This window comes from Semicossyphus pulcher, unplaced genomic scaffold, assembly GCF_022749685.1.
Source record: "Semicossyphus pulcher isolate SPU_LCO1_2020_fin unplaced genomic scaffold, fSemPul1.0.p SCAF_14, whole genome shotgun sequence".
In the NCBI taxonomy this organism is placed as follows: domain Eukaryota; kingdom Metazoa; phylum Chordata; class Actinopteri; order Labriformes; family Labridae; genus Semicossyphus; species Semicossyphus pulcher.
In genome coordinates this window covers 853,825-923,800 of record NW_027211648.1, presented here as the reverse complement: position 1 = coordinate 923,800, position 69,976 = coordinate 853,825, and the positions used below count along the sequence as shown (strand labels likewise).

Genomic DNA, 69,976 nt, shown 5'->3' with positions numbered 1-69,976 from the left:
TCATTTATTGCAGAGATTCTTAAAGTACATGCAAAGGACAGATGCACAGTCGACCCTGAAGAGGAACACAACAGCACCTCTGGAGCACTTCCTCTCCCTCTGATTTGTTAGATTTGGCCAGGCTCCGCCCCTTCTCCAGGACATGGTTCAGGTATTTTTGGTGAGCGTTCACTTCTGCCTGCAACTCCTACGAGGAGACACACGGGCAAATCATTTTCCTTTAGTTTGATACGTTATTTTGATTTTTAGAGGGGAGGATACTCAGTCCTCTTTCCTCCATCTGTGTCTCATTCTGTTTTTTTTTTAATAATGAATTATAATCCAGTGGGGACCTTGTGTTTCTGCATGAGGCTGATGGCTCCAGCCAGAGACTTGTCGTATCCTGTTGATCCAGGTGCAGGAACGTGTTCAGAGATCCAGCTGAGCTCCAGGTCCACGTCATGATAAAACCCAAACAGCAGCACTGAAGCCTCCAGCTGAGCTCGTCGCCGGTCCAGAGGCTTCTGGAGCGACTTGAACCTGAAGCATGAATATCGTCAAATCTACAACTTCTGCTTCATGCCGACTAAACGCAAGATTATCTGCAAATTAAAATGACCACTTTTACCGATTTCACTGGATAAGTGACAATAATCATCTTACAGAGTGAGGTATGTGTCGGTCTCTTTGAGGATCCTCTGTGAGTCGAAGTGATTTGAGGCGAGGTGCTTAGCCCTGCCGACGATGGAGTTGATCTTCTCCGCCAGCTCCTTGGCCTCCTGCTCCAGCTGTTGATGCTCCTACACAGAAAAGCAGAGCGTCTTAAACAACGCTAACATGCTCCAGGTCCACAACGACAATGTTAGGCAAGAAAATTACACTAGAGCGCCTGTGGTCTCATTTAGAGTAAAATGACTCTACTACTGAACGCCTCAGCGTCTCACCTTCAGAAGCTGTCGGCTGGAGCGGAGGTCGTGACCTTTGGCTGCGTTGTTCAGCATCCACTGGATGGCCTCAATCTTCAGCTTGGCATCCTGAAAAGAGAGAAGGACTTCAATAAGATGACACAGAAAACTGCGGCTGTCACAGAGTTTAAAAATGCTGCAGGCTGATTTGAAATCTGAAAACACGTCAGACAGAGATGAAGAGGTGACAAACTTTTATTTCAGTGTGACAGTGAGCTCATAGCAACGCAGGGAAAACTAATAATCCATGATTCTTAGATCAATAAAAAAAAACCTTTTCTGTCTGATATGTTCTAACCACTGAGTCAGTTAATCATTCAGTCAGCTGTTCACCTGTCAGTGCTTCAGTGTTTTACCTGCAGCAGCTCCATCAGCTGCTCCTGCTGTCCCGCCTGTCTCAGCTTGTCTCCTCTGTCGGCCATCTTGTCCTGAAGTCTCCTCCACCTGCTGCTGACCTGAGTGGACTTCCTCCTGATGCTCTGACTGTTGTAGTGCTCTTCAGCGAGCATCTGCTCCCCCAGCTGAACATAAACATGCGTTATCAAAGCTGCATTTTCCTGATCTGATTGGGAACCAGTGAGGAGCAGTTTACCTGAACCAGTCTGTCCAGCCGGACCTGGTTAGCCTGCATCTCCCTCTCAGCCGCCTCGTGTCTCTTCAGCTTCCTGAGGATGTTGTTGGGGTCTCGGTACGACTCGTCCTCCGCCACCTTAAACTTCTCCTCCATCCACAGCAGCAGCTCGTCAGAATCTCTCTGGAACTCCTGAAGGACAAAACATCAAATTACTATCTTATCATAAAAATATGAAGACATGACATTATCTACATTCACAGCTTTGTCATGTTTGAGACTTCACTGCCTCTAGTGGCCGATACCTTCAGCACACACCACGTTATAAAGCTGTTGGACAAAGAGAACAACGTACTGATGATTTAGCCGATCGTTGAGTCGACTTAGAACCAGTATGTGGGGACGTTGCATATCCATATTTGTTCTTCAGTCCCAACATCAGGCCCGATAACCTCATGGTCCTAGCATGTCAGTGATACTAACACAATAATAATACCTGATATTTCTTGGAGGCCAGCAGCTGACTCCTCCTCTGTCTGCTGCTCTCTTTCAGCTTCTTGTTGGCCTTCTGGATGCTCCTGCTCCTCTCCTTGATGCTAAAAGAAGAACATTTAAACCATAATTATCCTCATATCTCAGAACATCTCTCTGTTCTTCTGTAACTTACTGTTTAGCAGCGTAGTGTTGTTGGTTGATGAGCTCCTCACTGCGTTCAGTGAAGTGATCGACTCGTCTGTCTAAAGCCTTCAGGAGACCTTCCAGCTCGTCCTGTCGTCCCAGCAGACTGTGGACACTATCCACCGAGTCCTGCAGCAGTAAACACACATACAACATAAATATACGTGTCATTTATTTAATGAGTCAAATCTGAAGAGATGAATCATATAAACACGGATCAGAGTGAGGCGTCCTCACCCCCACATCTTTGACCCTCAGTCGGGCTTCGTGCCCAGACAGCGCCGCCTCGATCCGATCTCCTTCCTGGTTCAGCCTCTGGAGCTCCACCCCCTGCTCCAGACGCTCCTTCCTACTGGTCCACAACTTGTCAAGCTTGGACCAATCAGCATTGAGTTTGTCAAGGGATTGTTGGATGTCCACACCCCCTGACTTCCCATTGGACGAGCCATGCTGAAGAGCTTTCCCCAATTTCTCCATCTCCTTCAACCTTAACAAACAAGCGCAGGTACAAAAAGAGTTATTTAAAATAAGGTGCTTTTCTGTTTGGTCCAAATCCCAGTCGAAGCTCAACTTTTGTTTCCCATCTTAAAAATTAAATAACCACAAATGCATCTTTCAGCAGAAAGAGAGAGACTGAAACCTAACCTATTCTCCCAGCAAAAGGGAGAACCCAGCTTTCTTTACCTCCTCCTCTGCTGCTCCATTTCCAGCCGGAGCTCCTGGTGTTGCTCCAGCAGTGCGACGGCTGAGGCTACGTCGGTGGCCGTCTCCTCCTGCAGGAGGCGGTCTTGCACCGAGCCGGCCCAGCGCTGCAGCTCCTTGGCCTGCTGCTGGAAGCTCTGCAGCCTCCGGGCCTCCTCTAGGAGCCGCTGTCTGTCTGCCGCCTGGCGCTTCAGCTGGTCAAAAAAAGAAACGAGAGGGGGTCAGATTTCCGGTTCTGAAGTGAATCATTAAAGCCAACACTTTTTATGAAGCACTGAATAATATGTCAAATTATTTCACGCTTTTTGCTTGAGAACTGAACTCAAACCTGATTCAGCAGAGCCTCTAGACCCCGAACCTCCTCCTCGATGGCTGCACTCTCTGCTGGACTGCAGTCCTTCTTCCTGTAAAACAGGAAATGACATCATGCACTTTAAGATGTGTCTAACATGGACAAAAAAAACAACTGGCTCTTCTAAACATTTATATTTACACTTTTCTGCTTTTAAGGTGTCACTAAAGGAAATATCTTTGTTCACATTTACAGTCTTTATTATCATTTTGTCAAAGTCTTTCAAACTAAAACAGCAAATGAAGATTCTACAGTCTAAATCAGACCCGTACATCTTGGCGACGCTCTTCAGGTAGGCGATCTTGCCCTCCAGGATCTGGATGTCTCTGAGGGCCTGAGCCTGGTTCTTCTCCTCGGTCTGCAGGGTGAAGGCGCTGCAGCCCACCTCCACGGTGTCGAGCCGTTCCAGCTGATCCTGCAGCTGAACTTTAGCCTCCTCGCAGCTCTGCAGGAAAGTCTGAACGTCCGCGGTGCTCAGCAGCTCGTGTCCTTTCTCATCCTTCAGCTGCTGGATCCGATCCCACCTGCAGACACCAGAGACATGAGACCAGACTGGCATCAGCACCAGAACCGGGTTCTCCAAATGTGGCTGAATGATGGTATAATGAGCATTTGTGTCGGATTAGGTTTTAGGACTTGTTCTCTTACACTCGAGTCAAATCATCAACTATGTTATCAGAACATTCACGCATAAAGATTCAGGGCCCAGATTTGCACACAGTATGAGATACTTGGTGGGTTCTGGAAACGTCCCCCAATGATCACTGACTCCCAAAGCAAAGATACATTTAGTCTCATTAACACTTTAGACTCGATACCTGGAACAGGACTTAGGTTTCATGTTAGTACCTGCTGGACACTCTCCTCTGTCTGTCCTGGATCTCTCTCTGTTTGCTGTGCCGGCTCTTCACCAGCTCCTCCGCCATTCTGATGATGTCATCTAACTGGCCACGCCCACTCACCAACTCAGTCAGGAAGTTCTGTCAATAAGACAACAGCATCAATAAAGGCAAGACTCTAAATTTAAATCAATCAAGCCTTTAGATATTTCAGATCTGAACATCTTCTAACACATAAAATCATTCATGAACGTGTCGTCCGGAGGAAGTCTGCACCTCGTATTTGGCCTGAACGACTCCCAGGTTGTCGGTGTCGGTGCTGAAGGTGTTCAGGATGTTCTCCTTGTCCTCCATCCACGACTCAAACTCCTGACAGCTGTTGTAGAATCGATGCAGACGCAGCATCTCCTCCAGACTTCTCGTCTTTGACTGCAAAAATACAAAAACATCTCGATTAACTTTTTACTTCCACTTACTTACTTTGCATCGACATCATTATACTTCAAATGTTATATTTCAATGTTAACAAAAACAAACTACATCTCCCATAGTGCCCGTGTCTCACCTTGACCATGTTGTACAGGGAGTTGTAGTCCCTGTCCAGGCTGGCCTGTGTGCTCTCTACAGTCTCTCTCTGGTATTGTGGGTCTGACAGCCATGTTGTCTGGATCTCAGTGGTGCAGCGACGCATCGAGCGGCTTCGCCTCGGACGACTCAACTTCCTGCTTGGGCTCTCTGACACGCCATTGGTGGAAACAGGAGGGGTGGGGGGAGGGGCCTGAGTGAGGAGAAAACTAGTTTTTACTTGAGGTACAAATGACTCATCTTCCCATGTTTAAAGGTTATTGATGACTGATGTAGTTTAAAGATTATTGATCGTACAGAGGCCGGCAGGATGCTCAGGTAGGTTTTAGGGATGAGCTGCTGGTTTCCTCGGCCGTCTTTGGCCAGGACTCGGTCTCCGTCCGGCTCGTAGCTGATGATGGTCACAACCTCATTACGATCCCACTGATACTGACCTGAAACCAGTTTAAAATGAATCACATGTAATGTTTCACAATTTATAATTACAGTATCTTTAAACCTGGGCCCCTGCAGGGTTTAGGGTCTAAATGCCTAATGAGTACACAGCCTCCCTCCGTTGGCTCATTATTGTGTGCTGCATGCTGAGAGCTCTGCAGTGAGACATCACACAGAGCAGTCCAGTACCTCTGCTGTATCTGAAGCGGACCTTGGCCTTGCTGTCCTCACTCTGAGGGGCGGAGCTTCCAGAGCCCCTCCCACCTCTGGCACTGGGTGGTGGTGATGTCACTGGTCCTGGCCCTTCCTCCTCTTCAGACGAGTCGCTGTATTGAGTCATTGTATTCTGCTGAGGCTCCGCCTTAAAAAGACGACAGGTGAAACTTTAGGAATATAAACTATTAAGAAAGTGCTCCTCCTCCTCTCCTGATGTATTCCCTCAGTAAACATGTTCCTAATGAGTTCATGGTCTCAGTCTCTAGTTTCAAGTCTTCTTCAGCACAGCGTGATGTTCATTTAGTCACTGATGCTCCCGTTTAGAGTCACACAGACTGTATTGCATGTGTTTCTTTGGGGTTTGGCTACCTGTGATTGACAATGTCCTGTTCAGTGTTCGGTTGTTGAGTCTGTACTCACAGTCAGAGCTGTCTGCTGCGCTGCGCTCCTCGCCTGCTCAGACAGTCTCTTTATCTCCGAGCCGTATGCCGCCATCTCCTTCTCCAACCGCAGATGGCGCTGCAGCAGCGCCCCTGTGCTCGACTCATCCTTCCCATGATCCTCGCTGGTCAGCAGCGGTTTCCTGTCGCCCAGCCAGGAGTCGGCCTCGGCCACATCTGCAAAGTACTGAACAGACACTGACTTTAACATGTGACACAGAGAGGCCTCCGAGGGGAAAGAACTCCACTATAGAAAGTCCTGAAGGCAAACAACCAGTAGTATTCCATTACTGCGCAGTAACGCAGGACTGGGACATATTCTGAGTCTTTTCTTCGGTATCGTCTTCACCTTTTTGATGATCGGTTCCTTGTTTACCTGTTTAATGGCAGCGGCCGCCTGCAGTCTGCTGCGGTGTCCAATCAACTCGTCGCTCAGGTGGCTCCACTGCTTCTTCAGGGTCCGGATCCACTTCTGGACGGATCGCTGGTTCACCTGATTCTGTTTGGACAGCAGATCCTGACTTCGAGCCAGAACCCCCGTGTACAGAGACTCCTGGGCCTGAAGCTCAGCCTCCAGAACCTGAGAGAGAGTTATAGGATTATTGTATTACATCTATTGGCTGAATAAAGATCAAAGGAACGTTAGGATTTCGCTTCTATCGGCTTGAGTAGGGGTCACTTTGTTTATGGTTTTTAATTCCTTATGGTGCAAAAAGAAAAGACTGAATATAAATGTAAACGAGCACCTTGTGTTTGTGTTGGGCCAGCTGGATGTGGTTCAGGTCTCGTCCGAGTCCGGCCGTCTGAAGCCTCAACCAGCGTTCATAAAGCCACGCCTCCAACTCCTCACAGTCATGGAAGAACTCAAACAACCTCAGCTGAGCCTCCAACTGTCTCCTCCTAACAGAGGAGAGGAGAGGAGAGGAGAGGAGAGGAGAGGAGAGGAGAGGAGAGGAGACAACAGGGTAGAGGGATGAGGAAAGATAACAAGAGAGGAGAGGGGAAAATAAAAGTTGAAGGGAGGAGAGGAAATAAGGAAACAGAAGACATAATGAGAGAGGAAGAGAGAAGGAAACAAGAGAGGATATGAGAATAAGACACAAGAGAGGAGAGGAAAGGAGGAAACAAAAGAGGAGAGGTAAGAAGAGTAAAGGAAAAGAGGAAACAGAAGACGACAGGAGAGTAAACCAGAGGAGAGGAGAAACATAGTTATAGGACAGGTGAACACATTGTATAAAGAAGTGACACACACCACTGGTGGGGGTTAGCAGAACGAACCTGTTGCTGCTGAGGGACACCAAAGATTTATACTGGGTGTCAAGAGCTCTCACTCTGCTCTGAATCTGCTGACCGTCTTTCACTTTCACCTGAGAGGAAAAGTCAGAGAGATGAGTGAACAGCCACTGTGGATGTGGAAGAAGTGCTCGGCCCTTGGACTTCAGTTGAAGCAGGCATGGAGTGTTACCTTCAGCACTCTGCTGCTGATGGCGCTGATGGTTTCACCGTGAGCTGAGATTTGGGCCTCCAGGATGTCCTGCTTTTGGAGGAGAGAATCCACCTCCGCCAGCTGTTTGCCCATTTCAGAGGAGCTGGCCTGGGCCTGGAGACGGAGAGAGGGAGAGAGGGAGAGAGGGAGAGGAGACAGGAGGATGGGGGAGAGAGAAAAGACAGAATTAGTTGTAGATGTATGGATGAAAATGTTGTTTCAACTGTTAGATATTTTGAAATTCAGCCCATCTCAATACTTTTATTCTGAAAACACAACAATCCTTCCTGTTTCCTGATGCCACCTTTTTTTAATTCCTGCACAGTTTTCTCATGATGGACAGAATGCATCGTCACAGTTTGAGTGTAAACTCACCTGCAGCTCCTTTACTTCCTGGGAGACGAGCTCGATGTCTCTGAGGACGCTGAGATTTTCAACTACGTTTCCCAGCAGCCCTCTCTGGTCCTGGAGCTGCTGCAGAAGGTCCCTCCATCTATGACTGATGCTCTCCTCTCTGACAAACACACACAAAATAACATAATGTGTCGTGTCTTGTACACATCATAATGATGTCTTTGTTTGTCGTCCATGTTCTAACATCAGCTTCATCTTGTACTGGCTATTTCAAAGGCCCGTTTAATTATTACATCCTGTTTTATGGCTGCTGACTGAAGCAACCTACGCGAGAAGTTCCAAACCAATATGTACCCGAAAAAACTGAGCCCAGGTTTTGTCCAAAGTTAGTTTAAGTTTAAGTCCAGCCGTACCTGTAAGTAATCATTCAGCCCAGCACCTTCGTTCCTGCATCTAATGGAGATAACAGGAGGTGGTCTCTTTCTCTCACCTCCTGATGATCTGCTCCTTGCTGTGGTAGTTTCCTCTCTCAATCGTTTTGGCCATGTCTCTCAGGGCGGAGAAGCGCGGCTCTCTTGCCAGAGCGTCGGTGGCCAGAGCCTCCAGACGCCGGCCGGCCGCCTGAGCCTCCTCCAGGGTGGTGAGACCTCGGATGTCCTGCCTGCGGATCAGACGCAGCGTGTCCTCCAGATAGCTCTCCCTCAGTGCTGCCTGAGGGACCAAACATACATCAGAGGTTCAAAGAGCAGCATGGAGGGGATTCCACTGATTGTACTTTGCATGTCTTACACTGTGAGAAAGACAATCTTCATATGTTTGATCTGATGAAGTTCTGATTTAGGAGGCAGTTGTTGTTACCTTCCTCTCAAACTTCTGAGCGAGCTGCTCCAGGCTCTCCAGACGGAGCAGCGCCTCCTGCAGGGCTCGCTCTCGCTCGTGTTCTGCTCTCTCCAGCAGAACCCAGCTCTTCTCTATGTCACTCAGGGTCTTACCTTCACAAGCAAACCACAGGAGACAAACTGATATCAGATCAAATGCTCATTAGCTGTCATCAAAGTGAGGTCACAAGCATTAAACGTGCTGTAGTGGGAATATCACCATATTTGATGGCTAAATTAAACATGTATGTATCTTTATGCATCGCACCTCTGTGAGTGTAAATGAGTGTGTGTGTTTGTGCGTTTTATACCCTCTGGAGGATTGTAAGCCCTCTGGTTGTTGGCTGCCAGCTGAGTCTTCAGACTGAACAGATGAGCTTCAATCGCCCCACGCTCCTGCAGACGCACACAGACAAAATGTTAAACAGGAGAGGGAGAGTAAAATCTGGCATAATTATCCATGCAGGCTTATTTTAATCTAAAGTTTCAGGCAGGTTGGTGTTGTTAGAAGGAACACATAAACGCACAAACACAGACCTTTATCAAAGAACGTACAGATAAAAGCACCTTGGCCTACACACAGAAAAACACATGCAGAAACAAATCATATAATAATAATGACACAACAGCAACTCCAGATCATGACAGCTTATTCAAGTGTCAGTTAACCAGTTTATCAGATTTAGGGAGTTTACATGTGATCCACGTCCTGTGTTGTGGGTTGGTGTGTGTTGCACAACAGGAAACAGCTGACTGCACAAACGCACTTTAGCCATAATTACATTACAATTATTGGATAAGCAGAAAGAAGGGCGAATCCACAGACTGTAGAGTCAGCTGTTTGTTGTCGAGCAGCTTCGGGGCTTTAAATGATTTGATGCATTTAATAATAAAAGAGCCTGAAACTCTTAACAACAGTGACTGATTTGACCTGAAAGCTGACAAACAAACCAAAGTGAAGGAAGGCTGGGTAGGTGAAGGTGATGCTTTACTCTCATGATGTCATCCTACCTGGTATTTAGGAGGTTTCTCCACCGTTCTGTAGGTCTTGAAAGCCGTCATCAGCTTCTGCATCTCCCTCACAGAGTTCGGGAAACGTCTGTCGTTCAGCTGCACCACCTGCAATCAGACGTTCATCATCAAGTCCAGCTCCGACAGACTTTCATCACATTGTTTCCTCACATACAAACCAAATTTACATTGTTGATTAATCTATCAATTATTTTGTTCATTAATCGATTAGTTGCTTGATCTGTAAAATATCACAGGACTGTGTTAAATGTGGATTCTGTCAGACACGAGGAGAGAAACTGGAAAAGCTGAAGTCAGATTATTTGGGTCTCAAACTGATTAATCAATTATAAAAAAAATAGTGAGCGACTAATTTAACAGTTGACAACAAATCTATTGGTCGCCGCTCTATAAACCCAAAAACTATCGTAGATATTTGTACCTTTGTTTTGATCCAGTGAAGCAGATTTGAGACCATTCTCTCATACTGGACCTTCATGGCATCCAGCTCCATCAGCATCCCAACGATCTGAGGGCAGCAATAGAGACAAGAATTATTCTGCTGTCCCAACTACAACAAAGGAAGTCCTCGCTGTTAGTATTGGGAACATTTGGAAACAATCAATACCAATAAGTCTGGTGGTTAAAGAACTTTGACACATTAAGCTGTGTATCATCAGCATAGCGATGGAAACTCATCTTTAAAGTGAGTATTTAGAAGTATACTTAGAAAGCTAAAGGTGCTAAAAGGTGGCTAAAATGTTAATCTATCTGAGCTGTAAAACATGATGTAACACTCAGGCACTTGTATCTTAAAGCACCATGTCATCAGCATAGCAGTGTAAAGTGCAGATAAAGACAGTAGGCTTGAGATCGAGCCTAGAGGAACCTCACGAGTTATTTCTGAGGGTTTTAAGAAGTTATTCTCTTTTGAAACAAAAAGCTGTAGAGACACATAACCAACCTTCTGATGGAATAAGGACGAAGAGTCTTTCCTGTACTGCCTCTTCCCCCACTGACGACTGAGACTTCCTCCCACTGACATACTGTTAACCCTGAGCATATACACCTACAGCATCCAGCTAAACACCTCAAAACACACCTGAACACTTTTACCTACTTAACTTGAAACACCAGAAAAGTTTTTTTATACATCACATACCCTGAATGCACCTGGAAACACCTGTTCTGTACACCCGTTATCTCCAATTTAAGCCCAAAACATGGTGGCTGAAAACTCTTACATACCTGAAACACACCTGAAACACACTTGACACTTCTTACATCTGATTTAAGCCTGAATTGTCTCTATTTAAACTTAGAATGTACCCGGAGAACACCTGTACACACCTGGTCCTGGCAGAAAAACAGCTGAAAATGCTTCTAGATACCTTCACCAGGCCAGATCCGAAGCACACCTGTGATTTAAGCATTTTGAGTCTTTATTGAAACCCCCAGAATACCTGAAACACACCTGGACTCACCTGGTGCATACAGTTTAACTACTGATGACGCTTCGAGATAACACAACTACACCTGAAGCACACCTGTTACCATCAAATTGGACCTTGAAAGCCTTTGCCCACAACTCTACATACAAACAATGTACCTGTGACATAACTGGACCTACTGAGCTGCAAGTAAACCATTGCTATGTGACCCCAGGTAAATCACTGGAGCTGGACATACCTGGTTTACCTGGTACATAAGCGAAAACAGCCAACATTGCTTGAGCCTTAACCATCACAACAAAACATGAGGAGGCTGGTAAATCAAACAGTCGAGGCTCCTGACCACTGAAATACTTTAACACATCAGATATCATTGACACCGTCAGGACATGTGACAGGTGTTACATCGAACATTTTCTGTGGATAAACAGATCAAATAAGCACACAGGAATGTCTCTTTAAAAGCTCTCCAGTTAATTAACACCTGGAAAATGAAGGTACGTCATGTCTCACAACGTCTCAAAATTAATATCGTCACACGTTCCAACTCTGAAAGTGGAAATCTGTAGCTCCTCCTGAGGAAAGGAGCTGATGACTTTCCACACAGCAGCAAACATCTGTATCTGACCGGGGCGTGGTTCAAAGAGCTGAGTCCCAGAATCGTCTAATTAAATCCTCACTGAGCTAAGAGAGTAAGAACAGTAGGAGCTAATACAATGTTAGCATGATCTGTTTTCCAACACGTGTACCATGATTCAGTGAAGAAACAGTTTAGCATCTATCAAAACAAACATGTAATCTGAACACTCCAACAACTGGCTGAGCTTCTGAACAACAACAACAAAATAACTCTTAAATCCTCAGTGAAATCCTAAAGTAGTTTAGGTTCGATGAAGCCAAAGTATCATCCTCTCATCTTCGCCCCGTCTCTCTGTGAACAGCAGGTGCAGGTGTGTAGCTCCATGTTAGCTTGGTAGCGGTTAGCTCTGTGAATGGCTCTGCAGACTGTTCTCAATGTGATCTGCTCTGATTAGCTTAGTGTCTGCAGCCCCGCCCACTGTCACCTACACTGCATAGAAAGGCTCCACTTTCACCTTAACAACTCACATGAAACATCACAAGCACTGACCCTATGAAGCTTAATATGCATGATTTAGTGCTGCTATTAACAGGTGGAAATGTATGTAATATACCTTAAAGTTGGTGAGTATTTATTTATTTGGTTATAGCTTCCATTTTGCAACATCCCCCTCCTGTGTGTCTTTATAAAACCTGATATAAAACCTTTTTATAGCTGCTGGTTCTGGTCAGTGTCAGTGGAGCTGTTAAGAGTGGTGTGTGTGTGTTCTGCTTGCTGTAGCTCTGTCAGCGGGGGACTTCCTGCCCTGTCAGTCCTGAATCTAATCCAGCAGTAATCCACACTGACTGACTGACAGGCAGGAGGTGGAACCTGGAGGATTAGAGACACTCAGCATGTGAGTGTGTGAGCCAACGGAGGGAAAACAGGAAGTGAATGATTCTACAGTTACCTGCAGGACGCAGACAAACCATGTGTGTTTCAATCAGACAGGTGCTGCATTGCTGTTCCTAAAGCAGCCTGCAGAGGGCGGAAAAGACCACGGCTTGGATCATGCGAGTGTCTGGAAGTCTGCTTTCACTACAACTACAAGCACATAGCAACATTATGTAGCACTAAAGATATCCTGAATTAGTGTTCACTACTGTATTTTCTTTTACTTGCCATATTAGAGAACTTCAGAAGGCATAGGAAAACACATCCACACACTTCTTATTAACTAACATGCTCCTACATTCTGTGATCTATTTGATACAAAGACTCCACAAAGAACATAAAAAGCACAAAGAGATGAATCCCTAAATGTGTTTAGAAGTCTGTGAAAGTTAAGAGAGTCAGCATGAAGGGAACAGGGCCAATAAAAACATAGATGTGTATCTTCCAAAGGTTCGACTTGTGGAATAGCTGCAGTCCTCTGCAGGTGCACATATGTTGGGTTACGTGGGCGAACAATCTAACTGTCTATCTATGATGCTGAGTCTATTATCTTAAAATACGTGACATTATAAAAGCAAGAGATGCCCCCTGTGCAGTAAGACACCACTGAAAGTGTCTCTTGCTGTTATTTAAATTAAACTACGTCTACAGTTTAGAGGGCAAATGTCTCTAACAACTCATAGACGTCAAAACGCAACAAGAATTGCGAGAAACTGGTTTAACGACTGAAAAGTGTCCTTTATTAGATTTAACAGGCTGATGTTTTGTTTTAAATCTGAATCTATAAAAAAATTAATAAAGCTGTTAGATAAATTGAGTGAAATAAAACAATAATTCCCTCTGACATGTAGCTGAGTGGAATGTGAGTTAAGTGTGTGATGCCTGTATACTTTGAATGCGATATACGTTTGTGGTATCAGTGCTGCCCCCCGGTGGTGGTTCAGACCTTGGCGAGTCTCTTCTGGATGGTCTGTCCCTGCTTCATCTTGGAGAAGTAGTGGTAGTACAGAGACACGTATGTCATGATGGACTTCTCGTCCGGGTGAGGGACCACCATGTCCTCCACCTCCAGCAGCTGCATGATGGCGAACTCCCGCTCCGCCACTGAAAAGGCGTGTTCCAGGTTACGGCGGGGGTCGCCGCCATCAAGACGGCGGTAGTCAAACAGGTCAGGCCTCGGATGGACAGAGAGGGAGCGTTAATGGAGAGGAATAAGGAGGGTAGAAAAAAATGTGTGTGTGTATGTGTGTGCGTTACCTGTGTGCGTGGATGAGGGCGTTAAAGGCTAGTCCGCTCCTCCAGCTGGACGAGAAGTCCTGCACGTCAACGCCGCTGTAACCCGCCGTTTTCCTCTGACACCAGATAAGCAGAGCCTCCTTAGCCGAGCGACGAGCCACACTGCCTCCACCATCCTGAGGGAAGAGAGAGAGGAAAGGAAAAAGAAAGAACGGTAAAGAGGAGAGGAAAGAAAGAACACAAGACAAGGACAGGAGAGGAGGGGAAACAAACGGCAAGGAGTAAAGATATAAAGAGCCAAGTTCAAGAGAAAAGGAAAGAGGAATGAGGAAGGGAAGGGTTAAGGAAAGTAGAGAAGCAGTAAGGGGAGAAAAGGAAAGGAAAGAAAAGAGAGAAAAGGAGATGTCATAAAATGAAAGTAGAAGAGGAAAGAAGATGATAAGAAAGCAAAGGAGGAGAGGAAAAGAGAAAGACAAAGAAAGATCAAAAGACAGGAAAAGGAGAGGGAGGAAGAAAGTGGTAAAAGAAAAAAAACGAGAACAATAAAAGCGGAGAGGACAAATAATGGAGAAAGACAAAAAGGAGGGAAGGAGGGGGATAGGAAGAAGCGATTGACAGAAAAATTAAGGAAAGAGGAGAGGAAAGAAGGAGGAGACAACAGACTTTATATTTTTAAATTAAAACATGCACAAACTATTATTTTTCAGATAAAAGTCTTCATATTTTTACAGGTTAACAGAAAAGTCTGGAGGTTGTGGTTTTACCTCTTCCAGGTTTATGGGTCCGATCTGGAACCTGAGGATGATGATCCACAGCAGACCCAGGATCAGCGTCCGATCTCCATCCACCACATTCTCTGGACCAATCAGATCCACCCGAATCTGACAGGAAGACAGGTTTGTGTAATGCTTGTGAACAAGCTTATAAACGGTTTATTTAACATGCTGCTAGTGCACGTGTTAAGTAATTTTATGAGGAAACACATGAATGAATGACTTGGACAGGTGAGTTAGCTTGGTTTTTGTCTCTGAATGACTTGGACAGGTGAGTTACCTTGGTTTTTGACTCTGAATGACTTGGACAGGTGAGTTACCTTGGTTTTTGACTCTGAATGACTTGGACAGGTGAGTTACCTTGGTTTTTGTCTCTGAATGACTTGGACAGGTGAGTTAGCTTGGTTTTTGTCTCTGAATGACTTGGACAGGTGAGTTACCTTGGTTTTTGACTCTGAATGACTTGGACAGGTGAGTTACCTTGGTTTTTGTCTCTGAATGACTTGGACAGGTGAGTTAGCTTGGTTTTTGTCTCTGAATGACTTGGACAGGTGAGTTACCTTGGTTTTTGTCTCTGAATGACTTGGACAGGTGAGTTACCTTGGTTTTTGACTCTGAATGACTTGGACAGGTGAGTTACCTTGGTTTTTGACTCTGAATGACTTGGACAGGTGAGTTACCTTGGTTTTTGTCTTTGAATGACTTGGACAGGTGAGTTACCTTGGTTTTTGTCTCTGAATGACTTGGACAGGTGAGTTACCTTGGTTTTTGTCTCTGAATGACTTGGACAGGTGAGTTACCTTGGTTTTTGTCTCTGAATGACTTGGACAGGTGAGTTACCTTGGTTTTTGACTCTGAATGACTTGGACAGGTGAGTTACCTTGGTTTTTGACTCTGAATGACTTGGACAGGTGAGTTACCTTGGTTTTTGACTCTGAATGACTTGGACAGGTGAGTTACCTTGGTTTTTGACTCTGAATGACTTGGACAGGTGAGTTACCTTGGTTTTGAGGAAGCCGATGGCGATGCTGTTGTTCTCCAGACAGTGCACTCTGAGTTTGCGGCGGCTGGGCGGAGGCAGCGTCTCTCTGGAGATGAGCTCTAGCAGACGAATCAGATCGACTCCAGTCTTCAGCTCTGTGTAAACGTCAGTCAGCTCCACCCGCTCCTGCAGGAGGTGCAGAACATTAAAACTGATCTTTTATTCTGTGATATCCAGTTGGGACCCCAAACCAGTATTTTAACAAGAGAGCTCCAACAAAACTGCTACAGGTCAACATTCTAGTTGGTTGCAATCTTGATATCTCAATCAATCTTAAGCTAAATTTTAATTGAAATGGCCAGTTTGAAAACAGACATTATAACAAGAAAAAACATCATTGTTCATTTGGGAACCTGACCGTTGATTAAAAAGACTTTCCCTACATGGACCAAACAGAGAGATGCGTTTTCACTCCAATATAACTTTTTTGCAGAACATGAAATACAACAACGTCACAATGTTATAATTTCCTTTAGCAGACACTTTTGTCCGAAGTGACGTGCATCTGTAACACAGAAAACCAATGCATGAGTTCATGTAGAAATGACGTCATCACACAGTTCTGCCAGCAGAAAGTTCATCTAAGAAAGCAGCCCTCTGAGTACCCTGGCCATGGTCATGTCAAAATCAGAGCACATGTGGCTGCCATATGAAGTGTGTGAATATTCCCCCTCTAAGACCCACATCATTAGGAAAGGATTTGAATATTTTGTGAACCCTCTGCATGTTACATAATGTGAGCGTTAAATGTATACAGAGAACTTTAACTGAACTTTGCTCTGTGACCTGCAGGAAGTTCAATGTTAAAACACTAATTTGTCATAAATCATCGTTGGAGTCGAGCGCTCCTTCCCCTGAAGTGTGTTACATAACGTCTCCGTCCACTCTGCTTCAGGACATCCTGGTTATCTGCAGGTCAGGTAACACCTTACAGCTTCTCGAGTGGAGACATTCCTACAAATAGATGAGTGTCGTCCTAAATTTAACTTTGTCCTAATCTCGCTGGGACCAAAAGTCAACCCACAACTTTCACATGACCACAGAGACCTTTTCTAATTCACGACCCCCCAAGAGACATTTGTACAGAAGTTATGTTGAGTGATGTGTTTGGGTGTAACACTGATAGGTAGGATTTCAGGTTTACAAATGAAACAGGAAGCAGAGCTATCTGCTGCCTTTTATAGGATTAACTTGGTTTGAGTTCCTGTTCCAGAGAAGATAGCAAAGAGATTCACAGTTCATCACATCCAGAAGAAAATATGACATTAAATTATGTATCCGTCATAAAAGTCTGAAATAACTAGAACAAGATATCCTCAAGGAAACCAGTCAAGGGGTGTTATGGCATTATATTTTTACATATACTGGTAATTACATGATGGTAGATAGACAATCTGAGCTAATTCCATTAGAGTACTTACTTATATAATATAAGGTAGTTAACAAATGAACCTACATTTTACAAGTCAAATCCACTTTATGTCTAAATCTCCAGGAAACTAGTTATAAGCTGTTAGATAGACTTATGGTTAATGGTCTAAAAGTACATTATTATTTATTTATCTTTGATTAGCAAGATAACAAATGAGCAACTGTCAGTTAAGGCTAGCTTAATCAAGCTAACTGCACTGGTGTTAGCTTATCCTAGCCAAACATTTCGTAGCTCTCAGTCGGTGAAAATACTGGATTTATTTCGCGGCCTTGAAGACATCACCAGTAACTTTATAAATGCCTCTAAAGATTCAACCTGCAGCTGGATAACATCTAAAAGTCGCGGTTCAGTGAATCCACTACGGTTTACGTTGTGAACATGATGTATACGTCATACTACGTACGAGGGATTAAACTGAAATCAATTGAGCTCAAACATTTTGGTCTTTCAGGCGTTCAGAAATACATTACAGGGAAAACGAAAGATATTCAGACTCACCGGACGAAATAAAATCTTCTTAGCGCCTTTAAAAGTTGGTAAAAGGCGATGTCAGGTGAGTGTACAGTACCAGAAGACATGATTTACTCAATTTCAGAGGCTTTGGCTTCAATTAATATCCATAAAGGTAAATACAAATATGGCGCGGAAATTCTTCCTCACCGCCTAACTGTAGTGCTGCTCAGCAGCTGCGCACTCGGTGCTGCCACTGGTGGCCAGAATGTATATTACAACAGCAATGCATTTTTAATAAGTGGAAACTGAGTATATCGGCTCCAGTGCTGCGCAAGGGTATAACTTTGAGGTACTTGTACTTAATTTAATATCTTAGGACAGTATTACTCTGCAGATTTTGATTATAAAATTATGATGTATTATGATGTGTTTGTGTTTCGTTTTTGACCTCAGTGCAGGATGGTAAACAAACAGCTCCAGACCTTATGCAGGATAAGAAGGTGAAGTAAATGTGTGTTAAAGCTCTGAAGGATTTTTCTCTCCCTGCTGCAATCCTGCAGAAATCCCAGAGGAATTCTGGGAATGAAGAGCAGCAGCAGTGTTCAGCCAACAGCTTCATCAGTCATCCAGTTATCAGAGAAAAGACATGAAATCAAACCCAGACCTACGAGAGCCGACTGGAATCTGACAGCTGCCCAGACACGAGACAGAACAACACACAACATTTACATTCTCTGCTACATGTGTCGGTTATCATAATTGATGATTACTGTGTGTATTTATGTGTGCTATCAGCTGGTATAGACTGTAGGTTATCTGGCGGGGACGTAGCTGATATCAGGAGGAATAATACTGACTTCATCGCTGCAGGAATCAAACGTTCTCATTTGTTTTAACTTCATACTTTATCACACTGAATCTTTAAGCTAACACCAACAGAGAAAGCAGTATTCAGATCCTTTATTTGAAGTACAAATATAACCTAAACGCTTTGAAAGTGCTCCACTGCAAGTTTAAGTCCTGCATTTAAAAAGAAGTGAAGAAAAAAGATGAATCCCAGATTCTTGCATCTGAACCTGATCCAGGACGAGTCATTGTGAAGAAGAGAAACAGAATAATGCTGAGTGGATGCTTCCTGCATTAATGTTGGTTACAGTAATAATAACAATAATGAAGCCGCCTGCATGTGTCTGCAGACTGACTGAACAACAAACACAGACAGAGAGCCAGCATGGAAACACAGCAGGACTGAAGGCTCTGCACAGGTCAGTAAATCACACAATGAGCACTTTTACTTTGACACTTGGGTTGATTGATATTTTACTTGTAGTTGAGTATTTTCAGTGTGATGTTGGACATTTGGAGGAAAAGCATTTTAACTGAAGTCTTAGATGATATAAAAGCATGTTTGTTTGTTGTGGCCAGAATAAGTTGGTGAAAGAAGATCTGTGTGTGTGACCTTTTAACCTCAGTGTACTCAACATTTTGTTTTGTTCTCTTTCTATCTCTCGTCCTGTCTCACCCCGTTCTTGTAGAAGACGCTGTTCATCCACTTGGTGAAAGTTTTCTTCTGGACCGCCATCCTCTGCTCCTGCAGCTCCCTGACCCGCCCCGCCCCATCCTCGTCCCCGTCCATCCTGAAGAACACAGACCAGGTAAAGATCAGTATGGACATTTATTTGACCCTTAATGATCAACTGCAGATAAAAGTTCAAAATCAAGCGTATTTAATCAAACGTGTAACAAACATTAAAATGCAGGAGCTTTAATGATACACACAAAGTGTACGAATCACAGGGACGAGTGAACATCAGAGGAGGTGGAAGAAGTCCTACAGGTGTAAACAATTCTGGATTGTTAACACGGATAAAAGTTCATGTTATTAAAAAAGTTTTACTTGAGGACAGTTATAGGATCGAAATACACATTAAATATACTTAAAGTAGCTTTCATTATGCAGAGCAATATATTATCATTATGTTGCAGCTAACGGTGGAGCTCATTTAAATGAATGTTTAAACTTCTGGGTTGTTAAATCTACAACTACACTAACATGTAAAAGTTTATTTATATTGTTTAAAATTATTATCAGTATCTCAGTTTTACTGTTTTTACAGGACTAACACAGTTTTTCTTTCACTAACGCAAAGTTCAGTTCATAAATGCATAAATGAAAAATGAGCTGGAACAGAGCCGTCTGTGTCTTTGTGCTGACAGGTGAAGTCACACCTTCAGTATGACACTGCTGTAAAAATTCCTCACCTCTCATAATCCATGCTGTGTGTGTGTGTGAGAGTGTGTGTGTGTGTGTGTGTGTGTGTGTGTGTGTGTGTGTGTGTGTGTGTGTAGTCACACTGTGGTTTTACTTCGGAGTTCCTCTTGCAAAGCAGTTTTTTCCTGTATATTCCTGTTGTTTCCCTTTTTTCTGATTCTTTGAGGTCATTTATAAATGAATTAAAATCTAACCTATGTTCCAGAAGGATCCACCTGCAGTCACCTAGTTTTAGGACTTCACTAGAAAGAGGTGAGATTTCCTCGACTCAGCTGCCTCCTCATATTTAGTCTTCTTAAAAGCAGGTGAACTGATGCAGTGGGCTGAGATTATTTGACTTTTTACAGGTGTAAAACATGAGATTCTGCTTTATGAGAACTTTCTAAATTTAATTAACTGATTACACGCCGGTACTGTTCACTTTTTAAAACCTTTAGGACTTCTGCATTGTGAGGACAGCATTGGAGTAAAGCTATACTCGGTTAAATTTCAACACATACTTCATTCCCATTGTTTCTAGTCTTGGTGTTAAGCTAAGCTAAGCTAAGCTAACTGTCTGTTGGACTCTCATATTTCATTTATAATAGCATATTTTTGCCAGAATGTCAAACTATCCCTTTAACTTTGATCTCCAGTACTTTAGTGAACTTTTTGTAACTCCTCTTTCTGCCACAATACAAACACTTTAAACTGACTAAATATATAATGTCTGTCTTCCTGTCTCCATACATTGGTTTACAAACAGGAAACAGAGGTGCACAGTCACACAGGACTAAAATAACCTGCAGATAATAAATCAGAATTACCAACATGTAAGAAGCAAAAACAGTCCGCGATGTGTAAACGCTGCGGCTCAGTGCACTCAGAGAGAACAAAGGAAACATTAAACACAGAAAGACTGAAGCACATAAACACACTTAAGAGGACACACACTGATTTTTCTTACCTTCCACTCTGCTCCTCTTTATTTCTTCAGCAGCAGAAAATGAGACAGAGTGAGAGATCCGAAGACGTGTTGAATAAAATCCACCTCTGACCCGACATAAAGTCTGAAGGATCCGATGGTTCTGAACAAAATGTCACCATGAAGAGTGTTCATGTGATGTGGTGTGTGCGTGTGTGTGTGTGTGTGTGTGTGTGTGTGTGTGTGTGTGTGTGTGAACTTTGAAGCCATTGGATTTACAGCATGAGCAGCTCTGCTCACCTGACAGCAGGTGCAGGGGTCAAAGTTCACACTAATATATATATACAACAGTATAAACTCTCTCTCTCTCTCTCTCTCTCTCACACACACACACACACACACACACACATCTGATAGTCAGCTAAATGAGACGTTTAAGGTAAATCAGCAGGTTCACGTCTCAGTGTCTCTAGTTACTGTAAAGTGTAGTTCACTTGCTGCAGGACAAATCAGTTTCTGCTGAAACTGATTAATGTGCATTGCCCTGCATATTGCACATTTTATTTTGGCTCCTTCAAACAGGACGACATCAACACTAAACTCTGACTGTAGCAGTGAAAGAAGTCCACAATGTGTGATGTATTCAATTTAAAGATCGTTGGCTGATTTCCAAACGTATCTTAATGCGCCTGCAGTTGTTGCAGAGCGTAGATACAGTTAGATAAATACTCTCCCTGCTGGGACAAACATGAGACTGAATTATGTATTCATGATTTATTGTTACAGAGCGGTAAGACAAAGAGGAGAGAGAAGGAAGGAGCAGAGAGTTCAAGATACAATAAAAACAGAGAGAAGTGTGTGTGTGTGTGTGTGTGTGTGTGCGTGTGTGGGTGTGTGTGTGTGTGTGCGTGTGTGTTTCCTGTCAAAAGTGTAATGACACACGTCCATCCTTTATCCTGCCAACACCACCTGACTGCAGCTCTGCGGCGGAACAGGACGTTATGTAACAAACACTCACTGGAACTACTTTCTGCAGCAAAACTAGTTCCTGTTTGTATTTTATGAAAGTCATTTTGATGAACTGCCCCTTTAAAACTTTTTAAATCTTTGTCCTGAAGTTTTGGTCACTTTGATGAAAGTACATTTACTTTAATTGAAGACTTTAAACTTTTACTCTACTACATCTCAGAGGTACACTTTGTACTTCACACTCCACTACATTCCAATAACAATCATTTAACGTTTTGATGTCAGGTCTGTTTTTGGGAATTTCCTATTCAGGGCGGATGAATACACAAACACATTCATCAAGAAACAGTTCCTGCGAGTAACTGCCCCTTTAACTACAAACTGCCTTTTTACTTTTTTTCTTACACAATTTAAAGAGTTACAGGTGTTAGTAGATATTGTTCAACATTGGACAGAGCCAGGCTAGCTGTTTCCACCTGTTTCCAGTCTTTATGCTAAGCTAGGCTAACAAATCCTGACTGTGATTTTCTCTGAGAAAGAGAAAGATTACCTGACATGATTAAGACGCTGTATTTTGTGTATCTTCGAAACAAACACATCTAAAACCATCAGAACATGTTGAGTACACATATTGAATAAACTTTATTAGTCTCCACCTCTGATGACAGAACAGAATAACAGAGTAACAGACAGATGACCAGTAACACATCCAAACAACAAGAATACAAAATACATCAAATCATAAAAATAAAATTCAGACAAATGATTTCATTAGAACTTTTTCATTGAATGTACAGTCTGACTGAGAGAAGCATCCCTACACGTTAAGAACTGAAATGTCCTTCTCTGTCGAGGCCCCTTAAACGCAACACACAGATATAATATATGATTCCTGTATTTTTATGGACCTGAAATCACAGAAAAAGAGGACTTATGACTTTTCATACATTCCCTTATATGGACAGATGAATGTTTAACAGTTTCGACTTCTTGTCTTTCTTGTATGTTTAAAGGCCCATTTACTGAATCCTCAAGCACAATAACTGTCCCGTCATTGGAACAGAGGGCAGCGAACACGTCTGACGGAGGCGTCTGGAACTGAGAGGCGCTGCTGTGAACTCAACCTAAAAAATGTCTTACATTAAAAGGCTTTGAAATAAAACAGAACAGGCACTGACGGAGAGAAACAAATGTAGCTGAGTTTAATATCTTTGGAAGCTAAAGTTAGCATTAGCATATTTGATTTTGTGTTTATGTAGCTGGGTCTACATGAGTTGAAAATGTTACAATTATTTAAATTTATCGGACACAGTCAACAGGAAAAATAAAGTATATGAAGGACATAGCACACAGTTGGTGCACACATTGCTAGCTACTGTAGCTAGCTACAGCTAACGTCTTTGGGTTGAATAAACAAAGACTGAAAACCAACCGAGCTATGCTTTACATTGAGTCTTAGTAAGCTTTGAAGCTTCATAATGTTCGCTAATATCTCGATCAGCAGGTAACAAAAAAGGCGAACGGAACTTTGGTAAAAAAATAAACTCCCTGTTGCGATTAAAAGGCACATTTAAAGCAATATGCTGCTTTTGTCATGTACGTTATTTTTAGAGATTTTGAGATTAGCATTTGAAATAACAAATTAAATATTACTAAGTCTCTCCCTTAAACAACGATTGTTTTATTACAGCCGAGCAGTGGTAACAAGGCGTGGCACATCCGTCAGTCTTTTGGAGCTTTCCACCTTTTCAGAATCTTACTAGTTTAGTGTTCTCATGTTTTACCTTCAAAAACAAAAACCACAAGACCGTAAACCCACTTAACATCTTTAAACTTAAGCTCTTAACGTTAGCATGTCCAGCTAACTAGCTTAGTTAATACACTAGCAATTCTAGAGTTACTTTCAAGGCCAAGAGTTAGCATATCATGGGGTTACCGCTGGAACATCCACTGTGTTGGAGTTGGACCTTGACGTTAGCAGAGTTTGAGCTAATGTTAGCGGCACAGTCTTGCTGTTTGTTTTATATTTGGAAGTGTTACAAACCTCAGACAAAGTGGTTACTCAAGCTAGCGTTTCAACCAACTCATTCAGCTAATGTTTGCGTAATTAGCCTGCTAGATACTAACGAATAAATCCGCCAGTAAAAGTTGTCAGTACAGTTAGAATTGAAAGTCGCTGGCAGGAAATGAGAAAAAACATGAAACTATTATATTACTGAGTATTTTCCCGCCTTTGTTTTGAACATTTTGGGTCTTTGTTGAAAAAGATGCATCCTCCTGTAACATGTTTTCTGTTTGAGTTTTTAAATCAATCAAGTAAAGAAGTTTCCATAGTTTCCATAAGGAGGAAAGTGTGCAGTCAGCAGGGGTCAGAGGTCAACGTCTCTCTGCTGCTGTTTACAATGTGAGGAAACTGAATCCAGCGGACACAAACTGCCCATCTAAACACGTTTCAGGACGCTGTCCGTCCCCGAGGACGAGTTAACATTGAGCTGCAGCGGCAGAGCGAGCGGTCATTTCCACTGTCATCTCCTCCTGACTGAGGGCTGTTCAAACAGGACAGACTCTGACCTTTGACCTCCGACAACCCTGCAAAACACTACGTCCTGGTTCTGGGACTCACATAGAAGATGGATAGAAACAACTTCCTTCTCTTGACGTAAAGAACACTCAGGAACTTGTTGGGTTTCTCTGATTTGTTGAACTTGTATTTGTGTTTTCCACCTGAGTGCTGACACCTGTCACATCAGCTTTTAGTGCTCATTCACATTTTACCAACAGAAAATCAAATAGTTAATATTGATCATTTTTTAATCATCTTAGTCGTTATATTAAAATCATCAAATGTTTCCTGTTACAGCTGACGGCTATAGTGAAGAAATAACAGATTTAAATAGAGAAAAAGATTTTATACAGACTTCTAAGACAGTTTTAAAGAGTTAATTATTCAAAGATTAATTTAATAAAAGAATATATCGTTTTTTTTAAACCTGGGCCCTATTTTAAAATATTATATATTACATATTATATATATATATATAATATTATATTGTGGGTCTAAATATGTTATAGGTACAAAAAGTTGTTCCATTTCTGGAGTAAATTGCTTCAGCCGGCAGGAGAAAGGAATAAGGTGCTTCCATCGCTCTCTTCAAAGACACCAGGCTGCATTGACAAACAGTAATTTGACCTGACTGAACCCAGAGGTTCATCTACTGCAGTCTGAGCCTGTCAGTGGAAACAACAAGAACTTTCTGGCCTCTGAGGATAACTTTGAAACCATTACAGCCTGTTTCACTGCTGCAGGCTGAAGCTCTTCCAAAGCTTTTTGTACCCATTAATAATTAGACAGCAAGTCAGTAAAAACAGGACTCTGTTTAAAAGAAAAGGAATCACTCTTTAAGTTGAAGAGTCGACACTGAGTATAACTGAGCTTCAGCAGCCTGTTGAGGAAAAGAGGATTCAGGAGTGTACTGTTAACATGTTCATACTCGGACATTCAGACATACGGAGGTGTAATACAGTATAAAGGAGAATTAAGGCAGGAAATTGGTTACATATCAATATAATCTCTAAAACATTGTCTTTTTCAAAATAAAAGTGTCCAAATCAAAGCAATAGAAGCTCCATTATCATTCTTCTTCTTCTTCGGTGATTTGAAATCAGCTGAGTTTTTGAATATATAAAATCTTACCAAAATAAAAGCACAATATTTCGACTTCCCTTCTAGTCAGTTCTGTTTGTTTGCCTGCTGGCCCGATGTTTAGACTCACGATTAGCGGTGGAGTTAGCGATGGTTGGAGATCATCCTGGTGCTCCTCTTAAAATTTAACCTTTGACCTTCTGCAGCTGTCAGTGTGCTGATTGGTTCGCTGTTAGTCTGAAAATCTGTATGTTGAGCTGTGGTGTTTGTTTTACATTTAGACTTCCCCTCCGCTCAGCCAGTCCCTCTGGTGCTCCGGTTAGCGCTCTAGTCCTCGCTGTGGTTGTACAGGGCGTCTGCGGTGGGGTTTTTGCGGTGGGCCGGGGGCACCAGGTGCTCGGGCAGGTCGGTGGGCAGCTCGTAGCCCTCCAGTTTGATCTTGATAAGGTGCTGGGCGAGGGCGAACTCCTCGTCGTCCAGCATACCATCCTTGTCGCAATCGGCCAGCTTCCAGATCTTTCCCAGCACCGTGTTGGGCAGCCGCGAGTTCATCATCTCCTTCTTGGCGTTGACGCCAGTGATCTTGCCGTTGACGGGCATCAGCATGTAGAAGATCTCGTCGTAGCGGTGCTTCTCTCGGCTGACGATCCAGTCCTCGGCGTCGGCCCCGGCGCTGATGCCCTCGCCGTAGCCCTGACCGAAGGGACCGTCCTGGGAGCCCTCGAAGGCGCCGCCCGACACCATCGCCGGCGGCTGTTTGGACTCCTCCTCCCGGATCATCGTCATCAGGACGGCGATCTTTGTGGCCAGCATCTTATCCACCGACTCGATCAGCTTCATCTTCAGAGACGGGAACTTACTGAAGTCGTAGTGCTGCAGCATGTCCTGCAGGGGGAGACACACAAGCCTTCAAATCACAACACCAGAGGCCAGCAGGTGTACAATTTCAACATCCCTCTGAAACAGTCAGGTAGCACATGTTCTTTATGTAAGTCAGACCAACATCGTCCAAGAGACACCTCGATCTGTTCTTGACCTGAGGCAAACTACTTTGAAATCAGCGCTCGTGTTTCAGAGGGCTAAAGGAAGCTTTAGTCTTTGGACCAATGACTTCTGTGTTACTGTATCGTATCGCTCACAGGCTGCTTCATCCAACAGCTGAGAAAGAACGTAACACTGAGCTGGCTGAGTGAATCTTTGTCAGGTTCTTATTTATCCTCCTCTGTCGGGTCTGACGAGTTACCTTCAGGCTCTCTTTACAGAAATGTTGTCGAGTGACAGATTTGTTGCTTGTTACAGTTCCTGTCTATCACTGACAGGGGGCGCCAAAAACCAGAGACCACAAACCAGAACTAACTGAACTAAAGGAGGAACCAAAGGTTGAGTAATAAACGTGTCCTGCAGGCTGGTGGAGGACAGGTGAAAGCAGCTGATTGGCTGAGACGTGACTTTTAATGAAACTGACGTGCGATCAGATCTGAGAGTTAAACCTCTCTGCAGCTGGACTCAGTGTCCTCCACTGACCTCTGACCTCTGAGCAGGAACACAGCTCACAGAGGAGCACACTTACTACACAACACGTGTGTGTGTGTGTGTGTGTGTGTGTGTGTCCTGAGAGTACACATCTCACCGGGGAACTCAAAAATCTCAAACATCTTTCTCTCGTCAATAATCCAATAAATACAAGTGTAGCTGTGGAAACACACACACACACACACACACACACACACACCTGCAGCGCAGCATCTCTGCAGGCCTCTCTGAGCAGCTGCAAACTGTGTTGTCAGTCAGTGACAGAGTTCAGTTCCCTTTAAAAACATCAGTAAAGCTTCAGAAATGTGTTTACTGTCGTCTGAAATCACAGTTTGTTCTCAGACGGACAAACGTGACGTAATTCTGCGATTCATCATTTCAGAAACATGAACGCGGAGCTCTGGGGTTTGTTTGCACGACCCTGTTCACATTAACTTTAAACATTAAATATCATAGCTAAAGCATTTATTATTTTTGCAACAGAAAGCTAAGGCGTCTGTGTCATTTCGTTGATGACGTCATCAAGTGAAACACAACAAGTGTGCGGCTGCTGTCTGTCCACGAGATGTGCTGGTCCTGTTTTTAATTCATCTCACATACAAACGATGATCTTAGAGAGCGTACAAACGCTTCATAATGAGAGCATTTATTATCAGTCAGTGGCTGTGAATGAGTTCCTGCAGCATCTGAATCTTCAGTTTGGTAGTTTATCCATAAAATAGCCTCATATTTTATAAACTTATCACATGACTTATCTGCGTGATCTCCCTTTCCTAAAGATGATGATGTCATAGTGCATCTGTGATGTCACTTCCTGTGCGTTTGCTGGTGGTACCTGCATCTTGGAGACGTTGGGGAAGTCTCCGGGGCTGATGTGGTGCTCTCTCTGCAGGATGGTGTAGATCTCCGGCAGACGCATGATCAGCTCCTCCTTCTTCTTCTCCCGGCCGAACAGAGACGGCATCTCCTTCTTCAGGTGGCTGATGATGTAAGCGTGCACCTGTCGGGACAAGACGACCTGTTGTAAACTGGAGTCACATCGACACAATTTAAGATTACATCCATTCATCATCTACACCCCTCATCCTGTTCAGGGTCGCGGGGGGGTGGAGCCTATCCCAGCCGGAGTACCCAGGCAGACTCCACACAGAAAGGCCCACTACGTCTGAACCGGGACTCGAACCAGGAACCTTCTAGCTGTGAGGCGACACTGCTAACCACTGCAGCACCGTGCAGCCAAGTTAGGATTCATGTTCTAAAAATATTTCAATCAGACATTAAAGGAACAGTCCCACATTTAGAGGAGGTCTCCTGTTCCTCGAAGGGACACACACACACACACACACCGGCAGCCCCCTGCAGTCAGGCCTCAGCTGAGCTGCGTTCAACAACAGTGTTTATACAACAGTTTCCTCGATCACAGACTGAAACAGGAAGACTGCAGTCCTCTCTGACAGAGACAGAGGACAGAGTCGCTTGGTTCCAGACAACAACATTTAATACAAAACATCGTGACACCCAGGAAAACCTCCTCATCATGGAGAACAAATATCTGAGTGTACTGGAGTCCGAACCCTGAACGTCTCCGTACTTCTTAAAGGACATGCAAGAGCAGAATTAAAGCTCAGGTCCGGATGAAACTGATGAATGAATCAGGGTGAAACAGAGAGACAGCAGACTGACCGGCGCCGGGTCAGAGGATGGATGAAGACGAGGAGGAGGAGGAGGAGGAAGGAATGCAGGAGGGCAGAGAGCCGTCAATCCTTCATACAGGCCCAAAGCATTATGGGAGGTGGAAGGAAGGAAGGGAGGAAAGGAGGAAGGGAGGGAGGGAGCACAAAGGAGGGGGTGAGGTCACTGTATTTCTGAGTCCATTAGAGTCATTCATCAATAGTGGGCAGGAGGAAGAACAACAACTGGCTGTGACAGACGAGCGGGTGCTGAAGGTCGCAATGAGCCGCTCGTTCATTCTGCACAGACTTACAGAAACCACCAATATCAATAATAATCATTGATACACAGATTTACTACGAGCTCTACACAAGCAGTGTGTGACAGTCTACAGCCTCTTCCACATAGACTGTATGTAAGAAACCAACGTAGCAAGTGTGACATCACCGACTGCTTTGTCGGCTTCCTTTTTCAAGACTCAAGTTTGGCATTTCAGTCGTTGCCATCTTGGTTTATTGGATCCAGAAGTGACCATATTAGGACGTAAGGGTGGAGCAAACTAACAGGTAGGGGTAGCAAAGTCAATATCCGAATTATTAGCACTAAAGAAACAACATTTTCTGTAAAGAGTACAGCTGAAACCTCAGCATGTCTGGTTTCCTTTTCTTCACAAGAGGAAGCTCAGTGAAACTAAGTTTCACTTCCTGAAAGGTTTGAAGATGAGAGCTTTTCAAAACAACAGAAACTGAAACGTCCAGATTTTCCAGGATTAAATTGAGAGGTTGGATTTATGAGGAGCAGAGGTCACACAGGGAATGCTGGGTGATCCCACATGGTCAGGTGTGTGTGTGTGTGTGTGTGTGTGTGTGTGTGTGAGCTGTGCTGTCACTTCAGCGGAGATAAGTCGTCTGCTAAAGCAAGAGGGTTACTTAACAACTAATAAATGTCTGATTAATGATTTAGTGTTCTTCCCCCGTTCACTTTACGCCACACAGCGGTGCAGTTTGTAGCTTTTGCATCTTGGGCTCAATCCAGATCTCAGCGGCTGCTCATTGAAATGTTGTGGTTGTTGGAAAAGGAGTCCATTAATCCTGAAATAGTCCTTTAATAGCTTGTTCTTAAACTGTTATGCATATTAGCAGATCAAAAAAGCTTGTTTTTTTTAACCACAGACAGACGTTACATCGCTCTCTGCAAACACACCAGACTCCATTGACAAAAACAGTGATTTTACCTCACAGAGCACAGAAGCTGCTGGTCTACTGCTGCCTTGATCTTTTAGTTTGTTTGTGTCATTGTGAGTTACATAAATATTGTTTAGATCCAAACTAACCAATTAATACACCTCAGTCACAAAATAACACAAACACACTTACCTATTACGTTTTGTGTTTTAAATAGTAAAATTATTGTTTTTCTGAATGGAGTCTGGTGTGTGTGCAGAGAGCGATGTAACGTCTGTGTGTGGTTAAAACAATCATCTTCCTCTGTAACAAAAAGGTCTATCTCTGTAGGGATCCTTTCTGTCATGTTGTCACACACTTAGAATAACAATCTGAGCCTGTCAGTGGAAACAACAAGAACTTTTAGTGGACGACCTTTGACCCATCAAGGATTATGTTGCAGCCGTTACAGCCTGTTTCACTGCTGCAGGATGAACACATCTACTGGAGACACTCACACACTGTTTGTATCTTTAAGTCATTTAGACTTTAAAATCCGTATCTGGGAGCAAAGCTGAAAAATACCTGAGTTTCTCTTTAGACGGAGAAAAGGAAGTGAGGTAAACTGAAAACAAGCATCAGTCCGATGTTAGTGTGAAACATGAAAGAAACACAGGAAGTCGTTCTCTTCAGGAACAACAGAAACACTTAGCTCCGCCCTCCGAACTTCAAACACTCCACTGACTCTCTAACTGATGGAGGACCCTCAGCTCTCACACAACATTTCATGCTTGTGATTTATTTTTTAAAGCCTCACAGGAAGCTTCCTTCCTTCACGGTTTCTTCTGCTCAGTGGCGTTCAGGGTCTAAATACAGAACCAGGATCGGTTTGGACGCAATGATAAGTGAGTAAGACTCAACAGCACAGCAGAGGAGCTGATTAGGTTCTCTCTGACGCAGAGTCGGATTTTTCTTCTTTTGACAGAGCTAACAGTTTCCATTGACTTCCAGTCTTTGTGCTAAGCTAGGCTAAACATACTTAGGACCCCTCTGAGTGCTCAGAGATGAAACTGATCCCTCTGAAAAATCTGACTCTTTCAAATGTTTCTCTTAAATTTCCTGACTTTTCCCGCCTCATAAACACAACCAAACATTCCCGGATATTCCCAGAATTCCAGGACCAAACAGACTGCACAGACGGGAGGTTTGGGCGAGGAGGTCTCGTGTTAACTCCAAACACAACGTGTCATTTCCTGTCTCACCTTGGCCAGCCGCGCTCTCTTGATGAGGTCGTTGAGTTTACGGAGCGCTGCGTTTCTCGGGAGACTCTGGATGTCCCTGAAGAGGTCCTGAGACTCCGCCTCAAACAGACGCCTGAGGAGGATGAGAGAATGAATGAATGGATGAATGGATGCTATGAATATCTCATCTATGCTCATCATCTGCAGGAGTATGAATGGCTGAATGATTATGATGATCTCTGTGTTCTGCAGAGGTTTGTATGAGTGAATGAATGAATGGATGAATATCTGACCTGCGTTCTGCTGAATGAATGAATGAATGAATATCTGACCTGTTCCCTGAGTCCTGCAGCTGTTTGAATGAATAACTGAATGCATGATTAAATTGATGAAGGAACGAATGAATAGATGAATGTCCCACCTGTTTGTGTTTTGCAGATGTTTGAAGGACTGACTATATGAATGAATGAATGAAAGAATGAATGGGTGAATGGGTGAATGGGTGAATATCCCACCTGTTCTCAGTGTTCTGCAGAGGCTTGGCCCAGAACGACCCCAGGTAAACTCTCACCACCTCTGGAGTGTTGATCACCTTCCCCAGTGACCACATGAGGGCGCCGTACACCCTCATCAGCTGCTGCGTGTCCACCTGAGAGCACAGGTGAGGAGGAGGAGGAGGTTAATGTACCTGCCTGACAGTGATACAGGCGTTCGCTGTGAACTCGTCCCACCTGGTCGGCCTTGTTGAGGACGACTCGGATCTTGTCGTCTTGTCCTTTGAAGGCTTTGATCGCCTCCGAGAACTCGTCCGAGATGTCGAGTTTGTGAGCGTCGAACAGCAGAATGATCCGGTCCACGCGCTCCCCGAACCACCGCAGGACCTCGGCAAAGTCGTAACCTGCACACGAACACGCACACACACACACACACACACACAGAACAATTATTAGCAAATATTATTAGCAAATATTAGCATTTATAAAAAGATGGCCGACATGACAGCTCCCTGAAAGTGAAGCGAACCCTCTCTACGCCCCCTGCTGGCTGGCTGCAGTATAACTCACAGGAACAGTAAAATAAGCAGATTTTCTCTGGTTAAGCTTCTGAATGAGTCAGTTTGTAAATATTTTTCAGTGTGAAACAGTTGAAGGCATCGATGGTGAACAGCTCTCATGTGCTTTGCCCTGCAGGTGTTTGTTTTGTTAACTGACAGTTAAATGTATGTTTGTATGTTTAATTTATGTAAAAGCTTGTTGTTCCTTTACACTTGTTAGTTATTCCTTTTATTGTTGGTCTTTCATGTTCTGTAAAGAACTTTGCTTTTGATAAAATCTTATAGAAGTACGGAGGTGTAAGTTGAGTGAGAGTGAAATGCAAACTGTGCTCCTACAAACAGTGCTGAGCTCCAGCTCCACCGTCTCTTTAAACGTGTGTAAAGTGATCTGTGTGTGTGTGTGTGTGTGTGTGTGTGTGTGTGTGTGTGTGTGTGTGTGTGTGTGTGTGGGTGTGGTTCCTCTTAAACTGGGTGACACACTGAACAGAGACAAAAGCCTCTTTCACAGTAAAACTAGCACGACCAGCGTCCTGCTTCGATTTCCACCTGTAACCTGATGTTTGATGATTGTTCATCTCTTCTGTGTTACTCACAACAGATTAGCAGCTCTCAGTTAGCGTTAGCTGCATGTGGCCTGCTATGGAACAGACACGCTGAGCTGTGTTTCTGATTGAATTAAACAACAGTGGTCTCTGGTTGTCTGAAAAGGACTGATGCTCCTCTTCCCCAGGTTTTAGCTGCGGGCCTACGGAAGCAGATTTGGGTCAAAATTATCAACAAAACTTCCAGAATCTCAAAAAAAAGAAATCTGATAAAAAAAAAGTTACTTTACAAACTAATAATTTATGTAATATTATTATTATGTCCTACTGATCGTGTCCTGTTGGCTCCTTCCTTATCACAGATCACACTCGGATCATTTCGACCCAAATCTGCTGCCGTACATGAAAACACTAAAGACTGGACACTGAAGAATTTCCACTGACGCACATCTTTATTTGTCCAGTGCTTACAGGTCACCTTTAAAATCTACACCACACACACACACACGCACGCACACACACACACACACACACACACACACCTTCAGTAAACACACCAGCATCCAGGCTTCACTCAGTCTGACTCACTTTAAAACAGATCTTTAACATGCTGCAGAGTGCTGTACAGTAGGCTGTGAGTGTGTGTGTGTGTGTGTGTGTGTGTGTGTGTGTGTGTGTGTGTGTCAGGTGTGCGTGTGTGTGTGTGTGCGTTCACCTCTTGTATCAGATTTCAAACTCAACCTTTATCATGGAGGCGCTGCTGTCCACAAACACAACATCACTGCAGGGCAACACACACACCTGTGTTTGTGGACACAACACACACACACACACACACACACACACACACACACACACACACACACACACACACACATGAATCACCTGAATCAGGAGGCCCCCAATAGATCATCTTAACACCTGTCTACAATTTATTTTTTCCCTTAAACCTGCACTCTCTCTAACGTCCAGCAGGGGGCAAAAGAAGTGTGATCCTATAGAAGTCTATGAGAAAACGCTCCTCCTCCTCTCCTGATGTATTCCCTCAGTAAACATGTTCCTGATGAGTTTATGGTCTCAGTCTCTAGTTTCAAGTCTTCTCGTCTCTTCGGTCACTTCTGGTCCTGAGAAAACCAAGATGGAACAGGAGTCCAGAAACGAAGTGACATCAAAGGGTCCCGTCCCCTTCCTATACACAGTCTATGCTCTGGAGCTAACATTATTAGCTCGCCAGCTGGCTGTGAAATAACTTAAACTTTTGAATTGAAAGTGTTTGCTGAGTGTTCCTGATGTGCACAAGCATCAGCGTGTTTTCAGCCCTGAATCGTGTCTTCATGAATAAGTGATGTGTGACGCTCTGATGGTGTGAGCGCTGACAGAACGGCCAGTCCCCACAGCTTCAGGTTACAGCTGCAGCGTCAGGTGACGGGCTCAGGTTTGTCCCAGGAGAAGAGAAGCTGTGTGTGTGTGTGTGTGTGTGTGTGTGTGTGTGTGTGTGTGTGTGAGCGGTAAATACAGATAAAGAAACATCCTGCCTCCCAGACAGACTCACACCTGAGAGCCAGCCTCTCCTGCCGGCTTTAACACGAGGACTTCCTCTGATATGAGGTGCGACTGTTGTATTACAGGACGCCTGATGACCTCACATGTTCCACTTCCTGTTTCACAGGAAACGCCTTCAATCTAACAATACTACTTCCTCCTAGGTGCCAGGACTGATTTTATTTATATCTTGGAAAAAATGTGTTCATCTTGAAAACCCGGCCGTGAATGAATGAGGTGTGTTGTTTGGGTCAGAGTAAAGGTGCAGCTCACATGCACATGATTCCTACAATACTCAGAGCAGCTGCATGACTCATATTACAAATGGAGGTTCAGGCTAAATGCTAAGCTAACTCTGGATGTTGGAAAGTGAATAAAAGTAAAGAAAAGTAACAATAAAAGTCCCTTTCCCGATGAAGCAGTCACCATCCAGCTCTACAGCGATGATGTCATCATGATGTAATGATGATGTCATGTTAGTTTTGGTCCAATAAATGAACTCAGTGACCGATGGTGAGAATAAGAAGACCAGGACGACTTGGTGGGACAGACGGGAGGGACTGAAGGAGGACGAGCCGACACATTTCAGTGAGCCAACGGTGACTCACTGAGTACACAGGAGAGGAGAGGAGAGGAGAGGAGAGGAGAGGAGAGGAGAGGAGGGAAGAAGGGAAGAGGAGAGGAGAGGAGAGGAGAGGAGAGGAGAGGAGAGGAGAAGGGAAGAGGAGAGGAGAGGAGAGGAGAGGAGAGGAGAGGAGAGGAGAGGAGAGGAGAGGGGAGAAGGGAAGAAGGGAAGAAGGGAAGAGGAGAGGAGAGGAGAGGAGAGGAGAGGAGAGGAGAGGAGAGGAGAGGAGAGGAGAGGAGAGGAGAGGGGAGAAGGGAAGAGGAGAGGAGAGGAGAGAAGGGGGGATCAAAGGAAGTGAAAAGAAAGAAAATATCTAAGATCAGCCTTAGGTTATGACGTTCAGAGAAGAGAAAATAAAAGAAGTCAAAATAAAGAAGTGAAGCAAAGAGAGCAGAAAGAAGAGAAGGACAAAGGAAACAGGACGTGAAGCAGAAATGATTAAAAGAATGATATAAAAGTGGAAGGATGGATGAAGTGAAAATGACTGAATGATGATTGAAGAGGTGAAGACATAGAGAGGAGGAGAGATGAGGAATAAACTAAAAAGGATTCATAAGAAATGAAGAGATGTTGCTCAGAGAAGAGGTCATAAGAAAAGACAAAGTAAAGTGATGAGGAATAAAGACCAACGAAGAGGAGGAGGCGAGAACAGGACGGATACACCAAAATCAGATGCATGGGTTATTACTGAGGAGGTCAAATGTTTCAGCATCTTTAAACGGACGATTCGCAGGACATAACAAAGACACTTTCCCTTCAAACTGGGAGCATGTCAGACTCCACCCTCTGGTCATGATGATGATGATGATGAAGGCGGCTGGCAGCACATCAGTCTGTTCTGACCACAGCTTAACGGGCAAACAGCAGCTCCACCCTGCAGACAGGCTGCAGCCAAACATGCAACAACACACTTTATCTGTTGGATTTACGCACACTGACAGAGCTGCCGCCTGATCCGCTCTGTCTCAGGTCCAAATCCACATTTATACAGAAATATTTGAGCTCGTTTTGCGTCTTTAACTGGGTCAAAGAGTCAAACAAACCTGTGATGAGCTGGATTTTCTTCCACTTTCTGATGTAACTCTTAAATCTTTCCGTCCAGTGTTTCGTCCAGAGCAGCATTCCTGACTGCTGGTGTAAGACTCCAACACCAAACTGTTCGTCCGGAGGCCAGCCTTTATTTTGTAATTCTCTGCATGTGAATGAGACAGTTATGATACCATACGAACAGCGGCCAACTGAGCTTCTACTCCTCTCTGAACGCTTCTTGATCTGGTCACTGAGAGATGAAAACGTTCACCTGTGAGGAAAACACGGCGCTCAGCCCTTTTTTGACCCAGCCGTCCAATCACAGGGGAGAGGGGGCGGGACAAATATCTCAACCGTACCATCCTGCATGCACACGTGCTAAACAACAAGAATAAAACTCCAGCTGGTCCCTGAGTGTCACACACTCTGATTGGTCCGTCCTCTACATGCTTCAGCCTTCTCTTCGTCAGAGCAGAGACCCGAGCAGGTCCTCCACCCCGAGTGTGCCGATGATCATCCTGTGCATCCCTAAGAGCTTTCAAGCCCCTCACAGCTCGGCATCTTCAGAAGACCACTTCCTGTTTGCAGACACCTGGCCGAGCAGCCATCATTCCTTCATTTCAGCCTGCACCGCTCGGTTTGCAGAAGATGAGCAATGACGTTCATCCTTACCAGAAGAACAAAGCACACAGTAAAGTGTACAAGTTATAGATCGATCGATTACTAATGTTGTGTACAGACGACAAGATCATCAGGCTGATTTGGGGCCTGGTTCCCTCCTTCAGACTAAAGTAACAGAGTCCTGATGTTCTGATGGTTCTAAAGAAGATCTCTCAGATGTTCCTGAGCTGTGACGGATGTTCAGAGTCATTTTACTTCCCCTGATCTGCTCAGAAGAACGTCGTGGCCACATCGATTTCAGATATTAAACAATATTTACGCTCTCTGTGGATCGTCACATGGAACCAAACGATAGCCAATCAGGAAGCGAGCTGACTGAAGCAGGAAGCACAACAACCGCAGCCATGGCAACCAAAGCCAACGTGCAGCATAAAGGAACATGTGCAGCCCGTGTTCACGCCGTCTCCACCACTTCATCCGGTCGTATCGTTGCTCTGCACACTACAGGAACAAAACTGTTCAGTCTGTCGTCATGAGCGGCTCGCTCACATTCTCAGCAGAGCCGTGAAAAACTCAAACGTTTGTTTCTCACGACAAACAAACATGTTGTTTAACAAAGCACACGCTCTGCAGCTCTGCACAAACATGCTGACTGAACAAACATGTAGGTCAACACCGCGACACAACCTGCTGCAGGAGGAATATTTAACACACACACACACACACGCACACGCACACGCACACGCACACGCATGTTCAAATGAATGTTGATGAGTCTCTGACTCTGAACCTTCAGACTCTGTAGAGTTTAGACTGTCAGTGATGCTGCTGACGTCAGTGCGAGTGAGCGCGTGCGTGCGCGTGCGTGCGTGCGTGCGTGCGTGCGTGTTGTGGCCTGCTGAACGTCTTCAGGAGGAATTCGGCCTCAGCTGAGCAGCTGTAAACGCTTCCAGATGGAGGGAACGCCCCGACGCTGCTTCCTGTGGCCCTCAGTCCCTCCCTCTAATCCTCCCCAATCCCTCCCTCTCTCCTTCCCTCCCTCCTTCCATCCTTCCATCCTTCCATCCTTCGACTCCCTCCCTACCTCCCTTCCTCCATCTTCCTCCACATGTCCAGCTGTGGGCTTTAACTGATCCCGTCATCCAGGCTGACTCAATACGAGAGCAACAGGGACGCAGAGGAGCAGGAGAAGAAGAGCTGATGATGAATATAGTTTGTGTACAGTCTGAGAAGAGCGTACAGTAACCACACACACACACACACACACACACACACACACAAAGAGGAAACACTGTGACAGCTGGTTCGATGATGTCACACACAGGGTGTCACTGGGTTCAATATGAATGTACGAATCAGACTGACACAGGTGGATCAGCGGGTCATTAGCATGTCCATATAAGAACACGTGAACACGTCTGTAAACATAACGTCTCATTTAACGAACCTGCAGATGTTACGGACTGCCCTGAAAACACATCAAAATAAAAGCATTGACTACAAACCAGATTGGGCTTTTACTTTGAAAACGTAAACAGGAAGTGTTGATGTCCTTTGGTTCCTGTGGCATATTACAGGAAGAGATGGTAACATTGCTGACAGGAGGTCAGCACATTTCATCTGGCCGACAGCCGTCCCAAGCGGCCAGTCTGAAGCCTCTGACCAGTTTACCTGAGACGCTCGCCGCCGTCACGCACGCAGTGTGAACCCACTGTCAGACTCAGCGTCCACCCACTGTTCCAGTCTGAGCCTTTACTTTGTCATCTCTGCACGAGAATGAGACGTGGTTATGATGCGATGCAAACGCCCGCTAACTGAGCTTCTGAGAGTTGAAACATGTTCACCTTTGACTAAAACGCAGCACTGGCCCCTTTTCCCCAGCCGTCCAATCACAGGGGAGAAGGGGCGGGACATATAGCTCAACTGTAATAAAAGTAAATCCTTTTAGTGTGCAGTTTAGTTAGAGCTAGAAAAGGTGTAGGAATAAATGAGTACTCTCCTCGAACACAAACTGTTTACTTTGCAACTGAACAGCTTTGACCAGTTTACTGTTCATGCTTTTACTGATGTTCTTGTTTCTTTATTAATCTACTTTGATTTTATTTACATGTTGAAATTAGGACATCAATCAGTCAGTTTTCAGTCCTTTGACATTTAATAATCACCTGAAAAGCCTCCAAGACGCAGAAAAAGAACCAGAATTAAAGATAAGACACGTAAAGGACGGTGTCTCCCCAGGACCAGCTGAGCATCAACACTGTGCTCATTGTTTCCAGTTTTATATTTGAAGTTCTTTTACCTCTCGGAGCTTCTTTATTCAGACTGAGACACATTTAAGAATTTAACTTCAATCACTGAGTTTGTTTCATTGCTGCACACATGAAACGTTGACGTCGTTGTGCAACAGCTGTAGATGAAGGAGTGCAAATATAAATCTGATGGATGTGATGAATAATTTGGGTCAAAGTGTCAGAAACATTCAGGACCTGACGATAAATTCTTCTCATTCTAAATGTTAAATGTAAAAAGCTTTAAACGCTGTGACCCGTCCGGCCTCATCGTCCGTTCTGTTTCCTCCACATGAAAACGCAGCTGTCGTCAGATCTCCTCTCTGCTGACTCTCATGTGCCAGATTTGTAACAACTCCTCTCCTGCAGCTGACGGCTCGTCCTCCTGAGACTCGCTTCAGTTTGTCTTCTCACCAGAACGTCAGAATCAGGAACAAATATTCTCTTTATCAGAACACGCAGCAGTCGAACACAACTGTAGTAACTGTACTGTCTGTGTCACTGCACCGTCTCACTGCACCGTCTCACTGTACTGTCTCACTGTACTGTCTGTCTCACTGCACCGTCTCACTGCACCGTCTCACTGCACCGTCTCACTGTACTGTCTGTCTCACTGCACCGTCTCACTGCACCGTCTCACTGCACTGTCTCACTGCACCGTCTCACTGCACCGTCTCACTGCACTGTCTCACTGCACTGTCTCACTGTACTGTCTGTCTCACTGCACCGTCTCACTGTACTGTCTGTCTCACTGCACCGTCTCACTGCACCGTCTCACTGTTCTGTCTGTCTCACTGCACCGTCTCACTGTTCTGTCTGTCTCACTGCACCGTCTCACTGTACGGTCTGTTTCAATGCACCGTCTCACTGTTCTGTCTGTCTCACTGCACCGTCTCACTGTTCTGTCTGTCTCACTGCACCGTCTCACTGTTCTGTCTGTCTCACTGCACCGTCTCACTGTTCTGTCTGTCTCACTGCACCGTCTCACTGTACGGTCTGTTTCAATGCACCGTCTCACTGTTCCGTCTGTCTCACTGCACCGTCTCACTGTACGGTCTGTTTCAATGCACCGTCTCACTGTTCCGTCTGTCTCACTGCACCGTCTCACTGTACGGTCTGTTTCAATGCACCGTCTCACTGTTCCGTCTGTCTCACTGCACCGTCTCACTGTACGGTCTGTTTCAATGCACCGTCTCACTGTTCTGTCTGTCTCACTGCACCGTCTCACTGTTCTGTCTGTCTCACTGCACCATCTCACTGTACTGTCTCACTGTATCATCTCACTGTATAGTCTCACTGTATCATCTCACTGCACCGTCTCACTGTTCTGTCTGTCTCACTGCACCGTCTCACTGTACGGTCTGTTTCAATGCACCGTCTCACTGTTCCGTCTGTCTCACTGCACCGTCTCACTGTACTGTCTCACTGTATCGTCTCACTGCACCGTCTCACTGTACTGTCTGTCTCACTGTACAGTGACTGTTTGAAGTAAGTGATGACACAAACATCAGTAACCAATAAGAAATACAGTCAAAGATGTCCTCAGGTGTTTAAACAACACGCAGACCTCAGGGGGTCGATGCTTTCGATACCAGAGAAGTGACTCTGGAGACGCGAATGACTTCACACGTGTGGGGAAACACGATGATCGGTCACATTTGCAGAAATGTTGCAGCAATTGGTTGAATTTGTGTGAATTCATAAGAATGTAACTTCCTGGAGGGTCTGTGCCGTTACAGAATCAAAAGTGTTTTTCTGACATGAACACATGGTTCTTCTTCTTCTTCTTCTTCTTCTTCTTCTTCTTCTTCTTCTTCTTCTTCTTCTTCTTCTTCTTCTTCTTCTTCTTCTTCTTGCAGCCTCAGCAGATCAAACTGATGTTTGCTGAGAAATACAACTCTTATAAAAAGGGAAGTGGAAGGTTTTCAGGGTGAAAGGCAGACACCAAAAAAAGTTCTTAAAAAGACGAGTGAAATGAGAGCTCAACTCGTCTGTCTCGGTCTGAGTGTCCTTGTGGCCTGTGGTTACCTGCCCTGGTTTCTTTGCTTCACCTTTATCGTACTGACTAAATGTTCCGGCATCGTCTCGGTTCTTTTTGGAAACAGATTGTTGGAGGAAGAAAAGATGTCACTACAGAGACCGAGATTCTGACAACTGGTTATAAACTAATATAATAACAGCACAAGTCCACACTGTAAGAGTCCGTCTAACAGTGATCCTGGAAGAACGACAGACTCTGACTGTCAGGAAACAGAGTGTGAAAGTCGTCCCTCACTTTCAGATCTGCTTTCAAACCTCTGTGGTTAAACACAGCCGCCATGATTCACCACAGGAAACAGACTGACACACAGAACAGGAAGTGAGAGAAGAGAATCTAAGAACAAGTAGCTGGAACGTTATTGTGGTCATATCGCCCGGGGGGGGGGTCATCCTGATATCAGGAGTGATGTTGATGTGTCCTCGTTACAACAACAAAACTCTTACTATGAGCATGCTCAGTACTCTGCTACAGGATCCTGTGACCTCTGACCTTGGCTGCCTGTAAGTTTTCCTGATCACAGGCCTCATAAGTGAGGAGAGATGTGGAGGATCCCAGCAGGCCGACGGCTCTGACTCTTACAATGTGAGGAAGTGAAAGAACAGCAGGACGCTAATGATTAGCTTAGTCAGCTAACACACACACACACACACACACACACACACACACACACACACACACACACACACACACACACACACACACACACACACACACACACACAGAGAGAGAGAGAGAGAGAGAGAGAGAGAGAGCTGGTACCTCTGCTGATTCGTTGTTTCTCTCCGGACAGGATACCGGGCGTGTCGATGATGCTGATGCTCTGAAGGACCTGATTGGGCATCTGAGAGCAGATGAACCTACACACACACACACACACACACACACACACACACACACAGGACAGAGTGAGACAGGTTTCAGGTGTCTGTTTCACATCCAAACTTTAATGAATCAAAGCATTCGAACTTTAAACTTTTAATTATCCACACAGTCGCCTCCGTCCTCTTCTTGTATTCTTATATGGACGCCATCTTTAGAGCACAAGGTACAGGTACAGTCAGGTACAGGTACAGGTACAGGTACAGGTACAGTCAGGTACAGGTACAGGTACAGTCAGGTACAGGTACAGTCAGGTACAGTCAGGTACAGGTACAGTCAGGTACAAGTACAAGTACAGGTACAGGTACAGTCAGGTACAGGTACAGGTACAGTCAGGTACAGTCAGGTACAGGTACAGTCAGGTACAGCTACAGGTACAGGTACAGTCAGGTACAGGTACAGTCAGGTACAGGTACAGGTACAGGTACAGGTACAGTCAGGTACAGTCAGGTACAGGTACAGGTACAGTCAGGTACAGGTACAGGTACAGGTACAGGTACAGTCAGGTACAGGTACAGGTACAGGTACAGGTACAGTCAGGTACAGGTACAGGTACAGGTACAGTCAGGTACAGGTACAGGTACAGGTACAGGTACAGGTACAGTCAGGTACAGGTACAGGTACAGGTACAGTCAGGTACAGGTACAGTCAGGTACAGTAGAAAGCTTGGATGGCGCCCTTTGAGCGCCTTGTTTTGTTTCACAGAGAAAGCAGGAACATGTTCTCGTGTAAAGAGCTGCAGTCTGACAGAAACAGTCGCTCATTCATCTGATCACTTCCTTCTGACTCATGCTGTCGTCATTCACCTAAAGCAACACGCCACAGCAACACAGAGCTTCCATCTTTTAAATCCTTGATTACATTTACCTTTGGCTGATGATGTCATGATGTTGCATGCTGGTTAAAATACGGTGATAACGGGCACGAGGCAGAGGCAGCCGCGACCTGGCTGAGGAGACTGTTGTTCGTGTAATCCGGTTTAAACTGGTCTATAATCAATAACCGGAGCCTGACAAACGTACACAAACGTTACGCGTGTGTTGCACAGGTTTCAGGGAAGACATGTGCAGATACTCCAGGAAGTGATGTCACAATAAGCAGAAACACCAGCACAGATCTTTGTTTCTTGTGACCGTTCTGCTTCACATCAAACCTGGTCCTCATTTTAAAGATTATTGTTATTGATCATTATTATCTGATAAAGTCTGACGGCGTCAGATTTGACATCATGCTCGTGTTGTGTTTCGATGCAGCTCTCTGCTCGCTCTGTTGTTTCAGTCAGGAAGGATCCGGGTTGTTTAATGACTGTCAGAGCGGAGACGCTGTTGTGTAATAAACTGGGCGTGATCCCAAGGTCAAAATGGAAACGAGGATGATTTCCTGTAAAAACGTGATAAAGTGTCTTTTTTTGTGTTTCAGACTGTAAATAACTGTCCGAGTGAGCCCTCCCTGCTGTCACCTCATCATAAATCTCAGGTTAAATTTGGCTGACAGACTTCAGGCGGGAAAAAACAAACGGCCGCTCGGACACGTGGTGACGCACACACGCTTCCCCTGGAAACAATAACTTATTCTGGTTCCTCCATCACACCGAGACGGGATTCCTGGTTAGAGGAATGTGTCGGGGACACACACACACACACACACACACACATCAACACACACACAGTTTGAGGGTCGACTGTCCGTCCACTTCCTGCTGCCGCTCTGAGAAATATTTGTGGACAGAGGAAGCGGAGTTTTAGCTAAATTTAAACCCACGCTGCGAACTCTGACAGACAAACGTGCGTGTTTGTGTGTGTGTGTGTGTGTGTGTGTGTGTGTGTGTGTGTGTGTGCGTGCGTGCGTGCGTGTGTGTGTGCGTGTGTGTGTGAGTGTTTACATGTCAGTCTGTGGTGTAGAGGTCGTTTCCCAGGTTGTGGATGTTTTGAGGAAGGCTGACAGGAGTGCCAGGATGCACGTGTGTGTGTGAGTGTGTGTGTGTGTGTGTGTGTGTGTGTGTGTGTGTGTGTGTTGGCTGTTCTGGCTGTGAGCTCTCCAGCCCTGCTCCTGCAGCGCTTAGGTGTCTCCGTACTCTAACACACCTGATTCTAATCGTTATCAATCCCCTGAGACGCTCCAGCTGGTTGATGACGAGCAGATCATTCAAATTAATTCAATGACTTTAAAGTCAGTCAACGTTTTCTGTATAAAACACATGAAAGTTATTCCAAACAATCTGCTGTACAAGTGAATATATCTGCACCGCATGAAGAGAGCTGTCTGCATCCTTATTTCACTTTGAAGTATAAGTGAACAAACCCTCTCTGTCATCTTGTTCTCGCTGTCCTGGTGCTACCTTCACCTGAGTTACCTGGACCATCTTTAATCTGTTAGAAGCTCTTTTATTTATCTTAAATGCCTTATTTGTGTACAATGACTTACACAGCGCGTGCCTCAAATACACACACGGCGTTACTACCTCTGACGCCTCAGAGACGGAACGACTCCGCCCCACCATTCAGCCTCCGAGCGTTCTGCACAGGAGACGCAACGCTACAGAGACGTAACAATCCCACCCTGACCTGACAGTGTGACAGGACCGTATTCGTCTTTCTCTCAGGGCTTTTGTTGCACCTGCGCGCTGAGTGAGGCTGTCTTGACTCGACACTCACCTGAAATTAAGTCATTGTACACAAATGGCATTTAAGATAAATAAAGGTGTCTTCCTGCTCTGACACACATGGAGCTCAGCAGAGGAGAGACGGGGAATTTATGATAACTGCATTCTTTGCATTACTGCGTGTGAAAGAGTCAGAACACCTGTGAGACAGGTGAAATATTACACCAGGCTCAACACGGCTCAGACTGATATGTTTAAAATGTTTCCCAGAGGTCCTGGTGACGTCTTCAAAGAACCTGCGCTGTCTCTTTAAAGCTCCAAAACTCAAAGACATGAAGGTGAAGAAAACTGTGACAAATAAAAGCTGCAGCTTCATCCGAGAGACAGAAACTGTTCTGTTTTTATATTCGCCGCCGAGCAGGATCCAACGAGCAGAACAGGAAGACGGATCATGCACGGAGCTGTTACCTGTTCAGGAAAGAGTTTCCGAAGGCGTTGAGCTTCCTGAAGGGCTTTTTGGGGTCGACCACCAGAGCGTTCCCGGGGACGACGCCCTCGTTCTCGCCGTACATCACAGCGATGAAGCCGTCTGTGGTCGGCTCCGGGCCGATCCGCATCCCCGGAAAATCCTGCTCCAACAGGTACCTGACGAACGAGAGAGAGAGAGAGAGAGGGTTACTTTACTGTCATTCAGGGAGAGAGTTCAGCAGGGTTTCAGGGAGATATTGTTCTTTAGATTAAAACTTTTCCCCGTTCTTTCATCTTAGCATTGACCCGGTCGACCTCTCCCACGCTTAAAGAAAAGTGAGAGAGGAAGGAAGAGAGGGAAGACGGCTGCAGAGTCTCTGTCCGCTCACTTCCTGTTTGTCGCTGCCAGGCGAGGACTTCAAAGACACAGAGAGACGGCTCAGTGTCACACATCATCACCAGAGATGTTTTCATGTTACTCTGACCCAGGAGGATCATCACGATCAGACTGCTGGACCTGGACCTGCACATGTTAGTTGAGTTGTTATCGGTCTCTTTATCTGAAGCTGCCACCAAAACCACCACATCCTCCTTCCACACACCAGCTGTGTGTGACTGTCTCCTCTAGATGTGTTCATCCTGCAGCAGTGAAACAGGCTGTAATGGCTGCAACATAATCCTTGATGGGTCAAAGGTCGTCCACTAAAAGTTCTTGTTGTTTCCACTGACAGGCTCAGATTGTTCTTCTAAGTGTGTGACAACATGACAGAAAGGATCCCTACAGAGATAGACCTTTTTGTTACAGAGGAAGATGATTGTTTTAACCACACACAGACGTTACATCGCTCTCTGCACACACACCAGACTCCATTCAGAAAAACACTGATTTTATTCTGCAGAACAGGAGCTGCTGGGTAAGTTTCTTTGTGTCATTTTGTGACTGAGGTCTTTTAAATGTTTAGTTTGGATCCAACACAATACATATATATATATATACATATATATATATATATATAACACAAAGAAACAAAAGATAGAGGCAGCTGGTGGCTTTAAAGCGAGCGATGTAACGGCTCATTTTGCCTCACAGAACACAGGAGCTGCTGGTCCACAGCTGCCTCCAGCCATTATTTGATGTTATCATGTGATTGTGTGAGTATCAGATCAAACAGTATTTGTGTCAAGGCAATAAAACACAAAACATCAGCTCAAGGCAGCGAGACAGACACACGTCTGAGTCACTCGTGAAGACTGATTTTGTGGGTCTACACACTGCGTTTAGGAGAATCCTGCAAACATTAAAATATGCTGTACGGACTTTAAGAGAAGAGCTCGTCTTTAGCTTTTATTTTGACAGGCTGCTCCTGCAGAACAGGAAGGGGCGGAGTCAGGTTATATTGAAACATATTGGGAGGATTTTTAGTCCAGATGGACTTAACACCTAATTAAGATCTGATCACCGCCAGATGTGGTGCTGGAGCTTTTCCTAAACCAGTTAACTAATCCTGATCAGGTCACTGAACTACAAGAGGCTCAAACACAAAGCAGGCCAACTGCTCCGGGTCCAAAGATTACTGCCAAGCAAGAGATGAAGCCATCAAACCACAGCTCAACCCGGTGCCACCTCAACATCACAACTTTACTGACAACGCTGCAGTCTGACAGGAGGAGATGGAAGGGTCACAAATCCAGTTTTTAAAGTTCATAAACACGTGTGACTACAGCCTGCAGACCACGCTGCGACCTACTGTGGTCCACAAGCCGTCAGCTGGAACACAGCTGCTGGTTTCACTTCACCTCCACCGAAGAAGAAGACGAAGAAGAAGAAAGAAATATGTCGATTCTGCATTTTACTGGCAACCTGTTCCCATGATTCACAACATTCTTTTCAGTTCCCATGATTCATAGCATTCCTCAGGGCAGGGTGGGTCTTCAGTAGTGGAGAACACACACACACACACACACACACACACACACACACACACTTAGGCTGCAGCACCGATCTCTCTGCAGCTAGTGTTGGACGTAAACTGATTGCAGGTCAGTTCTGCTGGTGTGCTGCCAAAACGTACGACTGTTTGTACCCAACACACACACACACACACACACACACATACACACACATACACACACATACACACACATACACACACACACACACACACACACACATACACACACACACACACACACACACACACACACACACACACACACACACACACACACACACAGACTGGAGATAAGCTCGATGGACTGTTACTGATGTGAGATGACCTCAGCTCTCAGTCGGTCGGGCCACTTGTTTTCTTTCCTTCCAGGCCACCATAGAGTTCATGTTTTTATAACAACACATGAGATTCATGTGAGATCAATAACCCACCACAGCCTGTATGACATCCTCTTTGTATTTTAGTCTAACATGTGGTTATTGGACACTGACACTGTTGCCTGTTGATGCTTCATGTTCACTCTGATGAGAGTCACCTGCTACTTTTAGGTTTGCTGTTCTGAAGCCTCGAGTTTGTTCGTCGTCGTCTTTCTTTGGAGCCAGAAGCGACCATATGTGGACGAGAGGGAGGAGCCGGAGGAGAGCAAGGAGTTAGCAAATGCAAAGGCTAACCTTAGCTTGTTTGGCAGGGTGCATCAATATTTCACAATAACTTTGATATGAATTAGGATGCTAACTGTGGCTTTAAACAAACCCCGCCCTAACCCCGCCCCTCTTCCTGGTCTGTGTGACTCTCAGTGGGAGCATCAGTGACTAAATGAACATCACGCTGTGTTGAAGAAGACTTGAAACTAGAGACTGAGACCATAAAGTCATTAGGAACATGTTTACTGAGGGAATACATCAGGAGAGGAGGAGGAGCAGTTTCTCATAGACTTCTATAGGATCAGACTTCCTTTGTCACCACTATATAAACCAAACGTCTTGCATGTAAAGCTAACTAGCATGCTAAGGTTTCTTTCCAGCTAAAAGTTGTTAAGTTAACTAGCATGCTAACTAAAAGCTGCGCAAGTCACCACACCAAAGCAAACATCATGTATGTAAAGCTAACCTGTATGCTATGGTAACGATCATGCTAACAGCTGCTAAGCTCTTTACCGCACCATCTACCAAAGTTCACTATCATGCTGCCAAAGTTACCAAATACACCACCACACCCTCAGAGACCCTGAAAAAAAGCCATGCCAAACTCCACTGAAAAAACTGCCAATTTAACCCAATTTTAAGTAATTTTACTGAAGAGACAAATTCAGGACCTTTACTTCGATCACATTATCGTCGCTCTTCATCTGGTTCAGCTACAATAACCACAGTCTCTGTTGTAAGTGAGGCTGTTGGAGCTCAGAGCTGCAGACTGACAGAGTCTGTGCAGGTCTCAGCACGCCTCTGCTGTCTGACATCCAGGTGAAAACTCACTGTAACCTAACACCCTCTTACAGCACAGACAAGCAGCTCTGAGTTCTGCCACACACTGTCACCTGTAGTTTTGGCGGTCTGTCAGACAGGTGTGAGGAGTTATCAGCAGCTCCAGATGACCGAGCGTGTCCAAACAAAGCGAATCACTGGAGGAGAGCTGAAGGGATAAAAGAAAAGAAACAAACCTGCTACACGTATTTTCAGTCAGCCAAATGAACAACTCTGTTAAGCTCTGCTGACAGTGTATTTCTTATGCTAAGCAAGTGAGCCTCAAATAAGCTGAATTTCATATGAGGTCTGGCTGGTACTTTGGGCCTCTCCAGCCCAACCCTGTGAGATAATCAGTTTAAAAAGATTTAAAACAAAGAACAGCAGCTACACCCCACATTTAACAAGCAGGGGCCAGAGAGTGTTTGACTCTTTTGCTTGTTAAAACACCAAAGTGATTAAAGGATTACAGTTAAGACCCTTATAGAAAGCTATGCCAAACTTCATTGGAAATCTGCCTATTTAAGCCCCCTAATATTGAGAACCAATTTAAAACCTTGTTTGCTCTCTTAAACTATAAACCTGCTCTGTGAAGTTTTGTGTTAGCCAAATTTACAGTCATACTTAATTCTTTTGTTTGACGCTATAAATATTCTCTTCCTCGTATGTGTGCTTGCTGCTAAGGTAAAGAGCTTAAATCGGTAGATTTTCAGATGGAGTCTGGCATTAACTTACTATGAGGTGTTGTGGTGTTGCCTGTTAAAACCCAAAGATATTTAGTCTCCAGTGATTTAAAACTTACACTGGGGGACTTAAACAAGAGAATGGGTGGAATTTATTGATCCCCATAATGAATGAATTGATCTTTTATTTTCTTTTGATTGTTAAATCAGTTAATGACTGATAGAGCAGCATGAAGGGAATACACCTCATGTTTTATGTTGTGCTCATCAGCTGAAGCACTGAGACCTCGCTCAGACCCGCCTTCAGTCTAATTACATCATCTCAACCTCTGTAGCAGAACAGGAAGTGATGTCACAGCTCTGATTAAGGTAATGAGGACATATTGATTCATATTTCATGACATGCTCTGCATTTCTGTGTGGGTTTCACCCTGAGTGTGTGTGTGTTTCCCCTTGAGCAGCTTTAGCAGTGTGTGTGTGTGTGTGTGTGTGTGTGTGTGTGTGTGTGTGTGTGTGTGTGTGTGTGTGTTGAAGAGGGGTATCTGGATCAGCTCTTAAACTCGTGACAACCTGCCAGCCTCCAGCTACAGCCAAGACAAAGAAACATTTAGCTCATGAGTCCCACACCAGATTTTAATGGATAAAAAGTATTTTACTGGTTTAGTTGTAAAAATGACTAAAAGTTTTCAAATAACTCATAAAAGCAAAAAATAAAGACGTGTAACACACAGAGGATCACACACATCTGTGGTCCCGACCTCGTTCAGACACCAGGGATGCTTCATCACACACAGCTGACATTAGAGGAGCACAGATTCGTCCCGTCACTGACTAATGAGGCGAGAAATCCTCCATGATGAAAACAATGTTGGAGAGCCGCTCTTCTTCGTCTGCTCTTTGAGGCTCAGTCAGTTCGTCCCATTTTCTTCTGCTCAGATTACAATGATTTATTAATTGTTCACAACTGATTTATTTCAACGCGTCTTCATACGTAAACCACAAAATCATTCTTCATCAGTGACTCCTAAAAGGATCTTTCAACGTGATCCAATAAGACCTGTTGCATTTTAATGATAACTCTAACGTCATCACTGTTATGTGTCACAATAATCTGCTTCTGTCTGCATTTAAACCATATTCACTTTATATTAAACATTTCACTCATATATGAGTTGTTATTTTGTGTCCGCCACTACAGTTTCCCTCTGTATTCAAAAACTTCTGGTCTTATCTTGCAAAGAAAAACTCGTATTTTCAACATTTACAGTTTGAATGATCTGCTTTCAGTTGCTCGGACGGCTGCTAACTTCCACAGACGGATCATTTAAGACGATTTGATGGTGAAGTTGTTTTTTTCTTCCTCTATAGATGGAAAACGTAGATAAATCAGATTATATAACTTTGAAGTGTCCTGTAAGCTCATTGAAGACACTTTAATATACATTTTATTATTTTATTTACTATTTGATCATTTGAAACAGTCCTGAAACATGACTACAGGACTTAATATAAATATAATCACAAATTGTAAGTGGCCTTTTTCTTGCAGCCACACCAAACACCATCAGGTATAAAGTGGAAAAAGACACAAACACGACAGCACGATCTGACTCACCGACAACAAAACCTCCGCAAATCTCACGACTGCGTGCCGACCTCAGAATAACAAAGGGACAGAGGACACAAGGACCGATCAGTTACACACAAACAAACACAAAGCTCGGATCCCATTCATCCGACAGGCTGTGGTGACAGGACTACAGTACCCATGAGCCTCAGCTGGTGCCCACACGTGCCAACTCCTGCTTTAGTCTTTACAACACATTAAGACCAACTGGCAGCCAGTTGAGTCACAGCAGATTTACACACCACAGATGACGTCAGGGCGGCGCAGGACTGTGACACCAGCGTCGCTGGTTCCGATCCCCAAAAGACAAGGGAGGGCAGAACCAGTAAAAAGCACAGACAATTACAGAAAACACCGTAATGCCTGCTGTAATCTGACACTGCTTGTTGTGATACAAAATGTCACAATGGAGACTCCTTTACCCGGTGTCCCTGGCTTTTATAATGCACTTAAAACTCCATTTTTCTGTTTCCCAAGCTTTAATAATGTCAACACCCTGGAGGGAAACTCATTCCAAACCCCATTGAAAAAGTACCCGTTTTAAGAACTTCTTACTGTATGGCAACACTTGACATGTTACAGAGAAAGCCTCAGAGCATTATGTAGTTAGTGAGTTTAGATCTCTCAATTCTGCATAAACCTGATCACCCAAACAGAACATCTTTAGCAGATACTTTATTTATAATGTCTTTCATTGCAGCCTTCCACCAGGATGCACAGTCAGAAGCGCTGGGGGGCAAACTCTACTGCCCATACTTTTTCTAAAAAACAGATCAGCTTTGGTTGGTTAATGTTAGCCGAATTCACCATAACACACGACACTTTGGTTTCACATATTGCATTATGCGCTGTCACTTCTGTTTGCTTATCCACAATCGATAGAGATTTAAACCGGTAGATTTTCATATGAGGTTTGGCATGAAGAAAGTGCAGAGGGTGTAAACTGATCTAACACCTGATAAAGGTGGTTCTGCCACATGTGAAGTAACTCCCCACCCCAGACCACTTTACAACTAATAATGGAAACTATCAAAGCAGTCTCAGCAGGTTCACACGGGCCTCCCCGGTGGTGGTTCGTACCTGATGAAGGTGGTCTTCCCAGTGGAGTACTGGCCGACCAGCAGCACCATGGGCTTGCTCTGGAAGTCGGCGGCCTCCAGGGCGGGGGAGTGGAAGTCATGGAAGAGGTAATGTTCCTCCAGCGGCAGCAGCTTCTTGGTGTAAAGGGTCTGCAGCCCCTCGGTCACAGTCTGGTACATCTCTCCCTCCTTGTTGCGGCCGCCCTGCTCCTGTTTGACCCAGCTGAACATGCTGATGAGCGGATCTCTTTCCACACTCACGCGCTCCTCTCCAACTTCCCTGTTTCGATATTTCCAAATGTTCCGGCTGCTCTCCGCTGCTGCTCGCTCACTTCGTCCTTTAGCTGAAGTGTGTGTATGTGTGAGAGTGAGTGTGTGCGGGTGTGTGTGTTTGGCACAGGGGAGTCTCCGCCGCTGTGAGCACACTGCCTCCTCTGTGCGTGCTGTGATGATGTGACCGCTGCTGGTGCGCCTACCTGGGGGCACCGCCCTTCCCCCTGTGACGCAGCAGCATGGAACACGAACACACGCACGCACACACACACACACACACACACGCACACACACACTTGTTCATTATTAGAAACAGACAGACAAATTCTGAACACATATAACTTTCTAAATATCAAACGTTTTCTCGGGTTTATGTTTTCAAAGCGGATTGAGCTGCTATAATATGTATTTTATTATATTTGTGATTTTTCAGCGATTATAAAACACTGACACAGATAGATAGATAGATAGATAGATAGATAGATAGATTGATTGATAGATTGATTGATAGATTAATACTCTATAAAAACATTTTGCCTCATTAATTAACCGGCTCAGCTGCAGGTCAGTCAGAGCCCTTGCCAGCACCTGTGTCCTGTATCGCCCTCTGCTGGTTGAAGTATGACATCACACCATAAAGTCCTCAGCTCATTGGATGGCATTTAACACGCTGTTGATCATTTGCAGAGCTGAAAATCAAGTCTGGCTCTCTGCAGGTACAGACCTGCCTGATGCGTTTCATGTCAGCTGAATTTATTGTAACATGAAATGCATTTGGTTGGCATGTCATCGTAAGCTCGACCTCTTCCATACCTTTGTGACGCAGACAGGTGGGCTTAAAGAGGAGCTTTTCAGATGACGTCTGGCGTTAAAGAACGTGTGAGGGTGTAAACAGTTTTAAAGCCTGATAAATGTTGTTTTGGCTGTATGTACTGACACTCGCAGGCTTCCCAGCACATTTAATTATTGTTTACCCCGGCAAAGAGGCAGTAGTGATGTCATCATGATGTAATCACAGAGTATTGATCAGCAAACAGGACAAAGTTCAACAAAACGTCTTTTTCATCCAGAGAAACATTTAAATCTGTCCACAGGAGGCTCAGCCAGGAAGAGAGGAGACAGACAGGAAGCAGAAATGATAAAAACACCGTCGATAAATTCTGTTGAACTAAATCTTAACTTTCTTTGTCAAATTTAAACAATGACACGCTTTAAGATAATCCAAGAATAGAGGAAAATAAATTGTGTATATAAATAAGTAAATATGTAGAGTGGGGCGCTGGTTGAGCTCAGTTGGCAGAGCAGGCACCCCATGTATAGAGGCTACAGTCCTCGACGCGCTGATCGCAGGTTTGACTCCTGGTCTGCCAGTCCGTGTGGTACATGTCTTCCCCGCTCTCTACTGCCCATATTTCCTGCCTCTGTTCAGTTGTCCTGTTTAATAAAGGCACAAATGCCAAAAAAATTATCTTAAAAAAAAAAAGTAAAAAGTAGAGTAACTGAAACAATAAATGTAAAAATGATTTAAGAAGAAAAATTGAAGCATTGAAGCAAACTCAAACAGAGTTATGAGATATTCAGTCAGAATCAGACGACACCAGGTCAAAATTTTAACTTCCGAAAGTCAAAATTAAGAATTCCCACATAAAAAAGTCACAAAAAAACACAATTATTACTTTTAGGAACAAAATAAAGCATTTTTTTTCTGACTTTAAATGATGTTACTCAGTAAACGGGGGATCAGACGGATGATTCTGAGGAATAAATGTAATTCAACACATTGTCAAAATAAGGATTTGTATTGTTGTCATTTCTAACATTTGATTTTTGGTTTCTTATTTAGGCAGTAATGGGCTTCCATAGACTTCCATACAATGCTTTTGGATTGAAACTCAGCCCGGCTCTGACAAAGCTCCGCCCCTCACATGACTCATCAAGACAAACCAGGAAACAGAGTCTGTTTATTGATTCTCCCTCAGAGAGAAGAGGTCAGATATTGGAAGAGTTGTGTTTTTACATTCAATCAGGGACAAAGTGACGTCTTAATCAAGGAAAAATTGTTTTTGTCTGATGCAACATTTTTCAGGATCCTGTCATCTTGTCATGCAGCCACAGCTTCTGTAAAACCTGAAACAAAACGAGTGTCCGGAGAGGAAAAGGAAATCTTTTGGGATGGAAACCCCCTCAGAGGATATCTGCAGCCTGCACAGAGACACACAAAGACACGACCACACCAGGAGAGTCAAACCTGTCGATGAAGCTGAACGAGAGCTGAGAGAGAAACTTGAAGAATGTGTGAAACCTCTGCAGGACAAGTTGGAGCTTTTTAAAAAGGTTCAACTGGAGTTTCACCGAACAGCAGAACACATTAAAATGCAGAAACAGCAAACAGAGATGAAAATAAAGGAGCAGTTTAAGAAGCTTCACATGTTTCTGGACGAGGAAGAGGAGCTGAAGAGCTGGATGATGAAGGAGAAGATGGAGGCGCTGAGCAAAGAGATGAAAGCTCTGTCCGAAATAATTAGAGCTGCAGAAAAAGAGCTGAAAGCTCAAAACGTTTAATTCATACTAAACCTGAAGACTGCAGACAAACACAGAGATACACAAAACAAGCTAACAGCGAAAGATGCTGCAGAGGACAAAGTAACAGCGAAAGATGCTGCAGAGGACATGCTAACAGAGGACATGCTAACAGCTAAAGATGCTGAAGAGGACATGCTAACAGAGGACATGCTAACAGCTAAAGATGCTGCAGAGGACATGCTAACAGAGGACATGCTAACAGCTAAAGATGCTGCAGAGGACATGCTAACAACTAAAGATGCTGCAGAGGACATGCTAACAGCTAAAGATACTGCAGAGGACAAGCTAACAGCTAAAGATGCTGCAGAGGACAAAGTAACAGCTAAAGATGCTGCAGAGGACATGCTAACAACTAAAGATGCTGCAGAGGACATGCTAACAGCTAAAGATACTGCAGAGGACAAGCTAACAGCTAAAGATGCTGCAGAGGACAAAGTAACAGCTAAAGATGCTGCAGAGGACATGCTAACAGAGGACATGCTAAGAGCTAAAGATGCTGCAGAGGACATGCTAACAGAGGACATGCTAAGAGCTAAAGATGCTGCAGAGGACAAGCTAACAACTAAAGATGCTGCAGAGGACATGCTAACAGCTAAAGATGCTGCAGAGGACAAGCTAACAGCTAAAGATGCTACAAAGGACAAGCTAACAGCTAAAGATGCTGCAGAGGACATGCTAACAACTAAAGATGCTGCAGAGGACAGGCTAACAGCTAAGCAAACTACACAGGACAAGCTAGTGGCTAGAAATGCTCCAGAGGACAAGCTGACAGCTAACAACGCTGCAGAGGACACGCTTACTTCTAAAGCCAGTACAGAGAACGAGCTTAAAGCTAAAGAGTCTTCAAGGAAAAGGCTAACTACAAAAGACACCAAGAATGACAAGCAAGCAGCTGACAACTATGAGGAGGACAGGGTAACAACTAAAGACACTACAGAGGACAAGCTGACCAGGGAGAAGCTAATACCTGAAGACTTTTCAAAGTACATGCTAACACCTGAAGACCGCGCAGGAGACATGCTACCAGCTAAAGACGCTGCAGGGGATTTGCTAACAGAGGACAAGTTAAAAGCTCAAATCTTCTCGTCCCTACAGAGCTACCAGGCTGTGATAGAAATAGTCCAACAGCACCTCCTGCTGGAGGATCCCAAACTGGGTCCTGGAGCTCTGATAGATGTCGCCCAACACCTGAGTAACCTGAGCTTCCACACCTGGGTCAGAATGAAGGACCTGGTGTCGTTCAGTCCTGTGATTCTGGACCCAAACACTTCAGATCGAAATCTGATTCTGTCTGACGATCTGACCAGCGTGAGGTGGGAAAAAGGCGACCTGCTCCTTCCTGAAAACCCGGAGAGGATCGGTCTGTACGTCTCTGTCCTGGGCTCTGAGGGTGTGGACATGGGGACTCACAGCTGGGACGTGGAGGTCGGAGACAACACAGAGTGGGTTCTGGGAGTTCTGGCAGAGTCGGAGCAGAGGAAAGGGATCATTCAGTCCGGACTGTGGACTCTTTGGTTCTGTGAGGATGAGTTCAGGCTGTTCTCTCCACCTGAAGCGTTCACGGTTCTCCCTGTGAGGACCACAATCAGGAGGATCAGAGTGGATCTGGACTGGGACAGAGGAACGTTGTCATTTTCTGATGCGGATTCTAACAGACACACACACACCTTTACAGACACCTTCACTGAGAAACTGTTTCCGTTCATTAACACCTGGAAAGGGCCTCCGATGAAGATTTTACCATGGAGGATCTGTGTCACCACATCTTGATTTAAATATGCAACATTTACCTCCACTAAAAACATTTTGTTTTTCTTTTTCATAATGTTTATGTCCTGTGCATGAAAAGAGTTCTTATCCACTAATCAGAAAATACTAACTGGTATTAATATATGACTGACAGCAAGTAGCTGTAAATATGCTGTAAAACGTGGATTTGGTTGACACTGTTTTAATCAACATCATGTAAACATGAAAAATAAAAAAGTATGAAAACTAGAAGCAGAATTGTGTTTCCCTTAACACTCCCTCTAATCATCAGTCGACCCCTCGGTTTTATCTGACGACCCTTTAGAGGGGCCAGACCCATAGGTTTAAAACCTCTGGACTAAACTAGCTGACTGTATATGAAATAGCTTCAACCGTCTCTACCTGGAGCAGCTCCAATAGTAACATGGGCTCTCACACTGGGCCTCATTTACGAACAGTGCGTACGCACGAATCTGTGCTTGAACTGTGCGCACGCACGTTTGACGCACAAATCTGGGATTCATCAATTTGTTCTTACCTAAATTTCTTCGTACTCTGCGAACAAATGTAGAACTCCCTCAGACCATGCGTACGCACAAATGATGAAAGAAATGTCCTCGGAAATGTTAACACACACCCTTTAACTAAATGCATACTATATTAAAACTTCATTTATTGAAAAAAAAGGCTTTAATAGACAACAATAATTGAATTTACTAATGTATGGACCAAACGTAAATGCCGTGTCATCCTCATATTTTATTGTCATATAATTAAAATCTTCAATTATAGCAGTTGAGTTAGTTTATTAAGTGTACAGTAGAGTAGACCATATGAAAATGTTCATATTGAAATGTAACACTTTTGTTACAATCGTTTCTATTTCTGCTGATGTGAAATTTTTCTTTTTTCCTTTTGAGGCCATCTTTCACGTTCTTTCAGCTTCTCCGTAACACCGCTCTCTTCATGCGGCACCAAACAGATGTCCTTATATGGAGAAATAGAGGCGTGGCAGTATGCTGATTGCAGATCGCGGACACGCGCCTGTCAATTTAGAATGGTTCTGATTTACTAACATACGCACGGTGGTGAGAACAAAATTGGCCGGTACGCACGTGTCATAAATCCGACAGTGATTTTGCGCAAGTACTTATTTTTTGCGGAGAGTAAGAACATTTCTGCGCAGATATTAGTGAATGAGGCCCATTGATGCTTCAGTATTCACTTGGGAGCTAGTATCTAACTTACCGCAAGGGGGCGCTTAAACAGCAAACTGCACAGCAAGCGGAGAAATCCTGACGAAGAAGAAGAAGCAGCGGAAGCGGAAATGAGGTTTTTTTGTTTTGAAAGAGGGAAATTTAAATCTCGACGGCGTTAGTCAGAAGTAAACAGAAACCACCGGAATAAATCCTCCCAAAACGACACGAAAATGAGCACAATTTAATTTCTTCAGTCCTGAATGTAAAGTACGTTTTAACAGTTTCCTTGCAAACATGTGATCGTGTTATTAATCTGATGATTCGACAGTTTTGTTCCGTGACGTTTGAACGTCACAGTCTCGTTTGAGCTGGATTAAGCTTGTTATTACCATGACCTGGATGACTGAGAATCTGCACACATTTATTCTTCTGCATATCTTCACAATATTTAACTGTTAAATAATGTTTTTACACGATTCAGCCAACTATTATACTTTTGTATTTCTGACTGTCCAGCTGGTCCGATAGAATAAACAAAAAGATCCTTACAGTATTTCACCCAGCCTATTATTGTTATTTACTGGCTGGAGAATAAAGATTAATCTTAAACATAGAAACAAAATGGTTCTGAACAGAATGCTGATTGTTTGTAGTTACCAGATTGAATGTAATTCTTATTATATTTATATTACCCTGTGCGTTTGTACCTTTCTACCTCAGGACAGAATCACATATATATATATAATGTTTACAGTATGATATTACATTTGACTGACGATATCAGATATCTTGTTTCAACAGTCACAAACCCACACACGTTTAGTTTACTGTGATAGAACACAGAGAACAACAGAAGGACATTTACTAACATTGGCTTTTTATTATCTGTTGATTAACTATCATTGAAACTAATTATTTCAGCATTAAATAGATAAGATATGTAATTTATGTATAAATCCAAAATGTATGTCACATTATTAAATATGTTTGGACACTAACTGAAGTGAATTTTGACCTTTGACCCTGCTGGTGTATCTGTGTCCCTGCAGGGTCGCTTCACACCAGCATGAAGAAGAGGGTGAGGAGTTCGCAGGTCGCAGACGCCGGCAGCAACCAGGAGGAGTGTGAGTGATCCACACAGATCGACCTCTGACTGACCTTTCTTCCTGTTACACATGATGTTCATGCTGTCTAAGAATAGTCCAACTTTTAAAGGTCTTAAATCTGTATTTATAGTTATTTATATATTTATTCCAAAGATGAAACACTGACATAAAGAATGTGAAACCAGAAGTTGCTCTACAAAAGTACTTTTCTTAATATTCATGTTAACATAACTTCAAAACAACAGTTTGGTGATAGCTTGCGGATGATCTCGCTGCTTTAAGCGTTCGTTTTAGGAGGTAAAAATAAAGAAATCTTTTTTACCTTTGTTTCTGTCACAAGGTGGAAGTTTGTCTTTGTGTGGCTAACACAGGTACACATACTGCAGAAAACATGCATGTAGCCAATACTTCCTCGGAGCATTGAAAGAAAAATCAATACATGCATACTGTATGTGTTTACACATAGAGATGAGGAGATCGGACAGCGTCTGTCATTCCTGCAGAGCTTGTGTGTCTGTTTTTTTAAACATGGACAAGATGGTTAAACGATGAAGGATGACCTGTAGTCTCTTATTCTGAAACCACCTTATTCTTCACATGTTGGTGTTGCTTTGTTGTGGAGGAAGTGGACGATGTGTTTGTGTGTAATCAGTGTTGTTGTTGTTGTTGCTGTGCGCAGGCTGTGCTCTCTGCAGGCTCAGCGATGACGACCCGGCCATGTTCGGAGAAAAAGTCACACTGAAAGAGCACAAACTCTCCGTCCACTACTTCTGTTTGGTAAGTGTGTGTGTGTGTGTGTGTGTGTGTGTTTCAGCTGTAATGTCCAGATGTTTACAGCTGTGTGTGTTTTTCTTTCAGCTGACGTCTTGTGGAGTTTACCAGCGAGGAGAGGAAGATGAGGGCGTCTTTGGATTCCTCGTGGAAGACATCAAACAGGAGACGCGGCGGTCGGCTCGACTGGTCAGACGATTTTGTTTTGTTTTTGTTTTTGTTTTTGTTTTTGTTTTTGTTTTTGTTTTTGTTTAACTTAAACACAAGCAGATTGGAAAACAATGAAACTGTTGTAATAAACAGAAAGCTTAAACCAGTTGTAAAACACTCAGTGATGTTGACTCTCTGTTTACTGTGTGTTTCCTGTGTGTATTAACTGTGTGTATCTGTGTGTGTTTCAGGTGTGTGTTAACTGTGTGTATCTGTGTGTGTTTCAGGTGTGCATTAACTGTGTGTATCTGTGTGTGTTTCAGGTGTGTGTTAACTGTGTGTATCTGTGTGTGTTTCCTGTGTGCATTAACTGTGTGTATCTGTGTGTGTTTCAGGTGTGTTGCTGCTGTAAGAAGAAGGGGGCGTGCATCGGCTGTAACGTCAGAAGCTGCAGGAAGATGATCCACTTCCCCTGCGGGAGGAAACAGAAGTTCATCTCACAGTTCACCGGCCTCTTCCCGTGAGTGCTGACCACACATGGAACACATTCACTTCATTAGTGAGCTGACTTGAGAAGAGAATCACGAGTGAAAGTGATGCTGAGCCGTGACCTCGGACACAGAGGCGTCATCCTTATTTTTGCACCTTCACTGTCTTTGTGAGCAGGTCGTACTGCCCGGACCACAGTCCCTCTCAGTCTGTGTGTGTCGCCTCAGACCTCAGTCTGCCTCAGTCCTGCTCCGTCTGCCTGGACTCCATCGAGCCCGTCCTCTGTTACTCCGTCCTCAAGTGTCCGTCCTGCCACGCCAGCTGGTTCCACCGGGACTGTGTGCAGGTATCACGACTGTGACTGTTTGTTTTATCAAATTATAAAGAATCTTTTTACACAAAATGACATCAAAAAATGTTTTCCAGATAATCAAATGCAGATATTAGTTTTTATTTGGTCAAACAGCTGCATTATAAAAGCCTGTAGAATAAAGGTGCTGTGTGCTCTGAGTGATCCAGACTCTTCTCTCTGTCATCACAGCTGCAACAATCAGTCAACCAATCAGTTAGTGAAATCACGGAGAATTAAATTCCCACTATTTTCTTAATAGATTAATTAATATCCAGTACATTGTTTATGTTTGTTGTGTGTGTGTGTGTGTGTGTGTGTGTGTGTGTGTGTGTGTGTGTGTGTGTGTGTGTCAGCGTCAGGCCCGCAGTGCCGGCCTCTTCTTCTTCAGATGCACTCTGTGTAACAACAAGGAGAGCTTCCAGGAGGAGATGCTCCGGATGGGGATTCACATCCCAGAGAGGTAACATCATCTGTCCCCATAATCGACAGAGGACACGGGAGGCGGGCTTTCGTACTCACTGTATGTTCTTTATCTGTAGAGATGCATCGTGGGAGTTGGAGGCAAATGCGTTTTCAGACTTGCTGGAGGTTTACAGACGCTGTGATGCTCTGACCTGCCTCTGCAGCGACGGACGCACACACTCCGCCAAGACCGGGTATGTTAATTCTTCTGATAGTGTTTGTACAGTTTTGTAACAGGTGTCACACCCACAGATACGCACAGGGTCACATTTAAAGCACAGTTAGTTTAGCAGCTCAGATTGTTAAGAATGCTGACGGGGCTCTTCTACTCTCTGACTCTGCGGTTTGCTTCAGGTGGTTCGAGGTGATTCGCTGCCGGCTGTGTGGCTCCGGGGGGACTCACAGGAAATGTTCAGGGCTGAAGTTGGACACCAGAGACTGGGCGTGCAGCGACTGCACTCAGGCCACTGACGGGAAAGGTCTGAGTCACTGAGGGACAGATTAAAACGTAGATATACATCACATAGTGAAAACTGGAGCTGATGCCTCGAACTCAAACAATTTTCAGAGCTGTTGTTAATTAATTTTCTGTTCATTGAGAAGTTGGTTAAATGTTTAATCTCTAATTAAATAAAGATATAGACTAATATTTAAAATGATACGTTAACACTTTTATTCATAGCCAACATAATTTAGGCTCAACACCAGCTGTGATTTTAATTTGCTCATGCATTTCTTGGAACTTGTAGATTTTCATAATTGTTTAATTATACCATCGATGTTTTTGTAATTATGCTGTGGTCGTTTCTTTATATGCTCGTCTCCTGCAGCTTCCCTGGTCTCGTCTCCTCAGGGAGGTCAGAGGAGGAGTCTGCTGTCCAAACGACGCTCGTCTCCCATCCACTCCTCCATCAGCTGTAAGAGGTACACAAACCCGAGGGTCACATATGACTATGTGCTAAGTTTAACTAATATTTGGCTCCTGTGTGTTTATTTAAACATAATAAACACCTGAAGTTTCAGGTGTCTGAATACAGTTTGTTTTAGTGAAAAACCCGTAAATAAAAAGAGGCACGATGTTTTATTCTCTCTTATATCTCTGTCAGACCATCTCTACCTGTTGGATCTGGGCCACCTGAGGACCTCCTGCAGGCGTTTGCCCCCCAGCTCAGTCCCATCACGGTCCAGGTGGAGGTGGGCGGGGATCAGGCTCTGTCTGCGGGGGTGGAGCTGGTGAGGAGGGCCGACTTTGACCCCACACACACTCTGTCTGTCAGGTGAGAGGACGATAAACACACACTGAGGTTCACCTTCATCTTCAGAACAAGAACGATCAACACCTTCTCATCATCTCTGTCCAGGTTCAAAGACGAGAAGCAGACTGCATTTCCCAGCAGCCTCCAGGACAGCGACACAGCCAGGCAGTACTTCCTGAAGCTGCTGGTGCAGCAGATCCAGGACTCGGTGGTGTTTGAGGGTCCAGAGGGATCCAAAAACCTGGCACTGGACTCTCAGGGTACGAGGCATTGTTTTACTGTCATACACTGAATATGCCATTTTTAACTTCCTGTGTGTGCCTCTCAGCTTTTCAGCGGCATATTAGTGGGTAATTCCAGTATGTTTAAACCTCAGAGAGGCTCAGATTGTTATTCTAAGTGTGTGACAACATCACAGAAAGGATCCCTACAGAGATAGACCTTTTTGTTACAGAGGAAAGAACAAGAAACAGGTGTAACATCGTTCTCTTCAAACACACCAGACTCCATTGAAAAAAAACAGTAATTTTACCTTTCCCTTTGCTGGTCTACTGCGGCACAAATCTGTGAGTTTGTGCATGTTATTGTGTGACTCTGGGGATTTAAGATGTGAGTTTGTAACGAACACTATTTTTCTGTAACATACAAGAACAAGAGAACCAACTGATCGAGGCAGCAGCAGAGCAGAAACTCCTGTGTCCTGTGAGTTAAAATCAGTGTTTTTCTGAATGGAGTCTGGTGTGTGTGCAGAGAGCGATGTAACGTCTGTGTGTGGTTAAAACAATCATCTTCCTCTGTAACAAAAAGGTCTATCTCTGTAGGGATCCTTTCTGTCACGTTGTCACACACTTAGAATAACAATCTGAGCCTGTCAGTGGAAACAACAAGAACTTTTAGTGGACGACCTTTGATCAGGAGGATTTCAGGCACACGTGACACCTGGTAGTAGAAACATTCAGTTTGTTTGACTTTGAACATGTTTACAAGAAACAGTTGGAAAATTGTCTTGGTGGAGTGTTATGTTAATTGTTCAGTGTGTGTGCGTGTGCGTGTGCGTGTGCGTGTGCGTGTGTGTGTGTGCGTGTGTGTGCACGTGCGCAGCTCTGCGTGACGACCTGTACTTTGACGTGGGCTGCCTGCTCGCTCTCTCTCTGGTTCACGGCGGTCCTCCTGTCGGCTTCTTCTCTCACGCTCTCTACCAGTGTCTCTTCAACTACCCCCCCAACCTCCCACTCAGCGTCACACACATGACCCCCGACACACACTTCACCCGCCAAGTCAGAAGGGTGAGTGAAAGAGAACTACACGCATGTAGTTTTTACCAACATTACAGATGTGTTATAATTGGAGGGGGACGATTGATTGGTTGATTTCAGATGGCGGAGGCGGGGTCTTTGGACGAGCTGAAGGAAGTGATGGCGGAGAGCTGGGAGTACCTGGAGCTGGCCGGCTGCAACCGACCAATCAGCAGCCTGGAGGAGAGAGAGGCTCTGGTGGAGAATCTGGTCAGCTTCACGTTGATCACCAGGATGCAGCTGCCACTGCAGAGGTTCTATTTATTACTGTGCTTTTTATTCACTCTTATTGGACTGGCTCTGACATGTCTTTCATCCTCTCAGACATATTTAAACTGGCTCACCTGTCTGCACCTTTGTTTTGTGTCCTCCAGGTTTCGGGAGGGCCTGCAGACTTTAGGCATCTTTGATCAGGTTCATTTTTTCCCTGTTTTCATGACCACACAGCGGAGTAAAGAGTTATCACACACAACAACATGAGGAAATAATTAACACTCGTGTAAAGTTCTCCCTTTGACGGTCCTCTAATCTGATCCAGGTGCAGCTCTTCCCGTTGGTGTTCTGCGGTGTTTTCTGTGAAGCGTCGGTTCAGCTCACGGCTCAGACGGTCGGCCAGCTGTTCACCGTCAGCTTCTCCCTGCAGGAGGAGAAACTGAACGTGGAGACGGCCGTCGTCTCCTTCTGGAGACACTTCCTGCTCGAGTGTGAAGGTACGGCCTCCCCTCACAGAGTCACCAATAATCCAACTGATCAGATAAAGTCTGCAGTTATAAATATTACTAAATATTCACAACATGATCAGCTGTTTGTTCAAGTTTCAGTCCTGAAACATCGAACAGTTATTTATTGATCATCTGTCTTAATCAAACAAAGTAAAAGCATCAAGTGTCCTCTTCTGTTCCCTCCTCCTCTCCTTTCTCTTGCTTCCTTAACTCCTCTAAACCTTTCTCTCCTCCTGTTTCCTCCTTTAATCTTTTCTTGTTTCCTATTTTTCTGATCGCCTTGTTTCCTCCTTTCCTTTTTCCTCCCCCTCTTCCTCTCTTTTCTTCCTCTCATCTCCTCTGTCCTCTCGTCTTCTTTCCTCTCATGCATTCTCCTCTCCTCTCTTGTGTCCTTCTCCCCTCTCCTTTCCTCTTCTCTCTTTCCTTGTTTCCTTTTATCAGTTGGGAGGAGCTCTATCTCCCTGCAGGACCTCCTCCATTTCTCCACAGGAGCTGAGGAGCTCCCAGCAGCCGGTCTCCTCCCTTCTCCCTCTATCTCCTTCCTCCACCCTAACACCTCCTCCCCTCCAGTAGCTAAAGAGAAGGAGGCGAGAGGAAAAGGAAGAAGAGGAGCGAGGAAGACCGTACGACCAGGGAGGGAGGTGTGGAGGGACAGTGGGCTCTTCCCTCAGAGGGAGCCCAGCTCCAAACACCTCCTCCTGCCCGTCACCTCCACCTACCAGGCTTTCAAGAGCTCCATGGAGCAGGCGGTCAGCCACCATGTGCACCTCCTCCCAACGGAGAGCTAAAGGAGGAGCAAGAGGAGGAGTCTGGATCAGGTCATATACAGAAAGTACTTTCAGAAATAAAATCCCTGATTTTCTCAAGGTTATTTTTGACATCATTCATTACCTTTAAGCCCCGCCCCCTTCAGTCACTGAGGCCCTGTGAATCTTCCCATCTGATGAAGGAGGCAGATTCCGGTCAAAGTTCAAAGCAGTAATGAAAGAATGTCTTTAGCTTCACTCAGACATAAACAAAAGCAGCTTCTTGTCTCTGACCGAACAGGGTCTTAAACATCCACCCCAGCTAGCAGACTTTGGCAGCTGTAGTTAGCTAGTTTAAGCTAATGCTAACACTCAAAGTCTGCAGATCTTCAGCTCATCAAGTTGGATCATTTTTTCTCTGGGTTTCAAACTAAATCAGGGAGTTTATCAGTTACTTCTTCAGTTTTCTATCACAACAAAGTTCTTTATTTTCTTTACCTGATTTCTCCTGAACAGACTTTAAACGGTGCTACACCTCCATCCTGGATTTTATAGGACTGATTTTGCAGGTTAAAGGTTACCTCTGTCAGGTTCTGATTTTTACTCATGTCAACAAATCTCATGATCAGACTCAAACCAACAACCTGTCAGTCCGGCCTGACTTCCTGTCTGTGGCTCTCTGGAATTTGGAGCAGCAGGATGGTGTGTGTGATTGAGTCACACACACACACACACACACACACACACACACTTCAGCCAGTGCAACAGCGTGGCTCACTAGTGTGTTTTTAACACATGTAGCTCATTGGCACTTTATTAGAAGATGCCTTCGTTGTTAGTTTGAGTCTAAACATGAGATTTGTTTTACTCCTTTTCTTTACGTCTGTTGATTAAGACGGCTAAAGTTACACTGAGTTCCAAAATGCATTAAAAGCCTTAAATTAGCATTTTTCTTTTTAGACGCCTCGTGTCTTCTGTATTTACTAGTTAAAAACGTTGGTGCTGATTTTATAACTTTGCCTTAAGATCTCCTTTTGAGTCGTGCATGTTTTTATTGTACATCGTTTTTCTAAGCTTTTAATGATTTTCTGTTTCTGCTTGTTTTTCCTGTTTGTTTTTTAAAGCATTTGTGCGGATGTTTCATTCATGTTCACTATATCTCGACTTTGCTTCATGCCACTGTGTTTGTTATCGAACACAAACTCTAGACGACATTGATAAGCTACAGACATGCCGGCTCCCGATTGGTCCATGTGCAGTCGTGTTTGGTCAGAGCACGGTCATGTTTAAATGAACTGAACGAGATTACAGGAAACACGTCATTTGTACCTTATAACTACTAAAATGTCTCAGTGGGTTTGCAGGTTGAGGTGTTTTTAACTTGAGTCGTGCTTGATTAAAAACCTTTTTACAGTGTTTTTCACTGTTTTCAGGGACAGAGAAGTTGACCAAATACTTTAGAAACCGCCCCAATGTTTCACTTTCATTAAAGAAATGGCACCTTTTTCAGATTTAAATTAATGGATGACTTTATTTCTGTTCAGTTAATGTTTATCAGAGGTTTCCTTTTCTGTTCTGAGCTCTGTTATTTATCTGCCGTGTGTTTCCTTCCTGTTCGACTTTTCCTTTTTGTTCTTGTGGATTATAAACGCAGAAATAAACTGTTTTATGGTCCTGATTTCTTAAACTTTAACACACCTTTGTCTCTGACACACAGAATGAAATGAATGTTTTTATTGGTCAAACACATTATTTCTTTGTCATCAAATTTAAAACATTATACTTTTTCATCCACATCCACAAATATGCTTATTTTCCTGCTTTTACATAAATGCATTAGTAATAATTATATAATGAATTAATGTATTATAAACGAACATTTTTCTGCCTGTGATACATAAACTAGCCTACATTTTTGGAGTTACTTTTCTGATTTTCAGTACAGGACTTTGTCAGTATTTTTTCACTGATATTTGCCTTTGCCTTTACCTTAATTAAGAATCTGAAAAACGCACACATATTAACCAGTTATCCAACATACAATATAGAATTGTATTTACTACTTCCCCTTACTGTGACTACAACTCTGCCTCTGTTTAAGGAAGACCACAAGTGTCACAATTATAAGACATTAGGATTAATCATTAATTAATCTCTAAATTTTATTGTAATTATGCCATACAAATGTGCAGTAACATACATGCAAATCCATGTATTTACAGATTAGTCCCAAGTCATTTGGTGCAAGTCTCGAGTCATTTTTTCTTGGGCAGGTCACGTCACCGTTTTCCACCCATGATCCAGCACTCTTACCTGTAGTATCCGGTCTTTATAAAGAGGAAAAGAATCACATACCGGGGAGCTTTTTGAGTCGACCAATCATGATTCCCAGTTTGCGCTGCGTACATACCTGATAGTTAGATAGAAACTTGACAACACTGCATTTTATCATTTTGTATTTAACAGCTAACATTCAAACTTATGAACACACGCAAGTCAAACTGAGTCATCACGCGTCAAGTCAAGTCTCAAGTCATTTATTTTTTGTCGAATCAAGTCCAAGTCATTAAAACAGTGATTCGAGTCGACTTGAGTCCAAGTCTCAAGTCCACATCTCTGCAGATTAATGAATACAAAAACCTACTAATTATGTATTATTTAATATATTCAACTGGCAATAAAAGGAGGAATAATTAAATAAGTAATGAAATATTATTCCATCAGTGAAAGGTTCAAATTTAAAAGGCATATACCAAAAAAGGAACCGTTCCTCTGTTGGTTTCTAAAAGCAATGAATGAGTGAGACCTCCTTAATTTACTTCCTCTCATTGATAACAGTATGAATGCATGTTTGATCTTTGGAAACATTGTCAGAGTGAGACCTCTCACTTATTCTCTCCTCTCTAACGGCCAGCTCACGTCGGCCTGTTGCCACGTCATCGGACGCTCCGTCACCACCAACAACATCAAACATGGCGGCGTCCGTCCGGGAGAAGCAGACGGGTTTGTCAAACCGAGTTTTCTTTATTAACGGTTGTTTTTCAGGGACAGACAGCGGCGTTCACGGGCTGCGGATAGTTTAAACTATACTGAGTCTAAAAGGAGAGATTTATTCTGGACTGTCATCTCTCTAACCAGCTAACCAACCAATCGGCTTTTCTAACTAGCCGCCAGTTGAACTGATTAACTGACGTTTCAGTTTCACTACAGATACCGAAACTCTTCATACTCCTACATAAACAGACAGACTAATTAGAGTGTTTACCAGTTAGCAAAAAATCTAGATAGCTGCTAAGCTTCTTGGCTAACGGTATTGCTAGCTTTCTAATGCCAGTGTTAGCTAGGTGAAGCTAGCCTGCAGCCACCAGTAAAGAACTCGTTTATTCTCTAAAAATGTAACATTTTGAGAATCTCAAAGCCTTCCTTCCCTCCATTACACTCTTAACTGTGTGGTGTCAATGTTTGTGCGTTGTAACCAGAGTATAATGCAACTGTGTGCTTTTAAACGATAAAACATAGGGACTGAGAAGAACTACATTTGTCTGTTTGCACAAATAAGGTTTGCACTTAATTTCGTTGTACATGTACAATGACAATAAAGATATTCTATCTATTCTATTTCAAAATATGTTTTCACCCCCCCAAAAAATCTATCTTTTAAGATATTAAAGTAGTGTAAGAAAAAGTACTTGGATCCGCAACCTAAGTAAAAACAGAAATACTGTTGTCTAAACATACTCCAAGTTAAAGTACAGAAGTATTAGCCAAATGTACTCAAAGTATGTAAAGTAAAAGTACTCTTTATGCAGTAGGACAGCTTTCACTGTGTTGTACAGATGACAAAGTGTTTTTTATTACTAACTATTACATGTATGTGCATTTTAATGTTTGAGTTGGACAATATGGAGCTTTTATCTATACTAGCTGTAGTTTAGTAATAAAGCACTGCATCATATCATATCAGCCTAATGTATGCTTTAATGTTATAAAAATGAAATATTTTCATGGTGCTGTGGGTGTGTGAACGATGTGTGTGTTTGTTCCTGCAGTCGCTCTGAAGCGAATGCTGAACTTCAACGCTCCTCCTCTGAAGAACACAACAGCTGAGCCCGTATGGAAGGTAAAACAAACACACACACACTCAGAGACTCAATATTTGTCCTAACTTTCTTCATGTCGGAATAAAATCCATGTCGTACTACAGACGTTGATCTTCCATCCTGTCTGTGTGTGTTCAGGTGTTGATATACGACCGGTTCGGCCAGGACATCATCTCCCCGCTGCTGTCTGTCAAAGAGCTCAGAGACATGGGCATCACCCTGCACCTGTAAGACACACACATGTTCCCATGTCTCAAATCCTTCTTCACAAAGGTTTCACATTCAGCCAAAGTACCCTGGACTTTTAGTTTACTTTCCACGGAACTAAAAGATTCAATACCAAAGAAATAGGTTAAAAATACTGCAAGTAATCAGAAGCTCCGAGCCCCATTCCGGTACCCTTTTCAGTACTACCCCCCCCAGCTGAGACAGAGGAGGGTTAAAATAATGTCCCAGGAACTTAATTTAGACCACGGTCCCTCTGGTGGAAATGCAATAAGGTTCCTGGTCCTGGGGAAAGTTCCTTCAGTGTTAACTCAGCTAAAGATAGAAACTGTCTGTTTCAGGTTTTGAAGCTATGACTCAAACAAAGTTTAATAAAGTTTGTGTGTTTTTTTTCAGTCTGCTTCACTCAGACAGAGATCCTATCCCAGAGGTTCCAGCCATCTACTTCGTCATGCCCACAGAGGAGAACATCGACAGGATATGCCAGGTACTCACACAGCAGGAGGTCTTAGCTGCTCATCTCAGTCCAATCAAGTGGTGCTTAGCATGTTAGCATTCTCACATTAAGCTTTTTTGTGTCAATTTGTAATTTATAATGTGTGTGTGTGTGTGTGTCTGTCTGTCTGTCTGTCTGTCTGTCTGTCTGTGTGTGTGTGTGTGTGTGTGTGTGTGTGTGTGTGTGTGTGTGTGTGTGTGTGTGTGTGTGTGTGTGTGTATGTAGGATCTGAGGAACCAGCTGTATGAGTCGTACTTCCTGAACTTCATCTCTGCCATCAGCAGAAGTAAACTGGAGGACATCGCCAGCGCCGCTCTGGCTGCTAACGCCGTCACTCAAGTCACCAAGGTAACAGTGGTTACTCTATGATGCAGTGTGACATTATGCACTACATAAGTCTCCATATATAAACATGAACAGTATGTTGGAGCACGAGAACCTTTACAAAGAAAGGCCACAAATTATACATCAGTATATAATGTGATGGAGGTGGATTATAAAAGTGTTATATGTGTGTGTGTTTTTAGGTGTATGATCAGTACCTGAACTTTATCACTCTGGAAGACGACATGTTCGTCCTCTGCCATCAAAACAAGGAGCTCATCTCATACCACGGTAACACACACACACACACACACACACACACACACACACACACACACACACACCTGTGTTTACTTCGGTCAATTTTGGGGTATTTATAAATACCCCTGGAGACTT

At 44.0% G+C, this 69,976-nt stretch overlaps 4 protein-coding genes across 4 annotated transcripts in view; 2 read left to right on the top strand and 2 right to left on the bottom strand.

Annotated features, from left to right (window-relative positions):
- The window catches only part of sptbn5 (spectrin, beta, non-erythrocytic 5), a 38,337-nt gene extending 19,304 nt beyond the window's left edge, over positions 1-19,033 (bottom strand). Inside the window, exons 1-33 of the mRNA XM_069662022.1 lie at positions 18,914-19,033; positions 15,465-15,632; positions 14,456-14,572; positions 13,713-13,867; positions 13,402-13,630; positions 9,934-10,020; positions 9,492-9,599; positions 8,792-8,876; positions 8,461-8,594; positions 8,093-8,313; positions 7,624-7,762; positions 7,228-7,362; positions 7,041-7,129; positions 6,509-6,662; positions 6,139-6,342; positions 5,743-5,949; positions 5,296-5,467; positions 4,969-5,105; positions 4,652-4,864; positions 4,363-4,515; positions 4,097-4,227; positions 3,520-3,771; positions 3,224-3,299; positions 2,878-3,089; positions 2,431-2,680; positions 2,183-2,322; positions 2,012-2,111; positions 1,537-1,707; positions 1,301-1,465; positions 924-1,013; positions 643-779; positions 333-519; positions 78-187 (exon numbers count right to left, since the gene is read on the bottom strand). Of these exons, the coding sequence (XP_069518123.1) occupies positions 78-187; positions 333-519; positions 643-779; positions 924-1,013; positions 1,301-1,465; positions 1,537-1,707; positions 2,012-2,111; positions 2,183-2,322; positions 2,431-2,680; positions 2,878-3,089; positions 3,224-3,299; positions 3,520-3,771; positions 4,097-4,227; positions 4,363-4,515; positions 4,652-4,864; positions 4,969-5,105; positions 5,296-5,467; positions 5,743-5,949; positions 6,139-6,342; positions 6,509-6,662; positions 7,041-7,129; positions 7,228-7,362; positions 7,624-7,762; positions 8,093-8,313; positions 8,461-8,594; positions 8,792-8,876; positions 9,492-9,599; positions 9,934-10,020; positions 13,402-13,630; positions 13,713-13,867; positions 14,456-14,572; positions 15,465-15,632; positions 18,914-19,027 (5,042 nt within the window). The 5' untranslated portion in view covers positions 19,028-19,033. The remainder of the gene's footprint in view (positions 1-77; positions 188-332; positions 520-642; positions 780-923; positions 1,014-1,300; positions 1,466-1,536; positions 1,708-2,011; positions 2,112-2,182; positions 2,323-2,430; positions 2,681-2,877; positions 3,090-3,223; positions 3,300-3,519; positions 3,772-4,096; positions 4,228-4,362; positions 4,516-4,651; positions 4,865-4,968; positions 5,106-5,295; positions 5,468-5,742; positions 5,950-6,138; positions 6,343-6,508; positions 6,663-7,040; positions 7,130-7,227; positions 7,363-7,623; positions 7,763-8,092; positions 8,314-8,460; positions 8,595-8,791; positions 8,877-9,491; positions 9,600-9,933; positions 10,021-13,401; positions 13,631-13,712; positions 13,868-14,455; positions 14,573-15,464; positions 15,633-18,913) is intronic.
- Positions 19,034-22,165: 3,132 nt separating this feature from the next.
- Positions 22,166-51,711, bottom strand: ehd4 (EH-domain containing 4). Its single transcript, XM_069661798.1, has 8 exons — positions 51,284-51,711; positions 44,479-44,655; positions 41,289-41,386; positions 31,519-31,685; positions 31,303-31,436; positions 30,809-30,920; positions 27,548-27,712; positions 22,166-26,064 (listed from the first exon to the last, which is right to left on the bottom strand). The coding sequence occupies exons 1-8, from the start codon at positions 51,511-51,513 to the stop codon at positions 25,507-25,509; spliced, it is 1,641 nt and encodes a 546-aa protein (XP_069517899.1). The 5' UTR covers positions 51,514-51,711; the 3' UTR covers positions 22,166-25,506.
- Positions 51,712-53,825: 2,114 nt separating this feature from the next.
- Positions 53,826-64,870, top strand: g2e3 (G2/M-phase specific E3 ubiquitin protein ligase). Its single transcript, XM_069662236.1, has 17 exons — positions 53,826-54,111; positions 58,698-58,704; positions 58,872-58,969; positions 59,051-59,152; positions 59,509-59,633; positions 59,780-59,948; positions 60,308-60,414; positions 60,494-60,610; positions 60,771-60,895; positions 61,247-61,340; positions 61,523-61,693; positions 61,778-61,932; positions 62,774-62,958; positions 63,049-63,221; positions 63,342-63,381; positions 63,506-63,677; positions 64,131-64,870. The coding sequence occupies exons 1-17, from the start codon at positions 53,929-53,931 to the stop codon at positions 64,475-64,477; spliced, it is 2,370 nt and encodes a 789-aa protein (XP_069518337.1). The 5' UTR covers positions 53,826-53,928; the 3' UTR covers positions 64,478-64,870.
- A 2,490-nt stretch (positions 64,871-67,360) lies between these two features.
- scfd1 (sec1 family domain containing 1) overlaps positions 67,361-69,976 on the top strand; it is a 20,652-nt gene continuing 18,036 nt past the window's right edge. The window contains exons 1-6 of the mRNA XM_069661469.1: positions 67,361-67,438; positions 68,485-68,555; positions 68,674-68,762; positions 69,157-69,247; positions 69,482-69,604; positions 69,784-69,871. Of these exons, the coding sequence (XP_069517570.1) occupies positions 67,408-67,438; positions 68,485-68,555; positions 68,674-68,762; positions 69,157-69,247; positions 69,482-69,604; positions 69,784-69,871 (493 nt within the window). The 5' untranslated portion in view covers positions 67,361-67,407. The remainder of the gene's footprint in view (positions 67,439-68,484; positions 68,556-68,673; positions 68,763-69,156; positions 69,248-69,481; positions 69,605-69,783; positions 69,872-69,976) is intronic.

What these genes read in the sequence shown, in the direction of transcription:
- ehd4 (XM_069661798.1), bottom strand. Translation starts at nt 51,513, where the DNA reads ATGTTCAGCTGGGTCAAACAGGAGCAGGGCGGCCGCAACAAGGAGGGA. An exon ending in GAAACAACGAATCAGCAGAG is followed by an intron (nt 31,686 to 41,288) that starts GTACCAGCTCTC and finishes GTTCGTGTGCAG; the next exon opens with GTTACGACTTTGCCGAGGTC. An exon ending in TCCTCAACAAGGCCGACCAG is followed by an intron (nt 31,437 to 31,518) that starts GTGGGACGAGTT and finishes CTGTGCTCTCAG; the next exon opens with GTGGACACGCAGCAGCTGAT.
- g2e3 (XM_069662236.1), top strand. Translation starts at nt 53,929, where the DNA reads ATGCAGAAACAGCAAACAGAGATGAAAATAAAGGAGCAGTTTAAGAAG. An exon ending in TCCACCGGGACTGTGTGCAG is followed by an intron (nt 59,949 to 60,307) that starts GTATCACGACTG and finishes TGTGTGTGTCAG; the next exon opens with CGTCAGGCCCGCAGTGCCGG. An exon ending in CTTCCTGCTCGAGTGTGAAG is followed by an intron (nt 63,678 to 64,130) that starts GTACGGCCTCCC and finishes TCCTTTTATCAG; the next exon opens with TTGGGAGGAGCTCTATCTCC.